Source organism: Mercenaria mercenaria, chromosome 12 (genome assembly GCF_021730395.1).
Source record: "Mercenaria mercenaria strain notata chromosome 12, MADL_Memer_1, whole genome shotgun sequence".
Taxonomy (NCBI): Eukaryota; Metazoa; Mollusca; class Bivalvia; order Venerida; family Veneridae; genus Mercenaria; species Mercenaria mercenaria.
The window spans coordinates 401,677-473,765 of record NC_069372.1 but is presented as its reverse complement, the minus strand read 5'-3'; the positions used below and the strand labels follow the sequence as shown (position 1 = coordinate 473,765).

Sequence of the window (72,089 nt, the reverse complement as noted above, 5' to 3'; positions counted from 1 at the left end):
TAACTATAGAATAGTACAGAATGACAAGTTTAACTGTATCTATTTTCACGTTCGATTTGCAACATAACATACGTATTGACATTGCAGTTACTTTCTAGTTTTCTTGTGACATTCATACTTCGGCGCTATTGACCCATTTACATTGATGAGTCGCGAAACTCTTAAACTGTTCCGTAAAATATAAATATCAACCCGAACAGTCAAATGGTGAGTCCACACACTTGACAGAACATTCTTCATTTCTAATAGATCTTATCTTATAGTAGTGGTTATAATGTTTGTAAAAGTGGTTGTTGTAGTAGTTGTAGTTGTACTAGACATTTACGGATTAAGTCTACGTGGACTGTGGACACCTAAGGCGATAGATTTTTCAAGGGGACCGTCTCAACATAGTTTAATTATATTATGCACGATATGAAAAAGAGTTTATAACGGCAATAGGGTTTGAGTTATTATATCATCACTATGCGGTAGGTAATATAAAATTTGGATGTGCCTGTTTTTAGCTCGACTTTTCGAAGAAAAAGTAGAGCTATTGCATTCGCTCCGGCGTCGGCGTTGGCGTCTCCGTTGGTTAAAATTTTTGATAAAGTCAAATATCTCTGTTACTGTCAAAGCTATTGACTTGAAACTTAAAATACTTATTTACTGTCAAAATCTACACAAGGAAGAACAATCTACATAACTCTGATTGAATTTTTACAGAATTATGCCCCTTCTAATTTAGCATTTTTGGTTATAGTCTTTGATAAAGTCAAATATCTCTGTTGCTATCAAAGTTATTGACTTGAAACTTATAATAGTTATTTACTATCGAAGTATACACCAGGAAAAATAATCCCGATAACTCTGATTGAATTTTGATAGAATTATGCCCCTTTTAACTTAGAATTTATGGTTAAAGTTTTTGATAAAGTCAAATATCTCTGTTCCTATCAAAGGTATTGACTTGAAACTTAAAATAATTATTTACTATCGAAATCCACACCAGGAAAAACAATCTGCATTACTCTGATTTGAATTTTGATAGAATTATGCCCCTTTTTAACTTAGAATTTTTGGTTAAAGTTCTTGATAAAGTCAAATATATCTGTTACTACCAAAGCTATTGACCGGAAACTTAAAATACTTATTTACTATCAAAGTCTACACCGGGAGAAACAATCCCTATAACTCTGATTTGAATTTTGACAGAATAATGCCCCCTTTTAAATAAGAATTTTTTGTTAAAGTTTCTGATAAAGTCAAATATCTCTGTTACTATCAAACCTATTGACTTTAAACTTAAAATAGTTATTTACTATCGCAGTCTACACCAGGAAAAACAATCCTCATAACTGTGATTTGAATTTTGACAGAGTTATGTCCCTTTTTAACTTAGAATTTTTGGTAAAAGTTTTTGATATTTTTTTTTGATTTAACGTCGCACCGACACATGATAGGTCATATGGCGACTTTCCAGGTTTAATGGTGGAGGAAGACCCCAGGTGCCCCTCCGTGCATTATTTCATCACGAGCGGGCACCTGGGTAGAACCACCGACCTTCCGTAAGCCAGCTGGATGGCTTCTTCACATGAAGAATTCAACGCCCCGAGTGAGGCTCGAGCCCACATCGATGAGGGGCAAGTGATTTGAAGTCAGCAACCTTAAGCACTCGGCCACGGAGGCCCCCAAAGGTTTTGATAAAGTCAAATATCAGAGGATGGGAGCAAAATTTAAAGAACTTTACTGTTGAAGTCCTAAGGAAAATGACAACAAAGGGAAGAATTTCCCCGAAAAAAACTCTTAGTCCACTAAAATTATTAACAGGTACAGATGTGTCAAAATACACCTTAACTTTGCAGGTACCATCCATGTTGTACCAAAGAAAAGTGGTCTCGGTTTTTACCTACGGCTAATAATAAAAAAAGTTACAAAATAACCTATTTCTAGTAACATAAAAGGGAAGTAATTCAATAAAAAATATTGTAAGTGAACAAAAAAAAAGAATCTGCCAAATAAAAACAAGAGCACCGCAATGCAAAGCATCATAAACACAAAACAAAGTCATGTGACCTTAAACCTCTAAGTGTGACCTTTGACTTGAAGCGAGCTATGTACTCTGCACGTCGTCTCAATGTTGTGAACATTTGTGCCAAGTTTTTTTTTAAATCCTTCAAGCAGTTTAAGAGTTACACATCGCACTCGTAACAAAGTTATATGACCTTTGACCCCTAAGACGGACACACAGACAGACAGACGGTCAGACGAACACCAACATACGTTCCTTCGGGCGTATAATAACAACAAAGGAATGGAGACGCAAGATATTACGTTTTCTACAGTTTTCGCAATGTTTTACCTGCTGACCTACATTTTGATCCCAGCTAACCCAGTTAAGATTTATTTTCATTTCGGACGACGGCGACGATGGAATACGGATACATTGCGAACAGATAAGCTCATCTTTTCAACTTTGTCGCAGATGCGCAACTTATGATATTGAAGAACCTTTCGGGAAAGTGTTATGACGCTAGATCAAATACTTTTTGCGATATGCATAACAAAACACCTCTCTGGCGAACAGACATACGGACAGACAAATCCAAGTCTTATCCCGTGCGGTAACATAATAAGCCAGACCTTACCATCATTATTGGAATGTTTTCCTACCACACATAAATTAAAATTATCATGTTGAGACGGTCCCCTTGAAAAATCGATCGTCTTAGGTGTTCACAGTCCACGTAGACTTAATTCGTAAATGTCTACTAGTACTGGCGATGGTGATGTATTATTTTCGTAGTAGTAGTAAAATAGTAGTGGTAGTAGTAGTGGTAGTAGTGATAGTAGTAGTGGCTGTTCTAGTAGTGGTTTTAGTGGTTGTATTGGTAGTTGTAGTGGCTGCAGTAATAATGTCGGTAGTGATGATTTGTAAAAGTGACGGTTGCAGCAGTGGCGGTTGTGAGTTTTAGCAGTAGTACTAATGGAAGTAGAAGCTTTGTTGTTGTGGTAATAGCGGTAGTAATAGTACTAATTATGTTACTTGTTGTGGTAATACTTCGTTTTTTTTGTTTTTTTTTTTTTTTTCGTTAAGTAAACGTTTCAGATGTTAGTTTTCAAGATAAAGAACGTACTTCAATAATCAAAATAATGCAATGAGCTTTAATATTACTTAATGCTTGAATTTCAGTCATGAGATCTATTAGACGACGAAAAAGATCATGGCCCAAGAAACTTAAAAATACAACTGCACAGTCTGAACTTCTTTTTATGAATAAAGACGTTGCACCTTTGACAGAGAACGTTTTGGACGTAAAAGGTAAAGTCAGTTTGATTATTCAATATGTTTATCGTACAGTAATAATTAGTGTACGCACCTGTGACAGACTGAAATATGGGTCTCAGATTTTTTATACAAAGACTAAGAAAATCTGTTTTTTACGGAATCCTGTTTAGCTCATGTCGTGTGTCGTCCGTCGTGTTTGAGGTCGACGCGCGACAATACTACACGACACGCGAAAAAGATACGCGACACAACGCACGACAACGCGACATGACGTGCACATTAAAATCGCGATGTCGAATCTCATGTAACCCGTCGTATCGTGTGTCGAATGTCGTGGCGTGTGGTGAGTCGACCGCCTACTCTTCTAGGTCGACGCACGACATGCGATCAACGCGAGACATACGAAACGACGGGCGACACGACGCACGAACATGCAACACGACGCTCAGCACTAGATACGACGGGCAACAATATGACACGACATCACACGCATCGTGTCGCATTGTCGTGTGTCGTATGCAGTTGTAGTAGTAGATCTATACATAGAGCTCCGAATTCGGCTACCCCTAATGGGCAGCATGTCAATACATGTGAACAACTGTTTAGACGGAGTAGAAGCCATGACTATTGTAGTAGCAGCAGTAGCAGTAGCAAAAATATGAAATTGTCAGTAGCAGTAGCAGTAGCAAAAATGTGAAAGTATAAGTAGCATTAGCAGTAGCAGCAGTAACAGTAGCGAAACATGTGAAATCTACAGTAACAGTATCAACAATAGCAGTAACAGTAGCAGCATAAGCGGTGAGCAGTAGCAGTGCAAAAACATGAAATTGACAGTGTCTGGAACAATTGAAGTGAGCAGCAGTATGCAGTAAGTAGCAGTAGCAGTAGCAACAATAGCAGCAATAGCAAAAACGTGAAACTGGCAGAGACAGAAACAACAGTAGCATCAGTAGCAGCAGTAGCAGCAGTACCAGGAAGCAGTGGTAGCAGAAGCACCTGTCAATTTCACTTTTTCTGCTGCACACTGTTACGCTAACTTACTTTCTATGCATAAGCGACACTAGTCTATTGATGGTTGGTTTCAATACTGTTCAAGGCATTCTGCCCAGGAGACATTACACTGCAATACTAGTAAAACATAACAGTTGAGAAACAACGAAAAAGTTACATCCTATTTCTCTTAAGTGCATGCTTAAACCAAACAGCAATGTTACCTTTATCTTACACTAATGTGCATAATGATATACGTTTGTAACTATAAGTACTGTGTTAAGTAACACCAGCCATGTGGGTAGTACAATTTTGTTTAAGAAATAATATATCTCATCCAGTGATTTGTCGCCCGAGTGATATAATAATACGCATCTGAACGACAAACAATGATTTATTCAAGAGCAAATCACTAAATGAGATATATTATTTCGATTTTAACACGTTACCAAGGATTTTTAACTACATCCTTGACGACATTCATTAAATATTTGCCCGTTTTTAATCGGTTTCTTTTCCAGCGCGCCGCTATGCCGTTTGACGCCATGACGTAATAATTGTGACGTCAGAACAGTGTTGTTGTATAATAATTCACTGTTTTCTGCCTTCTTTGTTAAATAGGAAAATGAATCGGATCGTGTTAGAATTGGTGTTTACTCTAACCCTAACCCTAACCCTAACAAAAACAAATAGAATATGTTACACCATTGGTGTAAAGTTTCGTTTTTACAATTTACTATAAATTAGGTGTCTTACTATACCTTATGTCTCTTACTATATATACAATAAGTCTTACTGTACATTTGGTGTCTTACTGAACATTAGGTGTCTTACTGTACATAAGGTGTCTTACTATACATTAGGCGTCTTAATATAAATTGGGTGCCTTAATACTAATTAGGTGTCTAGGCTACATGTACATTAGTTGTCTTACTATACATTAGGTGTCTTACTGTACATTAGGTGTCTTACTGTACATAAGGTGTCTTACTATACATTAGGCGTCTTAATATAAATTAGGTGCCTTAATACTAATTAGGTGTTTACATGTACATTAGTTGTCTTACTATACATTAGGTGTCTTACTGTATATTAGGTGTTTTACTGTACATTAGGTGTCTTACTATACATTAGGCGTCTTAATATAAATTAGGTGTCTTATTATTAATTAGGTGTCGACATGTACATTAGGTGTCTTACTATACATTAGGTGTCTAAATGTACATCAGGGGTCTTACTGTACATTAGGTGTCTTACTGTACATCAGGTGTCTACTATCTATTAGGTGTCTTACTATCTATTATGTGACTTATTGTACATTACGTGTCTAGCTGTACATTAGGTATCTCACTGCACGTTAGTTGTCTTTCTGTACATTACGTGTTTTATTGTACATTAGGTGTCTTTCTGTACATTAGGTGTTTTACTCTATATCAGATGACTTAATATAAATTAGGTTTCTACCTGTACATTAGGTGTCTTACTTTACATTGGGTGTCTTACTGAACATTAGGTGTCTTACTCTACGTAAGGTGTCTTACTATACATTAGGTGTCTCACTGTATATTAGATGTATTACTGTATATAGGGTGTCTTACTGTACATTAGGTGTCTTTCTGTACATTAGGTGTCTTACTATACACAAGGTGCCTTACTGTACATTATGTGTCTTACTTTACATAAGATGTCTTACTATGCATTTAGTGTCTTACTGTTCACAAGTTGTCTAGCTGTACATTAGGCAAACTGTGATTGTTTAATGCACTTAACAGGACAACTGAAGCGTGGGGGATAGAAATGTATTTTGAGGAATCCCCAATATTTGTCATAGTCCAATGTCCGTTCTGTAATCAGGTGTCAGGTGAAAATATAACAACAATTGGTTTATCATTATATTTAGGATTCAATACCAATCTAACTCTCCCATCAATGCAAGAATGTTGCCGGGTGTATACATGTAGAGATGTTGAACAAGAACAAAATTCGTCATTAAATCAAAGAAGACATGTAGATACTCCCAGATTGAAAGAAGAAGGTGGCAGTTCAGAAGCGATTGTGATAGGAGGGCTCTTGGCATTTTCACTGCTTATTTTATTGGGCGTTGTTTCAATGAAATGTTGTATTGAAAAAATGTATGTTATCCGCTTAATTTTCATAATTATTAGAAAAAAAAAATAGCAATATCTGCTTAAAGTATCGTTTAGGTTTATTTGTTTTGAGAAAAGCCCATATTCATTTCAGAAGTAGTGCCACTATTTGAAATGAATGAAATAATCTGATATAATTTGTAAAAGAACGACCGCGTATTTTTGAATAAATCAGTATACCCGCTTGGTATATTATTTTCAAAATTAGTTTGTATCAGGCTATTTTACTTCACATATGTATCAGAAGAGATCAATATTCTGGTTCCTAAAGCCATGCAAGGATATTTAGAGAATTAAACGAATTATCATCCACTGTACATTTTCTTGTTTCTCTCTAGTTCTCAGATTATTGCGTTTGTTTCAGTCTCGTCTACAATATGAAAGAAGGCGCTAATCAGCCATTACTTTGCTTAATACTATAATAGAATTTCATATTATATGAACTGCAAATATTACTTATACTAATAGTGAGTTAAATGTAAATTTTCTGATCAGCATAGTATGGTCTTGTTAGTAGCTTAGTAGATGTACTTTTATCTGACTTTCGACCTAATTGTTTAAATTCAATACATGGGATGACAGTTGTGTTTCATGAAATTAAGCAAGTCTAATATATTGTATGCTTTACAAGCGCTCGCCTATTTTACCAAATCATGGATCATTATTTGTATATTCCCAGAAACTCCAGTATAGGTCATCGCAAATGTTTTACGATAGGTTTTTGTTTTAAGATGGTTAAGATTAGGTTGAAGAGATTGTCGGTATTGACAGACGTTCTCAAAATGTTGATAAACGTCGGACTGATAAAATAAACGTAAACCAGTTACATTGTCTTTAATTCAGACGAAGAAGAAATGGAAAACAGACACGACAGTCTTTGAAAATACAAAGAGGTATAGAACTTCAACATCTTGAAAGGGAAGTATTGTTAACAACAACAGAATCAACATCAGAATATATAACCGAGAGAAATTTATTTCTTCAGTGCGGAACTAAACAATCTAAACACGATGTCAACATTATTAACGTATCGCAAAATAATCCAGAATATGTGTTTAAGGCGAAATCACATGAGGCGAAGCAAATATCAGTTCGTTTCAATAGACTGAAAAATGTCAGTACACAACATGCATGTGATGATATTGAAAGAAAGCGAAGAAGGTACCAGGAAAGTGAAGTGGCATGTGGCAAAGATGTTCAAGTGTCTATTGTTTAGCCGTTGTCGGCTCCGGCAGATGAGAACAAAGAAGGTAAAATATATGTTGTTTGTCGTTATCGGCTCCGGCAGATGAGAACAGAGAAGGTGAAGTGTATGTTGTTTGCCGTTATCGGCCCCGACAGATGAGAACAGAGAAGGTAAAGTGTATGTCGTTTGTCGTTATCAGCCCCGACAGATGAAAACGTAGAAGGTAAGGTGTATGTTGTTTGCCGTTATCGGCCCCGAAAGACGAGAACAGAGAAGATAAAGCTTGTGTTGTTTGCCGTAATCAGCTCCGACAGATGAGAACAGAGAAGGTAAAGTGTGTGTTGTTTGCCGTTATCGGCCCCGACAGATGAGAACAGAGAAGGTAAATTGTATGGTGTTTGCCGTTATTGGTCCCGGCAGATGAGAACAGAGAAGGTAAAGTGTGTGTTGATTGCCGTTATGTTAACAGAGAAGGTAAATTGTATGTTGTTTGCCGTTATCGGTCCCGGTAGATGAGAACAGAGAAGATAAAGTGTGTGTTGTTTGCCGTTATCGGCCCCGACAGATAAGAACAGAGAAAGTAAATTGTTTGTTGTTTGCCGTTATGTTAACAGGAAAGGTAAATTGTATGTTGTTTGCCGTTATCGGTCCTGGCAGATGAGAACAGAGAAGGTCAAGTGTGTGTTGTTTGCCGTTATCAGCCCCAAAAGTTGAGAACATAGAAGGTAAAGTGTGTGTTGTTTGCCGTTATCAGCCCCAACAGATGAGAACAGAGAAAGTAAAGTGTGTGTTGTTTGCCGTTATGTTAACAGAGAAGATAAAGTGTGTGTTGTTTGCCGTTTTCGGCCCCGACAGATGAGAACAGACAAGGTAAATTGTATGGTGTTTGCCGTTATCGGTCCCGGCAGATGAGAACAGAGAAGGTAAAGTGTGTGTTGATTGCCGTTATGTTAACAGAGAAGGTAAGTTATATGTTGTTTGCCGTTATCGGTCCCGTCAGATGAGAACAGAGAAGATAATGTGTGTGCTGTTTGCCGTTATCGGCCCCGACAGATGAAAACAAAAAAGGTACAGTGTATGCTGTTTGCCGTTATCGGCCCCGACAGATAAAAACAGACAAAGTAAATTGTATGTTGTTTGCCGTTATGTTAATAGAGAAGGTAAATTGTATGTTGTTTGCCGTTATCAGTCCCGGCAGATGAGAACAGAGAAGGTAAAGTGTGTATTGTTTACCGTTATCAGTCCCAACAGATGAGAACAGAGAAGGTATAGTGTGTGTTGTTTGTCGTTATCAGCCCCAACAGATGAGAACAGAGAAGGTTAAGTGTGTGTTGTTTTTCGTTATGTTAACAGCGAAGGTAAAGTGTGTGTTGTTTGCCGTTATCGGCCCCGACAAATGAGAACAGAGAAGGTAAATTGTATGGTGTTTGCCGTTATCGGTCCCGGTAGATGAGAGCAGAGAAGGTAAAGCGTGTGTGTTTGCCGTTATGTTAACAGAGAAGGTAAATTGTATGTTGTTTGCCGTTATCGGTCCCGGCCGATGAGAACAGAGAAGATAAAGTGTGTGTTGTTTGCCGTTATCGGCCCCGACAGATGAGAACAAAAAAGGTACAGTGTATGTTGTTTGCCGTTATCGGTCCCGGTAGATGAAAACAGAGAAGATAAAGTTTGTGCTGTTTGCCGTTATCGGCCCCGACAAATGAGAGCAAAAAAGGTAAAGTGTGTGTTGTTTACAGTTATCGGTCCCGATAGATAAGAACAGAGAAGGTAAATTGTATGTTGTTTGCCGTTATCGGCCCCGATAGATGAGAACAGAAAAGGTAAAGTTTGTGTTATTTGCCGTTATCGGCCCCGGCAGATGAGAACAGAGAAGGTAAAGTGTGTGTTGTTTGCCGTTATCGGCCTCGATAGATGAGAAAAGAGACAGTGAAATATAAGTTGTTTAGCCGTTAGCGTCTCGTGCAAATTAGAATAGAGAAGTTAAAGTGTCTATTGTTTAACCATTACTGGCCCCGACAGATGAGAAAAGAAACGGTAAGGTGTTTGTTGTTTAAACGTTAACGGTCCCGACAATTGAGAAAACAGAAAGTAAATTTTCTATTTCTGTTAGTATGGTGGCTGTAGATGAGTAAAATGATAAAGTGTCTGTAACAGATGATGCATGCCAGATTATTACTTATATACAGTTGCAACTAAAAATTACATCAATGGAGCTTTTAAAATCAAATATAACAAAACTTTCGAAAATAACTGGAATCACATATATCAAGACAAAAGAAAACCAGAAAAAAAACGTGTATGACTTTTCTTTTAAGGTGAGGCACCTCTCCAGCTGAACTGGGACGAAATTTTCAGGCATCTTGCCAAAAACCTACCAACGTCAGACTGGCAGTTATTCTTTAACATATTATATGGTAACGTAGAAAATTAATTTTGAAATTGCTTAATTGACATAATCAGTATTAAATTCTAAACAATTTTATTTACTAAAACCACGATCAAGGACCTATTATCACTGATAGGCCATTATAATCTAAAGTATTAAGAGGTCAAAAGTCTTCCTGATACTTTATTTAAAATTACGTTACTTGCAGAATGACAAGGCCAGTAAAGATGCCATGCCATTTGATCACATTAAATGCAGTGTTTCTTTCAAGTTCATATTTGATAATAATACCTATCTTATTCTTACTAACCATAACCTTACTTTCCTCTATTATGCCTTCAAAAATTAAGAAAGTGCTTACAACGCATCCCTGATGATATTGTTCATTTAAAAATGAAGTTTTGAAAATATAAGGCATGTATGGAATTTCTGCGATTCTCTCCACAAGATGAAAGTGATTTATACGAGTAGTCTGTTGTTTTTGTGATAATATTTAAAAGATGACGAAAATTCTGGTTACTGATTTAAAAAATGAAATTAGTGAATACATCTGGACAGAATAAAATTAGTGATTAAATGGTATTCAGTAAAATAATATGTAATTTACTAAGACAAGTCATACTGTATTATTTATCTTTCATGACAAGGATGAGAGAAGTCTATGTACACTATTGAATACCAAAATTGATTATATCACTAATTTTTCTAAAGCAAAGCCAGTGAGGATGAAAAAGGAAGTCACTGAAACAGGACAGTCACCAACACATGTGCAGGTCCATTGACGATAATTACCAACATTCTGTTTGAATGAATCATGACGCTTAAAACTGCAATCCATTGTTACAGTAGAGACAAGAATAACTGTGTAATAACTTGCAATTTGCTTCGAAATCATTTGTTACAAACAGCAAGTTTATGAGTAGACCTAGAATAATCGCTTTCAGTAATTTGCAGGTACTTTCCGTACAATCAAACAGAAGTGATTTATATTTTATGCCCGTTTTAGAACAAAGTTGCTATAAAATGCTTTGGCGATGCCGTTCAACTGTTTGTCGATTAATAACTATGTTACCATTTACTGCCCTTAGGCCAACTAATGCATCCGTAATGTATTCATTCATAGGTAATTGTCACCATTTACTAAATGAAGGTAGAGATACGGGAAGCTACATAAGTCGAGTTGAAAACAATGTTCGTAGAAATGGCGGAGGGATTGAAACTCTGATGTTTGAGCTTTTCAAAACATGGAAACAGTTAATGGGTTCCGAAGTAAATGTTGCTTGCATTGAAGAAGCACTGGAGGAAAGGTCGTACAATCTTACTTTAGAGGATTTTAGAACATTCATGAGGTAATACTTTTTCCTATTCTTCTCGTCTGTTATGTCTGGTATTCTCATTACAATTTGTGGACCTTTCAAGAAAGTTAGCAATGTTGGCTTTCTTTTGAGAATTTCAGTTAGATGACATTAACAGTTCTGTTTACACTGCATCAATTATGAATATTTATATGTACAAAAAATGAAGACTTTGGGTCTAATGAGTATAGTATCAATAAATTCATTCTCGAAATGCGAAAATATTTTACTAAATGCTATTTATCATAATTTTGAGTTAGTTTTCAAAACTGAAAAGGGATTGAGGTATTTTATATGTTCGTTATTTACAAATGTAGTAAGACTCTTCCAATTGTGTTTGGTAAAATAATTAAACGTTTTATTGAAAGAGGTTATAACCTGGATATTTTAAGACTGCGTTTTGGTGTTCAGCCTTTTTGGATGCAACGCTTTCATCTTTGACAGGTGGAAAGTTCCATAACAGGCATAATGCAGTTCTTAAAACCCGCTAGGACTGACCTGCTTCACTGGGAACTCAATTCTCTTGTTTCTCTGCTTTCTGCTAAGGCATACATATATACTCAAGGACGTTAATAACACATAAGCCATATATGGCAATTACTTCATTCTAACAAAATATATTCAAGCATTTATATATTCACTTATCTTTCATTAAATCTGATCCGATAGTTCAAGTTAAAGTTCAATTGAACCTGATACAATGGTTTCTTATGTGATACTTGAAGTGTGGCCGTTGTCACATGTGCACGTGTAGCTCGAGCTGTTATTCAAGTTATACAAAATTCACAGCGCGCATTAATAAAAATGTGACGTTATTACATGTATGTTAAAGTTGATATGAAACTCATGAACAATATTTGTATCAATCAGTATTGACATTTTTTCTTCTCTAAATCAGGCGTTTCTCGAAATCTTTTATTGAACCGTTATGAAGCGAAAATATCAAACACCCTCCAATGTTATTTGGATGTGAGAGTCACCGAAATTATACTTGACAGGCTGCGGCCCTAGGGTTCTCCATTTGACACCACCACGTGAACGTTTTAAATTACGTCAACGTTACATACTTTCGCGTGTTTCAACGTAAAAAAAATATCCTTCTATCTTTTGACAAACTAATCAATTTATTTATCTTTTAAAGATAAAACGTCTTAATTCTTATCCGGCAACGACAACACAATCTCCATATATCCGAATAAAACTTACCCGAATACGAGCTTCATGAGCGGTAGTCACGCTTCGTTTAACACAGACAAACTATCACCTTTATATCTTTCTTTATTATACATATTTCGTAGATACATGCATTACGAAAATCTTCTTTTATTATTTTTTTAAATGCATAAATGGGGTGTTTTTAAAGTCCTTAAGTTTATAAACTTTACGAATTTGATTCTAAATATTATAAGGAGCATTTTATATTTTACACTGCGTGCATATTGTTACCACTTTGTGAGGAAATGCGGTTTTTGGGGCACAGTATTATAGGAAAAAGACTTCCCCTATCGGAATTTTTTTAAACATGCCTATTATTTCAATGTTGATTGTTTTGTTGGGTTTAGAATCCCATTGATACATTTTTCCGGCTTTTGATGGCGGGGAAAGAAAACATTTGCCCCTCCGAGCATGGGTAGAACAACCGACCTTCCCTAAACCGATGAAATGAGGTTTTGAACTCACTTTGGTGATGGGTAAGAGTTCTAAGTCAGCGACCTTAAGTACTCGGACACGAAGGGCCATATAATGTAAAGGACGTGTTAAAAGTTGTATATATGCATATTTTCAGAAATCCGCCATTGTTGCGAGCAATCTCAAGCAAAAGTAGATGCCAGTCCACAGTTTCTTTGGATCTGTTAACTAATCTAGATAACAAGGCATTAGAATAATTCCTCTTGTACATCCGAATTATACAGCCTTTATGCTACCAAATTTACCGCAATACGCGGCACCACCATTTGAGAACAGAAGAAGACAAACGGTAACAAGTGGTCCTATCATACAGGAAATGGACGACCAATATACAGACGTCTCCTCTTTTCAGAGTAGTTACACAGCGCACTCGTCTGACAGAGATTCCATATTGTCATCGAGTGATCCAAATATCTACAGGAAGAGGAAAAGACTGATGTCAACAAGAGATATTCAAAATGATGAAATTCAAGTAACACCAAGGAAACAGAGGAAAAAAGACAAAATAGAGTTGCCATGGAAAATGACAAAAGGTCGTAGTAAGAATGGGTACAAAGCAGATACCGACTCAGAATTGCACGAAATGAAACAAAGCATGATAGAAATGACTAAACTGTACCTGCCACTCACAGAAATTCCACTTTAATCCAAGCAGTATAATGTGTATTTAGAACACACTATTGCATGCATTATAAATCAAACAGGTGAGCCTAGAACTAAAGTATTATCTCTTTCTCATAAGGACTTTTGTGAAAAGGAAACGTTTGTTACAAATAGAAATGAAAAATTCTACTTTCTATACTCGGGAGACCGCTGCCTTGTATTAAGGCATCCACAGTATGAAACGCTTCAGCTGTACGCTGATCATGCTAGAAGGAACCTGGTTCAAGACATCAAAAAGAAATTAGGTGACGAGTACAAGGAACCAGATGCACTATTTCTAGCAAATGACGGTCAGCCCATTCTTAAGAAGAGAAAGGTAAATTTTTCTCGAGTTTTCTACAACATGTAAAATTTAGTGTGTTTGTATAATAGCATTCTATTTATGCTTTAATTATAATAATGGAAAGTACTAATTTTTATGTATTTCTTTTGAAGATTCGTTATACATGTATTTCAAATTCATCTTCTCAGTATCCAAACGCATAGTTAACTATTTAAATTAGCACTATATCTCATTAACAGAGTTCCGTGCAGATTTACGAAATAGGTACTTACCGTTATACAATATGTGTATCATCAAGATTTAATTTTGACTTTTTTTGTCACCCATGATGCTTAGATTTTAGACACGAAAGAATGTTTGTCCAGTTCAGCAGAAATTTCTTCTTAAAGCAGACCGCAAACAAATCAGAACAACTTAATTTGATTAGTAAACAAATTTCTGTTGAACTGTATTAACTTAAACTAATTTAACTTTATCTTTTTCCATTTTAACTGGTTTATAACAAGGACTAAATTGATAAATGTGTGGCCATGGCAGAAATCGAAAAAAATAGTCTTTTTGAGACTTGAAATCTAAGCATTACAGGAGACAAACCTCAAAAATAATTGTTTCTGAAATAACACTTGATTTGGATTTTAATGCAGCTAATATTTCTATTTAATAAGGTAAGAAAACGTCGATCAGTTAAAGGAACGGCTATCCGAAAAGAGACCATATCTTTCACAGCACGTGATGAGGAGGAACACCACTCTTCAAGCTCTACTGAGAGCACTGCGAGAAATGGAGACGTTTGTGAGGACACAACAAATCGTATACATAAACACGAAGGATATGGCAGGGCCTCATTTGATAACATGGAAAGAAACGATAGCAAAGATGCCGTAACTTCTAGTATTTCCTTGGGAGGGAATGTTCTTGTGCATACTTCATCGACTATTAAGAATGAATCGGAGGAATTTAATCAGATGGTAGCTCACAAAGAAGTATGTCATGCTACTGATAGCAGAAACGGTGAAGAGGAATCCACGTTTGCGAAAACGGACACGAAACTTTTAAATGAAGTTTTCGTCCGGAAATATGAAGGAGTAAAGCCTAATGAAGATTTGCAAGAAAAGAATTTTCAGATAAATCAGTGCGAAACCATCCCAGTTAGTATAGGCAAACTTGATGACAAACGCTCAAAATACGGGACGGATCAAGAAATGATTGACGAAAACATTTCAGATGTAACAAACAGCGATTACTTTGGAACAACCAAAGAAAACTATTCAAAGACTGACGAACGTTCTTCCACTGGGAACAACAAAACTCACATTACAAGGACTGGTAGCGGTATTTTACCTAGTGAGACCAAAGTCGACATTGCCTCGGAAATGACCAAAGAAAGCATCACCTCCTGTGAAACAGCATCGGTGGCAGCTCAAACCTCATCAGATAGACTAGACGATGCATTAGTCTATGGTTGTATTTCTGCCATTCTTCACGGTAAAATCGGAGAGAAAGTTAGTGGCACTGACTTGGCCTTGGAACTTGACTAAACATTTGATTTTCTGGGCAAACATAGAAATAATCTGATTTAGAAAAAAAACATCCAGTCAAATCAATACCTGATCCGCCCCGTAAGCGATTCCGAGCGATTTCAAAGTTGATTTAATTTTGCGTACATTGAGAACATGCGATTAAAACAGCACTCTTAATATCATTGATTATTCATGATTGTAAGTTAATTTTAAAATTAACTTACAATGATGAATAATCAATGATATTAGTACATCCCAGACGGCTTATCTCTGTCGTTAAATCTCGAATAATAATCTAAGGGTAAAAATTATCAGCACTACTTGTCTTATATGATATTCCTTTCTATGTCAGAGACCGCTAATTCAGTACAGGGAACTAAGGTAAATGTATACTTGGGAATACTATAAGACTTAGTCGTCCTGGTTTTGTGAGGTAAAGAAAATATATATTAAAGTACGATGGTGACATTCTTTTTTACGACAGTTTTTATTGTTTATAAATAGCAAACATTAATTAGGTAGGAGGCTTATTCCAGCAGTCAAATCTGCCATTAGTTTTCACGATCTGTCAAATTTATTTTCCATTTCTCTTTTCGTCTAATGCATTGTTTGTAAGTATCTTGGTAAGACATTGTAGTTTATAACATTACGATGGATTCCATATCACTATAGTTGTATTTGAAATTGTTTTATTGAGCTAACTGAAGTCACGTAAGAAAATCTATTTGTCCGGAAGTTGACAAGCTCTCAACAGCCAATAAAACGTTGTTTGAAAGATAAGTTATTTTTTAGACCGGGCAACTCACTTTGTATGGTATCTCTCAACTGGATGGTATCATTTGAAAATGGCCAATGAAATGCTTGTGTTTTCAGGCTCCGTATAAATTGCAGGTACACCCGTACGTTTTTGATGAATGCAGTTCTTAATTTCATCCGTGTACGGTGTTCCGCTAGAGCCATCACCTACTCCTTTTGAATGCGAAGCATGAAAGAACTACGTACGGTGTCAGTAACACGACAGTACAATGGCGGAGCGCTAAAGTACGATGGTGACATTCTTTTTTACGACAGTTTTTATTGTTTAAGTTTATTGTTGTTAAAAACGGCACAAAAAACTCGACCTAAAGGCAAAAAATGGTTCCATTCTGGTGGATAAAGAAATACGTAGGCTGAATCATATAACGTTATATTTTTTGCAATCAAGTGCATTTATTTATTATTTATTTATTTTTTTGTCATTTGCCAGAAATTCAATACGTGGTTTCGCCTTAAGTAATCAAAGTTTTGCATACCTAAGTTGAAAATATTAATCACTAGATCTACTAAATCCGTTTCCAATCGAGTGTCCTGATACTAGAAAATGTTCCACCTTTGAGATTGGAACTGAAATACAATTGTTGTATGTATAAACCGATGGTAACACACTTGGCATATAAATATGCAGCAATGAGCAGACAGTCACATTAACGTTAGCCTGGGAAGCCGTTGATAATATGTGTGCTTTGTCAAAAGAAATCACATCTAATATCTATGCATTAAAGATCCCACTTAATTTGCGCTAATAGGTGTTAATTGGCATGCATCGCGTTTCTGATATTATCAATTTGCAGGTAGAAAAAAAGTTAGAAATTGTCAAACGTCAACATTTTCCTGCTTCAATCATTATTCATATTCACAAATGCTCCAAAAGTATCTGCTACACTGGATATCATTCCAGTCAAAATTTCCTAACTGAAGATGTATACAGTATTCATTTCCCCCGGAATTATCTGGTTGATTTGGGTTCCAGCCTAAGTAGCCTGCAGATACAGAGGAATCATCTGTCCAGTAAAAGTTACCTTTGGATGGCACGTATTCACCTCCTATCCACGGAAACGCGTATGCATTTTCTGTAAGAAAGAAAAATGTTTCATTGTCTTTAAAGGTGGTCAATCATACTTAAGCAACATTTTGTGACATTTTTTCATTTTTAGTATATTATGTTAGATTTTTATTTAAGGTACAAAAGGACCCATTTTATATTTTATATTTGCATTTGATAGATATTGTGATATTTCAACAATCTGAAACAACAGGCAAGTTTTAAAACAGTATGTGGCTTCGATATTAATATATTCAAAGATATATCCTGGTTGCACAACAAAGATAGGTAAAAAAGGAGGTGATAATAGTTACTGCAGTATATAAACTTGCATTTCTTATAAATTTCGACGAAATATATATTTGACCATGTAAATTTTTAACAAATATAATGCAATAGTTTTTATATTCATATGATTTCTTAGGCAAGGTATGTTTATAAAATATATACATATGCTGAAATAACTCTATCTTGGTTGAGCAACCGGGACAGGAAAATCAAATTTCAAAAATACCTCCATGAATTAAGCAGTCAGTGAACACAAATAAGTGTAAATGATATCAGTACAAAACGACTTCATCCGAGTTATTGGTCAGATATTATTTTCAATCTAAATGCGCTGCGATTTACTTATAATATTACCTTTGCTTCCTGTCTTGTCATTGGTACCTTCACCAACTCAAAATAACTTTCACCTGAAACGCAATATGAATTACTTTTACACTTACGCGTCAGAATATTTTACACAAGTATTAATACTGCTATATTAAAATGACGGTTCGCAAATTCTGATATAAAACATGAAATAACAGATTTCACAAGAAATAGCAACAAAAGGAGGTCGCCAATTCAACAGATTTTCATGTTGGAAGGTATAAATTGCGACTCTAGTGCCCTATATTTGTCGTCCTGACGTGTTGTCGATTTCTTCGCCCCACCAATACAGGAAGTGTCATTCTTTTGTGCTTTCGGGTTGATGGGGACGGCAAACTGAAAGGGCCATCACGAAAACTCTACAAAACTTACTGGTTTATATGTTGTTATTTCATGTTAAACCTGACAGCCTCTCCTATTGTGTCTTCGAAATTTTCTGTATTGCCCAGTTTTCCGGTAGGCATGTGCACACTTATTTTGTCCCCTTTTACCATTTATCAATTTGCATGAAACGTCGTCCCGAAAGGCAATAATTTAATTCCTGTTCTGATATAGAAGGATATTGCCTTCTGCAGACCCTCTTCGTAATGATCTTCTGTCCATGATCTCAAATATACCTATGTGTAATTGTTGTGCGGATATTTACCAGATGACGTCATCACAGCAACTCAACAAATACAGATGAATCTATCGTTTGCCGCGACATTTTCCTAAAGGACAATACGAAAACTCAGCAACTATATCAATCGAATCGGTGATCTTTATTTGTGGTATTGCCCTGTCTTCGCCCCATCAAAACGGCAACAGGACAACTAAACAAATACGAAATGTGTCATTCTGCCGTGCTGTCGAGCTATCTTGGAAGAACGCACAACATTATGAAAAATAAAGGGTGCAGGTTCAAGATGATCATGCTCACCAACACGAAATCGAAACAAATAACTTAATTTGTCATTATTGTGTGCGAAATCTGCTAAATTGTCGTGTTGGCGGGCAAAAAAGTTGAATTATCGAGTTGTCGTATTATCATTTCTTCGAAGTTTTTACATGGAAGAAATCAGACACCTAGCTATGCTTACAGTAACATTAGCGTTAGATTAACTTGCATGAAAATAGCTTCTCCCAAGTTGAATCCGACATAGACATAAATTGGTTACTCAATGGTTACTATAGTATAAACCTGAAAACCTTTTGTTTTCTTATCTCAAAGCAAAACAAACTTACCTGCGTAATAAACTAAGTAGTTCGACGGTGCAGCGGCGGGTGTCCAAAATTCTTGCGCGTGAAAGTCACAGTCTTTGTTTGTTGTATTGTAAGTAACAATTTTACAGGCATTTTCCGCAGAACACAAGTAGCAACACTGAGTCACATCCGGAGCACGTGTTGTATTTAAAGAGTCTGAGGGAATAAATTGATACGCACGCTGGAACTTTGTAAGGCTTGTGCCTAAAGTGCATGTACATAGCAACATGGTACATAAAAATGATCTAAATATTCCAAGCATATTTGGCAGAATATATCGGTTGCTTACGATAATGACGTCAGTGCGTGCATTTGCACTATATGCCGAAGTAGTTATTGTAATAAACTTGCCGCCGGCTACGAAAATAAAAAATATGAGATATAAATTAAATTTTCCGTACACAGGTCAGAGATTTATTTCTAAATGTTATAAAATCCGTTTAACGTGGACAAGAAATTTGAAATATTAATCTGATAACATTACACATACTAGTACACTCGACTTGAATTATATTTAAGATATAGGTATATATACTATAAACAGTTTACTGTGACATAAATATTCGTGGAGAATTATTTTTTGCTAATTTCGTGATTGGGTCACAGTCCACAAAGTTGAATTCCAATGAACACATATAATTTCCTTTCATTTCATCTTTACATTTTAAAAGCGACGAATTCAAACCCCTACGTGTAACTGCATTTTTTGGACGAAAGTACGAAATGTTTTGTCCACGAAATTAAATGATTTTACAGTATATTTTATAAAGCAGTGTTCTAACTTGCCGCTACAGTTTGTTATACCAAATAACTGCAAATATGTATCTACTCTCGTCATTAATGTACAAGTCAATATTACGATTCCATCCGTCTTATGTATGTTTAATTGAGATGTTGCTTTTTAACTCCATTTTAGTATTCTACATTTTCAAGAAAGGTTTACTTACATAAAAGCAGTTATAATCGTTTTCATTTTGATCTAAAGTTGTACAAATATTTACCAGTAATGATTGTCCGGTCACATCAGTAATGTCTGATGTTGTTGTTGTTTGTACTGAGCTTTAGATTTCCGGACTATTTTTGACTAACACTTTTAGAAAAAGTTAATATCAACCATTTAGTCTACTTCCGTGTTTCCTGTTTCGCAGGAAGTGCTATAATTGAAGAAGTTCGATCAGATCAAATGAAACGAGCCGTCCCTTTGAGGCGTTTTGAATGCAGACAAATAATATTTTATATTCCAATAATACGAATAAAAAGTAAAACACTATGGGCTGGTAATTTTAAATTTTGATAAACAAAGAAAATTACTTTTTATATAGTACACATTAATCTGACGAACATGTGAGTACAGTAGCTTATTTATTACACAACTGTCTAGATTAATTAAAGGTATACAACACTTTTTAAACGGCAGTTCAAATGAGACGTATCCAGATCATCTGTCGATATACTCTATCGGTATACTCTGTCGGTATACTCAGTCGGTATACTCTGTCGGTATACTTATTCGGTATACTCTGTCGGTATACTCAGTCGGTATACTCTGTCGGTATACTCAGTCGGTATACTCTGTCGGTATACTCATTCGGTATACTCTTTCGGTATACTCTGTCGGTATACTCTGTCGGTATACTCTTTCGGTATACTCATTCGGTATACTCTGTCGGTATACTCATTCGGTATACTCATTCGGTATACTCTGTCGGTATACTCTGTCGGTATACTCATTCGGTATACTCTGTCAGTATACTCATTCGGTATACTCATTCGGTATACTCATTCGGTATACTCTGTCGGTATACTCATTCGGTATACTCTGTCGGTATACTCTGTCGGTATACTCATTCGGTATACTCTGTCGGTATACTCTGTCGGTATACTCATTCGGTATACTCTGTCGGTATACTCATTCGGTATACTCTGTCGGTATACTCATTCGGTATACTCTGTCGGTATACTCAGTCCATATACTCTGTCGGTATACTCAGCCGATATACTCTGTCGGTATACTCAGTCCGTATACTCAGTCGGTATACACAGTCGGTATTTGTTTTGTTATATATGGATACTAAATAAGAAAACGGCATCAAAAAACAAATGGTATTGCATAATAGCGGATTCAAATAGTTTTCAGCTTTTTGTGCGCAGTAAAGAGTTTTGATAATTCTTAACTACCCCCAATTTTGAAAGCCAAATGGTAAATTGGGAAACATTTGAAAGGTCAGGTGTAATTGAAATGTTAAACTGTGTGCATCTTCCAAGTTTTATTCTTGTTTTCACACCAAATTCCTTAAAAATTACAATTAGATCCTGCACAATATGATGGAGTCAAATCAGGTCAAGTCAAATAGTTTATTTATGTCTCTTCATACGTACAGCATTATAAAACATTACAATATATCAATATTCTAAAAATACGTAGGCCTTTCTATACAGAAATATAAGAGACAATTAGATCTATAACACATTTACATATATAATAATATTCTAAAATCTAATATTTAGTAAGATGACTAAGTCACTGACATAAAACTATTAAAATCCTTAGATGTAGGTATACCTTCAAAAGGTTACTTACATAAGATTAAAAAGCATGAAGAAACTGTGAATCCATCTGTGACCGTAGCTGCAGATAGATGCTGTAGGGAAATTTTGAATCTAAGATGCTGTAGGGAAATTTTGAATCTAAGTTGCTGTACGGAAATTTTGAATCTATCTGTGACCAAATAAAGTTAACAAGAGCTGTCGGAGGACAGCAATGCTCGACAATTCGACAGCCTTGTCAATTGAATGAATATTAAAGTAAACAAGAGGGCCAAGATGGCCCTAGGTCGCTCACCTGAGAAACACACCATAACAGTGTAAACATGTTTGACCTCGTGATTTCATGGAAACAAATATTCTGGCCAATTTTCATTAGGATTGGACCAAAAATGTGGTCTCTTAAGTTTAAACAAGTATTTTCTTTGATATGACCTAGTGACCTAGATTTTGACCCCAGATGACCCATATTAGAACTCCATCTAGATTTTATCAAGGCAGTCATTCTGACCAAATTTCATGAAGATCAGTTGAAAAATACAGCCTCTATCGCATACACACAAGGTTTTTCTTTGATTTGACCTAGTGACCTAGTTTTTGACCCAAGATGACCCTTATTCAAACTCCACCTACATTTCATCAAGGCAATCATTCTGACCAAATTCCATGAAGATCAACTGAAAAATACAGCCTCTATCGCATACACATTGTTTTTTCTTTGATTTGACATAGTGACCTAGTTTTTAATCCCAGATAATCCACATTCATAATCAACCTAGATTTTATCAAGGCAATCGTTCTGATCAAATTTCATGAAGATCAATTTAAAAATACAGCCTCTATCGCATACACAAGGTTTTTCCTTGATTTGACCTAGTGAACTAGTTTTTGATTCCAGATGACCCATTTTCGAACTAGACCTAGATTTTATCAAGGTAATCATTCTGGCCAAAATTCATGAAGATCGGTTAAAAAATACAACCTCTATCGCATACACAAGGTTTTCCCTTGATTTGAACTAGTGAACTAGTTTTTGACCCCAGATGACCCATTTCAAACTCGTCATAGATTTTATCAAGGTAATCATTCTGACCAAAATTCATTAAGATCAATTGAAAAATACAGCCTCTATCGCATACACAAGGTTTTTCCTTGATTTAACCTAGTGACCTAGTTTTTGACACCAGATAACCCGTTTTCAAATTCGGCCTAGATTTTATCAAGGTAATCATTCTGACAAAAATTCATGAAGATCAATTGAAAAATACAGCCTCTATCGCATACACAAGGTTTTTCTTTGATTTGACCTAGTGACCTAGTTTTTGATCTCAGATAATCCATTTTCGAACTCGGCCTAGATTTCATCAAGGTAATCATTCTGACCAAATTTCATGAAGATCAGTTGAAAAATACAGCCTTTATCGCATACACGAGCTAAATGGTGACGGACGACAGACGACAGACAGACAGACGACAGACGACGGACATTGAGCGATCAGAAAAACTCAGGTGAGCTAAAAGAGTGGCGTAATTTTGTAAAATTGCAAAACAGGGTTATGAAACCTGTACAATGCATATCGGCTCATGACAATGGACAATTGTGTTAAGTTTCAGTCCATTCCCATTAGTGGGTACTAAGATACCAGCTTATATAAAAAACTTAACCAAAACACGGCTTAGTAAAAAAGGGGCATAATTTTGTAAAAATGCAAAGTAGAGTTATGGAACATGTGCACTGAATGTCAGATCATGACAGTGAACAATTGTATTAAGTTTCAATCCATTCCCATTAGTGGGTACTGAGATACCAGCTTACATACACAAACTTAACCAAAAACTGCTAAGTCAAAAAAGGGGCATAATTTTGTAAAAAAAAGCAAAGTATAGTTATGGACAGCTTTACTTCTGCTATAGTTTTACTGAAATATGGTTTTCTGTGGAGAAAATTTCTTAGTATTTGCGTATTTTTTCAATTTGAAGCCATAAATATTACATACCAAAATCGTGTAGGAAGTAAACGCTCACCAATTGCTCGAAAAGTCTAAGCATCTCTGAGAGATGCAATCAAGACTGGTTTACAGCTTTTGAGAAATATAATTGCATATAAATAATTCGGGTAGCCGTTCAAAAACTTCCTAAAATGAAAATTATCTGTTCAGAAATTAAGAGTCCGCTTGCATTTTTCTTGTTTTGCATATATTCTGAGGCACGGCAAAGATCATTTAAGCGTAATCTTGTACTTCCAGAGCGTCAAATACATACGTAAATACACAGCTTACCTAGAGCACTGCTTAGACATTTAAAACTTGTCCTGGGGTGTGCCGAAGCCATTGAAAGTTTCTCAGCTTTACTTAGAATAAAGAAGACCAGCTATTTAGTTGTGTGTATGCCTTGTGTACACCACACAGCCAGTATCTACGATATGGTATTAAAGAAGTGCAAACAATTGTTAAAATGATGTCGGAAAATAACAGCAATAATATTGTATTTTCATTTTTCTTTTAAATCAAACAGATGATATATTTGGAATACCTTGGTCTTTTGAGGAGATGGATACGGGCAGTTAAAAGGGTTATGAAATCCAAATGTTATATTGTAACTTGGAACGAGATTGTTTTGTGGGATTTGGGTGAAAACTATTGGTCCTTGGATCGGAATTACCAGTGGGTAAAATTCGGTTATTTAAACTATGGAAAAACATGAAACAAAAAGGAAAATATGTTTGTTTGTTTTACATGTAAGATCAGTTCCTCACGAACACAAGATCTTAAATTTTCACTCGTATAGCAGTAGTGCAACGGGTGTTCGCTCAGTGTACGAGAATTTGTATTACACTGCAATAAACCAAATAAGCGCCTCTGTGCTAAAACCGAGGTAGGGGCTTTGCGACTGGCATGGATCCAAATCGGTCTGCACCAAACTAGCTACTATACTGTGATATATCTTTTTTTAATGTGAATACATTGTATATGTTCAATATCATATTACAATTAGTTCCCTGAGAAAATCTCTAAGATAGACTGACATTTGTCACTATTACATAACATAAAAGAAAAATTATTCAACTTGAAATTTTATGATTTATTCTTTATTATAAATCTAGTGGCTAGTCTAAGCCTGTACGTCCGTGCACACTGATAATCCATATTATTATACCTCACATAACTGTCCAATGCAAATTTCCCATTAGTTTAACTTGAATAATATATCATATTCCCCAGTGATTTTATATCACACGCGCAAAATCGTTATTTTCAATTTCTGCGCAGGTGATATGATCCATAATTTCATATCACATGCGCAACAGCGTTATTTTGTCTTTCCTGCGCATGTGATATTATTGTTTCATATCACCCGTTGAGAGATTGATACTTTCGCATTGATTATTTTCTTTTTTATGCTATGTGCAAAACATTTCGAAAACAATTTTTCATCAAATATTGAATCGAAACTACAACAATAAGCTTGGAAATGATCTAACTAAGAAAATGAGTGCTCACACTTATATGTTTCATTTAGAGAAAGAAAGTTATCGCCGTTTTCCGAATGCTACTGACTGACGCAATGTTGAAATATTAAATCAAAGCACTGAGAGTACTGATGGGGCGGTGCATTTCAGCTGTTTTTTGTAACATTCTTAGATGAAAGTCAAATATTGAAATAGGAACCTGTGGTTTGCGCAAGAGACTTCGTCTGACTGAGGATGACATTCATGACAAATATAAGATAGATTGCATGATAAAATGCGAAACACCACATTTTATCAATTGTATTCAAAGAGTTTAATAAATTCAATGTGGATAGTCACAAATGTAAGATGAATTCTTTTTATCACATGTTAGTCTTTCTTGTCGAAACACCAAATATTCGACTTTCTTCTGCTATATAAACAAGTCAATTTGACCGACGTCGCCTATACTATAAATGACGTCAATGTCAAAGCTTTATTACAATAGTGTAGTATCGTTTATATTTAATGGCTGTATTACACTCCTGCAACGTCAAATATGTAATAAATAGAGAATATTAGGTTACTGTCATATAAATTTAAATTTATTAAGTGAGTCAGAGAAAATATAAACAAGAGGGCCATGAAGGCCCTGTAGCGCTCACCTGAGCTATTGACCTAAAGATCATCAAAATTAACATACTGACCAAGTTTCATTAAGATATGGTCATAAATGTGGTCTCTAAAGTGTAAACTACTTTTTCCTTTGATTTGACCTGGTGACCCAGTTTTTGACCCGACATGACCCAAGTTCGAGCTTGACCTAAAGATCATAAAGATTAACATTCCGACCAAGTTTCATGAAGATACAGTCATAAATGTGGCCTCAACAATCTTTTCCTTTGATTTGACCTAGTGACCTAGTTTTTTACCCCACCTGACCCAAATTTGCACTTGACATAAAGATCATCAACATTAATATTCTGACCAAGTTTCATTAAGATATCGTTATAAATGTGGCCTCTACAGTGTAAACTAGCTTTTCCTTTGCTTTGACCTGGTAATCTAGTTTTTTATTCTAGATGATCTAGATTCTAATTGGACGTTACGATCATTAAGATCAACATTCGGACCAAGTTTCGTGAAGATATAGTCATAGATGTGGCCTCTACAATGTTAACAAGCTTTTCCTTTAATTTGAACTGGTGACCTAGTTTTGACCAAAGATAACCCAATATCAAACTCGTCAAAGACTTTATTGAGGGTAACATACTGGCCAAGTTTCATTAAGAGTGGGCCCAAATAGTGACCTCTGAGTGTAAACAAGCTTTTCCTTTAATTTGAACTGGTGACCTAGATTTTGACCCCAGACGACCCAATGTCAAACTCTTTCAAGATTTTATTGAGGGTTCCATTCTGACCAAGTTTCATTAAGATTGGGCCAAACATTTGACCTCTAGAGTGTTTACAAGCTTTTCCTTTGATCTGACCTGGTGACCTAGTTTTAGAGCTAAGATGACCCAATCTAGAACTCATCAAAAAATTTATTAAGGGTAACATTCGGAATAAGTTTCATTGAGACTTGCTCAAAAGTGTGACCTCTAGAGTGCTAACAGTCAAATTGTTGACGACGACAAACGACCGACACAGGGCGATCACAAAAGCTCACCTTCGAGCACTTTGTGCTCAGGTGAGCTAAAAATGAGGCTTAAAAATCATTTTTTACTACATTCAATTTTATCCGAGTCTCCCTTGCATATAATTCTGGATATCATAACTAAATAAGGTCTTTTATATACTGACAGTGATCATTTAGTTATGGAATTGTCCTCTTAAATCTGTTTAAGATCAGCACATAAAATGCACTGTAAGAATATTGCAAAAAAGTAATGTCTACATATAATTGTTATATCATTCAAATGTTTTGTAAAAAGAATTTTGATACTAAACCTACAATTATAACGATTTTATGCTGAAAATTGCATTATTTCCCAGGGCTTTTCACCAGCAAATTGGGAAGAGGCCTAGGCCTTTAAAATTGGAAAATTTCTGCGCGATAACTGTCCAGATTGGGAAAAAATGCCATTTATGGAAAGATGTTGTTAGTGTAAAAAAAGTTAGAAAGTAATAAATATTTTAGACTCAAATTTAATTTTTACTGTTATAGATTAGACTATACAGCACTTTTCAGACTTCCAAGTTTCACAAATCTAATCACAGGCCGTGTTTTTGGTGTTATTGTTACCGGTACCCTCGAATTTACGCTTATTTACTACACAGTCGAACCATGACTTCTGATTTCTTTTGATATTGCCACGCATTTGATTGATTTATAGTAATATTTCCTGTCATATGACATTTGTTGGGAGAATAATCAACCCTAGGTAAACAGAGAAAGATGAATTAAATTTATCTCCCCTGAAGCACAGACTAAAATCTAAAATCTGGGACACAGAGCATAACGGATTAGACTGGTAATGCGTGTGGCAACGTTAAATGTCGCAACGCCGCTAAATGTCGCAACCACCGTTATATGTCGCAAGGTTGACGTTAAATGTCGCAACCACCGCTAAATGTCGCAAAATCGCCTGCCGCTAAATGTCGCACCTTTAACGTTAAATGTCGCAAAAATTTGCCCATCGTTATATGTCGCAACTCCAACGCTAAATGTCCCACAGCAAAATAAGAGTTAAACAGTCTTTACACCTTAGAGATAAGATAAGAGGTAATGCATGCTTGCATGCATCAGTATGCAATGTGTTGATTTGTAGGGCTGAAATGACCTTTTACTCTAATCTGCACGTTTGCTTTTCAGTGGTCCCGCACCATACATACGTTATATATTCTATATCTAAAGGTTTGAGCACTAACGTAGTACTCGCCACAGTACCAAATTTATTTCAGGTCTGAACTATGTAATTCTATGGAGTCCTGTTAAGCTCATGAGATATTAAGCTCGCGCTCCGTATTGTCGCGCGTTGTATCGCATGTCTTTAGTCGACCTTAATTTCGTTACACAACAGCCCGGGGGCCAGAAATTGTTGATGGAGGAGGGGGTAGGGGTGGAGGGGGATGGGGGACCAGTTTAAAACAAAAGCGTCATCGGCGACGTGCGGTAGGTACGGGGTTCCTCTATTCGTATTTGTGGGAAAGATTTTTTATGTACAGGTATGAAATGCTGGCCTGTGGTGCATTTTTGTCTATTTTTTTTTAGGTACATACTAGAGGGGCACTCCCCTTATTTTAGGTGGTTAGGGTCTTTTCCCATTCACAATTTTGAAATACAGGTATGGAATGCTGGACTTTTACTGCATTTTTTATTCAAAATTTCGGTGTATGGGAGGGGTTATCCCTGCCATTTTCGAGGGCTCAGCGGCTCTCCCCGGGAACGTTTGAAAAGCAGGTATAAAATGGTTGCCTCTGGTGCATTTTTTGTCTTAATTTTAAGGTACTGGAGGGGTACTCCCCTCATTTTAAGGGGTCAAGGGTTCTTCCCCCTGGGGAATTTTGAAATATAAATATAAAATGTTCGCCTCTGGGGCGGTTTGGGTCTACATTTTGAGAAAATATTATTTCCAAAGTAGTCGGGTGCAACTTAGATGAGTATAAGTCACTACTAAGCCAACAAGGATGGGGTTGGGGGTGGGGGATCGGCTCGGGCCGCGATCCGGGCCTGTTACACAACAGGATGTTTAACTACGCGACACGAAGACTGTAACTGTGTTTTGTACCACCTGTAGAAAACGAATATTTTCTATTAATCAGCCATGGATTCTATTTCTTTGTTTGGAGGTTTACATTTCAAATCATAAGGTAACTATCAAGCTTCAATGGCGGAGAAAGATCCTATGTGGCCCTTTGTACATATTTTTAGGTAAAGCGGGAATTTTGATATTATTTTACTTTTAGTCTCTTAAAATTGTTTGGTTTAGTCTCATTCCCCTAATTATCCTACTTTTCCGCCTACCCACACATACCCCCCCCCCCCCCCCCTCTCTCCCCCACCCCCTTCAGAAATGTAAATATTTATATTTTCTATTAATTGTCTCGGTGCTGTGTGTTTGTGTCTTAGATTTCTGTGTCGTTATTCACCCCGTTCCCCACCCATACCCAACCCCCACAAACAAACAGTATCATTACCAAATCGTATTTAGTTAGAAGAAACCTCAGAATATTTCTGTCCTAAAACACTGGTCCTATTACAAAATAATAAATATTTTTCTTGCGTGACTGTTCGAACAAGGTGGAACTCAGGTGAGCGATCTAGGGCCAACAAGGCCCGCTTGTTGCTATACGTAACAACACTTATCATTAAGATAATTATTTGTATTACATAACCAAGATAATTATTTGTATTACATAACCCTGTTAATTTTTCTTCCTTCAAAAAAAGTAAATATACACAAGGAATTGATAGTCATAGTGTCATAGTGCGACATTTAGCGTTGGTGTTACGACATATAACGGTGGGCAAATTTTTGCGACATTTAACGTTAAAGGTGCGACATTTAGCGGCAGACGATTTTGCGACATTTAGCGGTGGTTGCGACATTTAACGTCAACCTTGCGACATATAACGGTGGTTGCGACATTTAGCTGCATTGCGACATTTAAAGTTGCCACAATGCGCAACACACAGTACTTTGCGATATAGTAGGACAAAAAATCGATACCCGACAACCGCTTCCCCGATAAAACTAAAATGTAAACAAAATTAAACCATTTGTTGGTTTGATTTTGTGAAAAGTTATCTTGCATTTTGAGAAGTTTCTCTGCCTTTTTTGGAAAATCCTTGATTAAAATAGAATAGGCTTAGTTAAAAATAGACATCAACATCACCAAATACACAATTTTAAATGTGTTCATGGAAAATATTGATTTATTTGTATACAAATCCGTTGTATATTCTATTTATAGAACTGATAAGAAAAGATCGGATGGACAGATGCCGAGCGTCCATGTTTTTGGTTAACAGTGATGTTTTTCTAAAGGCTTATATTTCTAAAATCACAAATGATATCAATAATTTTTTGATCAATGGAAAGGATATAAAATAAGCATGTATTGATCACTTTTAAGTATTATTTTGAATTAAAACACGGTTGTGATGCAATCCTTTGTTAGTTTTGTCTACTATATAGGTTATTGTACCGACACCGTTCTATACACACGATTATTTTACTATACCTGTCCATTATTAACCTGTAACTGTCCATTCTTAAAATAATGGATACTTTAAGAATGGACAGGTACAGGTTAATAATGGACAGGTATAGTAACAACCATGTGCGTTGAGAGGTGTGAGTACATTAACCTAAGAAATTCGAAAGTTTCGAAATTTAAACTACAACGTTTTACAGAACTTGTAATTGCAATAAAAAAAACCTGAAGAGGAACGTATGACTTTAACCTAAATCGACCCACAAATTATCAGTCAAATGAAAATCAAACAGTGTGCCAAAAGTAATTACAGAATGTTAGTTTAAATCTTCAACCGTTAGAAAGTAATAATGTTCTCTTTGTGTACTCCTAAATCGCAATAGAAATGTATCGCAGATATACACCTGGTATGGCATTTTCAGTCAAAAATAGATAAAAACAGGCAACGTTATGTAAAAACAAGAGCTGTCGGAGTAAAGCAACGCTCGACTATTCAACAGCCTTGTCAACTGAATGAATATTTAAGTCGAAAAGGGGGCATACTTTCGTAAGATTGCAAAAAGGGTTATTGAACCTGTACAAAGTATATCAGCTCATGACAATGGACAAATGTGCAGGTTTCAATCCATTCCCATTAGTGGGTACTGAGATATCAGCTTGCATACAAAAGAATTAATCAACAACTGTTTAGTCGAAAAAATGGCATACTTTTGTAAAAATGCAAAGTAGAGTTATGGAACATGAGTAATGCATGTCAGATCATCGCAATGAACAAGTGCGTGACGTTTCAATCCATTTCCATTAGTAGGTACTGAAATACCAGCTTACATATAAAACCTTAATAAAAAATTATACGAAACAGAGTTATGGAACCGGTGCAGTGTAAGTCAATTTATCACAGTAAATAAGTGTGTGAAGTTTCAATCCAATCCCACAAGTGGTTACTGAGATACCAGCTTTCTTACAAAAACTTAACCAAATCGGGACGCCGACGCGGACATCGACACAGGGATGAAATAAAAAAGTGGAAAACCACAGGTCGCCTAACACGACATAACCGCAAATGTTGCAGGCTCGGTCTGATTGAGCCTGTTCATGGACGGTAGTGGAAGTGCAAGCTACCGTCTACGCCCTCTAGCCCCGGGTTGAGCAGAACTCAACATTTACACATGTTATAAGTACCAGAATGTAATTTAGACATTCGCAGATGTATTCATACGACGGTGCACATGGAACCTTCAATGATGCACAGAGTGCAAATCCATGAAAAGTGGCGTATAGTCCCCAGATAGAATAATGGCTGTGCCCTAAACAAGAAAACAGTGGGCAGAATTAAACAAACTGGAGTCCAATAGCTCCACCTATTCTTTGAATAGTCGAGCTAAAACACATAATTTTCCTTTCTTTTTCAAATGCTGCAGACATATCTTTCTCATGCAGTGTTCATGTAAAATTGGTTAAATTTGTAACATAACTGACATTTGTTGCAGTCCTACCCAGAAATGTGCAATTTCACTTTTCTACTACAAAGACAAAAAACAACGTCAATTTCCCTAAAGTTTTACTGCACATTTCGGTATTACCAGAAAATTTGGCCGTAATGATCTACGTTGAACTTGAGTACAATTGTCTTGCAATAACGGTGCTATTTATTTTAACAACGAAATATTAACGACATATGAGTCATAACGAGTAAAGATCTCATGTGATACGAGTAATTTTTCTAATAAAATTGAAAGAATATCTCGTAATTACGAGATAAGAACGATTGTTTTCTAATAACGATATAAAATACATATACATACATTTTAGAATGTCTTCACCTGGACCCGTCATTTATTAAATTACTTGATTTATATAAAACTGCAAACTTAGCACGAACAAAGCATGGGCAACTATTAATACATACATCATAAGGCCAAGTTTAATTTTACTTTTTGTAAAGGCACTTCAAATCATTCATAAATATGACAAAACGAGATATGTTCGAAACTTTCCTAAGAATCAGCACTGAATATCATTAGTGTTTAAAAACCTTTAATTGCAATAAACATTTATATGCAATCTAATTTAAATTCCATTTGACTTGGTATTTTTATTTAGCACAGAGACACAAATCAATGATTTGTCTTTGCCTCAAAGAGGACAATATTAGAGACATTATATAATATCACGACAATCTTGATTTTTTCGTGAGGACCGTGTTTTAAGTCAGAGAAAGGCCTCAAACTATCCATTATGTGAAAGAATGGACAATCTCGGCGCGTTGCGCCTCGATTTGTCCATTCTTTCACATAATGGACAGTTTTCGGCTTTTCTCCTTTACATAAAACGGATTAATTATGAACGCTTAATAACTTACGGTGTTTTCCTGAAAGTTGAGGGCATCTACGGCGCTATTTCAATCATATGTCATTTAAAACGGTTATTAATTTTCAAAAGATATTTGAATAACGAAACATGAATATCGTTAGCATTTTCAAACTTTTTTGATTTTTTAATATCTATAAATGAACGAAATTATTAAGAATTAAAAATTCTAATCCCATACACAAACAATGTAATATTATTTTTTGCCCACCATCAGATAAACAGGTGTTGATGCGTGACGTCAGGGTGATCTATCCAATATTTGATAAGGAAAAACTTTGGCTACAGACAACAGTTGATTTCTTTCTTAATTAAATTTAATTCGACATGGAAAAGGTTTTGAAACCAAAAATCGATCATGTGGTTTACGGAATACCTAACTTATTATCGATTCCGAAAATGGCAAATCGACGGGAAAACAGTTAATTGGAGTGGTATTTGTTGCACAAACATTTTGTTTTTCAGTGCTGAAAAACAAACGCTAACCTTGTTTAGCTTTGTGCCCGACCTCTCTGTCTGCTTAACATTCTTGAATAATTTTGATTTGCTGCCATGCAAAATTTTGTCCGAAGTTCAGTTGTATACCGAATTACCCATCTTCACCAAGCAAACGAATGACGTGACGTATACACACGCCATAACGCCGCTTGACAGAACAAATAGGCAACCCGTATCCGCGATGATTTTATTCAATAACACTCCATTCCAGATGCAATATCTTCCTAGATTGAATTGCAGAAAGCAAAAATCCTGAACAAATGCTAACATGAGTCACTTTCCGTTTCCTCAAACGTTTCCGTTACAGTATAAAAACTTTTATGTAGTAATTGCAAATACGGTATGCATACACTATACATTTGTACCATGGTCTCACGAACCTAATAAAAGTCCAGTTTATAATAATAATCGCATAGATATGTGTGTTTTTTTTTGCAGTTATTCGAAAGAACAAGATGGCATCGTTTTAAGAATTTTTTTTAAATAGTAGTCCGCCAAGCTACAAGTCACTGACCTGTATATATTTTTAGACAATTCAGATTAAAACCAAGTGGGGTTTTCCCTCATGACGTCAGAGTGTAAAAATAGTCTGGCTTATCTGCCCCTTCACTGTCGTACTAAAATACATAGTACGACGGGAACCAGACTAGTCTAAAATAGCCGTAATATAGGTCATATTCATCCGCTTTGATTTAGGCGCTCTTCTTTATGGGAGGATGTAGAAAGTGGATGCGCTTTGCCGTTTTGCACTAAGAAGTGACGGGCTTTCATTTTCCCGTCTTAATTCCATTGGAGGCGGAGCTTACGCACCGCCCCAAAAATAAATATAGGGGTCAGCGATATGTAAACGTCTCGACTAAATCTATCAAAAAAGTCTTATTACAGCAAAGTCGCCACAAATTACGAGTCCAAACAAGTAAACACTTTTTAATTCTGTCTTCATTATTTGGTTAGTAATTAGTTTTTAATGTTAAATAAATTATTATGTTGATTTTCCAGTTAATGCTTTGACCCTTATAAGCTTTCGGTATAATAAAATAAATATTGCATTCCTGAGAGGGTGATATGAAAAATGTTCACCCCTCCAAATATGAATATAGACCTCGGCTGGCGCCTCGGTCAATATTCATATATCTCGCGGTGAACATTTTTCATATCACCCTCTCAGGCATGCAATATTTATATACTGTCCGCTTATCGGTTGCGTATAAGTACTGAAATTAATAGACGAACAGTATTGGTGCCAGGATAAACGAACAGTTTGGATGAATACCAATCTGGATCCATGCGGATCCGAAGGTCCTGACGTTAGTTTTCGCACAGCAGCGCTCAACTATACGCTGTACATGATGGAGACACAAGTACGACTCATTTAATCAACATTATTCGCTTTTATTTTATATTTTGACATGACACACATTTTATCCATCGGACCGAGGGCGGAAGTTCCATCAGACATTTTTTCCATGCCGATGCGATTGTATCGTAACATTCAACTGACTGTAGAATCGTGTCGTCTGCTGCCTTCTTCCCGCCAATCACGAAGAGCTTGCTACCTGAAATACGGAAGTTAAATTCTTGTAATTACTGAATGTTGAAATTTATCAAAGCAAACCTTTAACCTTTACCCTTCTTAATTTCTAAAATGGCTCGGCCCATCTTTCAGTTATTTGAGCAGTACAACTAATTATTCAAATGGGTTTTCACTGAAAATTTACAGACTGAATAGCGAACAGTGCAGAACATGATCAGCCAGCACGGACGTGCATGCTAATCTTGGTCCACACTGGTTGCAAAGGCAGAATCACTCGCCGCTAGCCGGGTAAAGGTTAAACACTAGTCTAGACTAGAACAAAGTTCAGAACAGACTTTCGTGTATTTTTCTTATATCATGCTTGTATGAAGGCATGTTGACACAAAGAATAAATGAAAGTATAGCAGCACTTGAGCGTTTGATTGCACGACACTGGCGCCGTTTTTTAACATTTATTTTATATGTACTAGGAGTAATATTCTTCTTTCGCTGCAGAGCCCATAATTCTTACAAAGAAACTCACAAAATAAAAGTGTGTAGTTCGAATCATGCTAGATATGCCAATTATACCTGGTCAACCTTTGAATAAATAGGAACTAGACATTTAGTGTGTGGGATGAGGAAGCCAGTAAACAATAACTCTGAGAATTTAATTACAGAATTAGATACATTTTACCATAGTCTAATGAGCATGCAACCTTAAAATAATCAATCTCAGCGTAGTGTTACACGTATCTCTCAAAATTGTATCTAACACACGATGCAGCGCAATAACACAAACTAAAGTTAGCGTTGTATTAAACGTGTTTGATAAATAGCAGAGAACAGTAGCTGCATTGACATTTTAAGTTTTGTTTAGTATCTTTAAAGTTACCCGGAAAAAAATAAAGGCACGCTGTGATAGAGGAGAATATTCCTTGTGCTCCCACTGGCATTATTTCAGGCACGAGCGAGCACACCTTTTGCAAGCCAGTTGGATGTCCTACTTACATGACCCCAGCGGGGTTTGAAGCCGCAAATGATGGGCGAGCGATTCAAAGTCAACGACCTTAAATTAATAAATTACTGCTTGGCCACGGAAGCTTCACAAATATGTTTAATATTTTTCACAAATATGTTTAATATGTTCCATAAATATGTTTAATATTTTCCACAAATATGTTTAATATTTTAATTTTATTCATTGCTGGTGAAACGTAATACATGAGGAAAACATGTCAGTATTCAAGCAGAGTCATTTTTAACACCAGACTATAGTTTCGAAAACTCACCAAGAGCCACAACGCTTGGTTCCTGTCTCGGTGTAGACATCTTTGTCAGGAAACGCCAGCTGTTGGTTAGTATATTGTACTCGTCAATGTTTGCGACACTCACTAACCGCTTCCTTCTTGCTCTATCGTCGTGGTATGTTGCACCTCCGCACAATAACAGACGACCTTGAGTGCTCACTAGAGATGCATGGCATAAAGGCATTCGGAGATATCCTGGAACTGACCATCTGAAAGTATAGTTATATACAATCCGAGACATTTATATGACTGAGATTTTGTATAAATACTTAGTTAGGTATCTAATTCTAGATAGCTCCGTAAGTCCGCATCAAGCTCACTTTGTATAAAGCTCAACAGAGAAGTTTTCTCGTTTGCATTAAGCTTAGAGAGAGAGCTACATGCAAATTGTATGTGCATTTTGTTTGCAAAACGATTTAAAATCCTGTTTTATATCGAAACAATGATGGTGAAAGCCAAAACCAATATGGTGAAAGTCATAAACCCGAAGATGAAAGTTGAAGTCAAGTTGACTGAAGATGGAAAACACGATTGTGAAAAAAATTACAAGTACTTTTTGTGTTTTTCTATGTCAACATTCCATCATTGCTGTTCTGTATTTTTACCTTGAAAGTTCTCAGCATCTATGAAAAAATATTTCTATTGACAGGCTATAAACACATATCGAATTTATTGCCTATAGATAAGCGTATCATACATAAGTCTTACGTTCTCTTTTTCGGATCGAAGCACACCATAGTCATGCGCAGTCTAGGACCGACGTCATCAGCGGTTCGAGTCAGTCCTCCAGCAATATAACATCTCCCTCCGAAGCCAGCTGCAGACCCCGCATATATCGGAAAAGACATTGGTGTTATTGTGGACCACGTGTTTGTACTCGTGCAATAACACTCACACGATGCTAGTGGACTGAAACGTAAACATGTAATCACAAACTTTAAAGAAAATAAAGACGATAGTTTCAGTGAAAAAGCAGGTCATGTAAACATTGTAACTATTCCACGGACCGTTGTTTGTGTGTCCAGCCTTCAATGTTCTATAAGATCAGTTTTTATTGTTCATTCATCAAATGTAACATGTATCCTTTGATTGTTGCACCTATGAGGCAGGCGATATTACATTTTTTGAATTATTTTAGATGTCATACAAACAACAGATTTAAAATAATGTTAAAATATTTCAAAACTTTTATACATGAACCCTAGCTCTAACTCCTACTCTATCAGCGTTACCTTTCATCTGCACCTAGACCTCCAAATACGTAAATATTGTCATCCAGTACGCATGCACTGTGGCACATCCGGGCTTCTTTCATAGGTGCAACATGTTGCCACTTTTTGTCGATACAGTCCATCTGGAGGACTGAGTTCGTTACTCTTGATCCTGCCTCAGTTTGCGCTGGACTGCTTCCGCCTTAATGAAACATATCATAAATTAAGAATATCTAAAGAGCCTCTATGCATACATATTTGGTTAAGATAAAATTGTTCCAAAATGTTAAAAACATAAATTGGTTAAATCGGTTTTCTTAATAAGTTGAAGAATTCATTCCATAATCAAAGTACACAATGTCATGTATTCCAATTTATGAAAGCTCATTCCGTAACAGCTTATTATCTAAATCTGTATGATTTTCGCCTAAAACTGGGAAAATTCCTTGTAGACATTACACAGTATATTTTGTAGAAGGAAGGGAATGTAACCCTGTTCAAAAATCAATTTCTCTTTGTACACTGTATGCTGTCACGTGACCTAGTGTACGGAAAATGCAAAATGGCGGACGTGGATATTGGGGAAAGGTAGGCTCCTTGTTTGTTCATTGATTTCTCTGTTAATACTTCCTTAAGGGGAGAACGTTTTGTCGTATAACACGACACTGACATTTGACTTTCATCGGTTGTATACCATTACCTCAGACAACGACTCGAATTTCTAGACTTTGCCCTTGAATGCAACAAAAACAACGGAAAACAAATCGTAGCGAGGAGAGACTCGGTTTTTCGAAATTTCTATCCCTTTCTTCCACGATTTCTGCCAGTTTATGAAGTACACATGGACTATGTACATAGGCAAAACTAGTGTATCAGCCAGTTCAAAGAAAACCGCATATTTCCTGAAAAATATTCGTTTTAAAATTTGCCAAGTGTACGGACAGAAAGCCGAGGTTATTCTGTCGGTGTACGGAAAGACGTCGGTCAGAAAGTGTACGGTGAGCAGACAGTTATTCAAAGATTTTGCTTCGAAATGGTGTACGGAAGGAAGACAATGTCCTGACACGATCACCAAGTGCCTTACCCTAGAACTTAGAAGGATTATCGTAGTCTATATTTCGACATTAGTGCTGCCAATTTTCAATGTGTTTCCAAAGAATTCTCCAGTCTCTCTAAACCCAGTGATTTTTTTTGGAAAAAATAAAGGTGTCTGTGCCTGCTGAATTGGGAAAATAAGCGCGATAATTCCCCAAATGGGGAAAAATATAAATATGTTTAATTTCCATACTAAGTGATATAAATCTGTACATTTCCTAACTGAATTTTGTTTAAAGAGTTTATATTTTTTCAAAACCACTTTTGGATTTAAAATTGTGAAATTTTTGGGTGATAAAATTAATTAAGACACCAGTACAACTTGTAATTATTGTATTTATCAATTTTCACTTCATTCCCTTGAAATTTGATAACGTCCGAAATTTTGACTATCCGAAATTCGGTACAATCGCGGCGATTTTGATCTCCAATTTTCCAAAAACTAGGAGAGATATTGTCATTTTTCATTACCATAAACTATTAACTGACATAATGAAACATATTTAAACCGACTGAGTCCATATTTCTCTTGAAAATCGGCAATGTTTTGTTTGTCACGTGTTTTCGCGACTGTAACCTTGATGCGATTTTGATCTTAAAAAAGGACGTTTTTGATGTCATTTCATGTTAGATATCGCGGATCTCACGCCCGAATATATACTGTTACATTTTGGAAATAAAATATTATAATTTGAGGGGGGAAAACATCACTTTTTTAGGGGAAAAATAGACGATTTTATGGGAAAAAATGGCCTATTTTGGCGAGGGGAAAGTGCCGATATTCGGCAGTAAAAATACGCAAAAAAATCACTGAAACCGCACAGAATTTTAAAGATTATTGAAAAATTAGAATGAACATGTTTCTGTTTTACTGAGCTCATTTGAATGATGTTTAATATATTTGCATATAGTCTGATAGATATATTCTTTCATGCACTTGCTTTGGACGATCTTAATTTGTTGGGAAGGAAAGTATGGAGAGGTAACAGTATTGTGTTTTACATAATCATGTGAGCTAACCTGAACAAAAGAATATACCAGCTACAATTTTCTTTCGATTTATCACTGTATGTTAAAAAACAGATGCCTGCATAGCAATTTGTTATCAGTTCCATTGTGATTCTGTCATATTTTTAGTAAATAAGAGTCCAGTCATAAATCAACCTAACGCAAGCTGTGTTATGGTTCAAATCACGGGCCGGGAATATTTCCGCCAATTTTGTGAATAGTTCTTCCAGAAACATTGTCATAATTTAATGAAGGCCGAGTTTAGTGTAAATACTGGTCAAAATATTCACAGAAAACATCTCTAAAATGATCTAAAATTGCCGAAACAGCTAAAGGCACAGATTACATAAACCGTAACACAAAAGTGTTAACGGTTTTGCATGAATAAGGGTTCTGATTTTGCAGTCAGAGCATACACCTAATAACAATAGAGACCGCATAAAAGATGTGCGAGGAAAGAATGAGCAACGCATTTCTCATTAGTCCAATGTCATATATTTTAGTCGATTTTGTTCAAAACATGAATTAATCCAAAGTGGTTCTATCATTCATATACAGCATAATAACTAATGAAATTAATGCAATTTATAAACAGCTGTTGATTCAGAAGAAAATCTGTTTAAAACGGATAAATTCAATGGGCTACGGATAGCAAATACTGACGCACAATTTAAAAAGTACAATCATTTTTGTGAAAAAAATGATATGTCATACCCTTTGTAGATACGAAATAGTAGATTGTAAACATGTGATTATGCCATGTAAGATGTGTGTTTCTGCTGTAGTTTTAAAAAGGGGCTACGGACACTACAAAAATATGTCGCATTTCAACACGGCAGGTATTCAACATACTGATACTCACATATTATAAGGTTATATGCCGACTTTAAAACACTCAACAATAACACGTGTATATAATCAGTACAGTAATTAAAGCATGATTTGCAACATTTTAGTTGAAAATTAAATGACTTATGTAACACAACCCCGAAAAAAAGATTTAAAAAAACAAAAGAAAAAAAAAACATAACGCAGGTATATACTCACATTTTCCATCAAAACTTTTATTATGTAACCAAACTTGATTTCCAAAAGAGTTTGGAGTTCTTTAGTGACATATCTACTAAATCAATACTTTATATTTTTATTGTTGTAAGTGTATTTTCTCTGTTATGAAATACTGAATTTCATTTTGCATCAGCATAATGCGCAAGAAAAGCCATTTTTGATCTCTATGTTGATTTTCTTAAGGATGTATGAGCGTGTTTTTTTTAGGATATCCGCCATTTTGAAAAATGTTTCTTCGAGTATTGTATTCTAAGAAATGTTTTGCCAAAAATTAACGCTAAATAATTAAAATATGACTAATAATGTTGTACCATTTAACAAAATAGATTATATTTTTTTGTGAAAAAAAAAAAGTCACCCTTATTTTTGGCTGGCATTTGCCTAAAATTGACGTAAGATTTACAATGGGGTAGAGGTAGGTAAATTCAAATATCTATAAAAGTAGATCAGGTTTGGTTTTGATATTTTCCTGACTGATACATATAACAATAAGCTTTAACTGAAAGAAACGTGTTCAAGATAACACTTTATCTTATCTAGAAAATATAGATTTAAACAAAAAGAACAAAAGAAAAATATCAAAATTCACGAGTTTTTAACAGATTTTTTTTTCTTAATAAATCTGTTATATGCACGGTGACCCCAACCCTTTTCTTTCCGTTTTGAAGCATTTTATTGTGTCATTAAAGCTGCAAAATATTTTGAAAATCTTACTGTCAGAACTTTTTGTAAATCTAAATACATTTTTTTCCATTGAAAATAAAGTGGGCGGGGTAATTATGTCAACATGTCAAAATGAAAGAGATTTGTTAGTGACATCTATGCTTATATAATACTGACATGACATTGTATTCATATCAACCTATTGGACATGGAATCCCTTTAGCATTAAATGGGATATCATATGTTTTATAAAGTACCACCATTTTTTCAGTTTTACGAAATTTTTAGAAATGCTTAGTGGGTGAAGAAAATGCTCTATAGAAATAAAAGGAGTTCGGTGACCTGTGTTTTTTCTTCTCTTGTTTGTCTTAGAAACAAATATTCGACAAGCTCATAGAGTGTGAAAAAAAATTAACGTTAGAAAAAATTCGCTCCTACATCCTTAAATATTAATGAGAGTACCTACAAGGTGTTAAATATACCAATGGAAAGGTCTTCATTTGAACTTCAACATACTATCATCAAGCATATTTCAGTAAATGATCTTATTGAAAATCAATACCTGATCTTGTCTAAGCCGATATGTCAAAATACATTTCAAATGTCGATCACAAATAACTTTTCAAATGGCGACTCCAAAGTTTCTTCTAAAAGAGCAGCATGCCATACTTAAAAATCGTGTGAAATATTAAAAATACTTTGTATTTGCACAAAGGATTCACATAATTATGATATAAGTGAGCTGATATGTTCAGGTAAAACAAAACACTACAAGGTTTAGTTAGAATCTCTCCGTACTTTCCTTCCCAACATATTAAGGCCGTCTAAAGAAAACGTATGAAAGAATAGACCTATCAGATTATATGCAAATATATTTATCATCCAAATAATTTAGATTCAAATGAGCTAAATACAGAAACATAATTTTTCAATAAACTTTAAAATTCTGTTGTTTTGAAAAAAAAAAAAAAAATTGAAAATTGGCAGCACTAATGTCGAAATATAGACAATAATTGATCGTGTCAGGATTTTGTCTTCTTTTCGTACACAATTTCGTAGCAAAATCTTTGATTTTTTGTCTTCCTACAGTACACCATCAGAATAACCTCGGACTTCTGACCGTACACTTGGCAAATTTTAAAACGAGTATTTTTTAAGAAATATGCGGTTTCAGGGAACTGGCTGATATACACGTTTTGTCTATGTACATAGTCTATGTCTACTTCATAAACTGGCAGAAATCTCACAAGAAAGGGATGGAAAATTCGAAAAAACCGAGTCTCTCCTCGCTTAGATTTTTTTCCGCTGTTTTTGCTGCATTCAAGGGCAAAGTCTAGAAAATCGAGACGTCGTCTGAGGAAATGGTATACAACCGATGAAAGACAAATGTCAGTACCGTGTTATACGACAAAGCATTCTCCCCTACAGGAAATATTAACAGAGAAATCAATGAATAACGAGCCTTCCTTTCCTCAATATCCACGTCCGCCATCTTTACTTTTTCTCGCCGTACACCACGTCACGTGACAGCATACAATGCTGTATATACACACACACACACTTTGGTTGGCCATCCTTGAAAGTCGTTTTTAGCCTTTAGCCCGCTGGCAGCAAATTATTTTGCCCTTGCGGCCAGTGCAGACCACGACTAGCCTGCGCATCCGTGCAGTCTGATCATGGTCTGAAATGTTCGCTATTCAGTCAGTAAATTTTTAGTGAACACCCCTTTGAATAACAAATGGTACTGCCCAAATTGAATGACGAACAAGTTCATGCTAAGGGTTAAAGAAGATGATAAATCCGCCACGATGCAAACAAGGAGTTGAACACATACTTTCTTACATCGTGTTACCTAGATAGATAATGAAAATTATGTAAGGGTAAAATAAGTGAAGTTTCACTCGATGAGGGGCAAGTGATTCAAAATCATTGATCGTAACTACAAAGTCACAAAGTGTAATCTTTTTTCCTTATAAATGGTGGGACTTTATGATTGTTCTATAAACCGATAATACTACAGTTAGCACAGCCTGAACATGAACTTAAATGTTAATATGCACCTACCTATCACATAGAGTTTTCTCCCAACCCGTGCTACTGTAAACCCGTACCTGGGTTCTGGTAAATTACAGAAATCTGCCCAGTTTTTGTAGCCGTCATTTCTATCTGCAAATATAATGAACAATATTTTCGAATACTAATACTCGAATACTAATTCAGATTCTGTGTGACTAAACGTTTGCAGAAATCAATTCAAATAGTTTTGGAAAAAGTATTACGTCAAGCGCATGCGTTAATAACATTGTGGTGGACATATGGGCCGCGCCATGAGAAAACCAACATAGTGCGTTTGCGACCAGCATAGATCCAGACCAGCAGCTGCGCATCCGCGCAGTCTGGTCAGGATCCATGCTGTTCGCTAACAGTTTCTCTAATTTCAATATGCTTTAAAAGCGAACTGTATCGATTCTGACCAGACTGCGCAGATGCGCAGGCTGTTCTGGATCCATGCTGGTCGCAAACGCACTATGTTGCTTTTCCTATGGCGCTGCTCAATATAAATCATGTAACATAATAAAAATATATTTGAGCATGCATGTCCACTTTTATGTTAAAGACACGTGGTTTTCTATAAGTTTGTTCTGAAAAAGCATAAAAGAATTTTAGTTCATGACTACTACTTTGTAATAATTTTTTTTTTCAGAGCATTTTTCGCTGGGCAAAAGTTAAACTTAAAAATTATCTGCGAAAATTTATTACTGATATGTAATAAAACATTTATTAAATGTCTTTTAGGTCAATAGTCAAAACTATATGAATAAAATTGTTTTCTGTATGGTATCGTATTGACGTATGCAATGCACTTTGAATAGTTTGGCGGGTAGCTTTAATGCATATAATTTTTATTGACTCGAAAAAAACTGTAAATATTTAGCCTGTATCATCAACAAATTGTTTCAGCAAATATCATCAATATCTAATTTCTTACCTTTAGTCGACGCCATACTGTCATCAAAACAGCCCACAATGATGATATCTGTGACAGGCAGCTGCTTAGACATATCCGGAACTACATCCACTTCCGGTGGAGACATGACTGGTTTAGCGGTTCGTCTGGCTAATGTTTCAGAAACTACATATCTTTCATACTGATGTCGTGTTTTGCTGGACTGTGAAATGTCGTCTGTTTCTCTTCTGGAAATTTGTAGTACACCAGATGCCTTATAATTCAGTTGTGTTTCACTCGCCTGTAGTTTTGCAGTAGATTTCATTGCGTCCTCAAATCTTCCTGTTCGAGACGGGTTATATTCTATGCTTGCAGATGCCTCTTCTATATCGGATGTCTTCGGATTTGAACATTGGTTAAAATTCGGCGAACAGATAGGTTTGACTTGAACAGCCGTTGTCGTCCTTGCTTGGCAGACACATTCCGTTTCTAACTTCGGACGTTCATTTCCTTCTGTTTCTTCAGGCGGAAGTAAAACTGTCTCTGAATATCTTGGAGAGGTACTAAGAGATGATCCTTTATTTGAATCTGATGACCAACTGTTAGGTGTAACGTGTCTAGGCGGTGACACTGCCGGTCGGTGGACAACCTCTGTCTTCAGGAATTCACGAAGCTGGTTCAGAAGCTGAATTGGTTTCGATTGTGGGCGGACAAAGTTTTGTGTTCCCTCTGGGGAATCATTTGGCGATTCTTCATTGGCGGCCGGCGACCAGATTGTTGGTTTGGCGCGACCATTTGGTGACAACATTGGCAATTGAACGACTTCCTTATTTGGCTTTGAAGGTCTTTGCGCTTGTTCGTCTCGTGAAAGTGGCCTCTCATGTCGTGGAGAATGATTTGAAATATTCTCATGCACTTCTAGCGAAGGTACAGCAGGTTCGTTCATTGACCATTGACCAGGTGGAAACAAAACAGCTGAGTTACTTGGAGAGGATTCGTTACTTGGAGTTGGAGACCAGATTGTTGGTTTTCTGTGACTAGCGGGTGAGATTGTTGGCCGTTGGACACTTTTTGTTTCTGACTTTGGCTCGCTAAAATGTAATTCCGGACGTTGTATTTCAGGCGGAAGAACAACAGGCTTTCCATATTTCGGAGAAGTGTTCCGAGAACTTCTTTGTGTCTCAGGTGGAGGTAAAACAAGTTCACTAGAACACCATCTTGAAAAATCGGCTATCATTTGATCTTGATCAACCAAAACAGGTTTTCCGTACCTAGGCGAACTTTTCTTCGGAGTGGCTGACAAAGGTTCGGCTGGTGGCTGAAGATCTGAGGTCGGATATATTGTAGGTTGTAGAGTCTCTAGATCTTCTGGGTCCTCTTGTGCCGGAAGTCGCATTGGCCTCTTGGTTGAATGAATAGGCCGCTGATTTTTATCCTGTTTTGACTGGAATATAATTAGTCATAATACTTGTTGCTTATTTGTTTTATTTACGACTCGAACTTTTTTCTCCATGGTAAGCAAAGATTATCTTATCAAAAGTTGTAATCATTGGGGTATAACAAGCTCCGTGAAATTGAAGAAACAGATAATACCGAAGTGCATACGTACTCGTTTTACTTCTTAGATCATAAAAACGTTTCTTAAACACATTCTTTTTAGGAAACATCAATTAGTATCGCTTGGAGACGACAGCTAATTTGGTTTTATTACAATTATTCTCTGTACTGGAGTTTGAAATACAGGAAAATACAGGCTTAGACCACTAAAACGAAATTAGGGAGGTTAGGCCGGGTGTGCAATTGGGCTAAACTTCATCGTCGAAATTGGTATATGCTGTGGCAGTACTACATTTTAAAAAGGTATGCGAAATATATCTGAGTCCATATAAATAGATAAATAAATGGAACTCGTTTGCTTTTTTTTACTTCAATGTTTCCTGAAGAACATCTAAAGACAAACTAATCAAACGCCTGCGGTAAACTTGAGTGAGTTGATACTAATGGTTTCTTTAACTGATTCTTGTAATTAATGAGAACGCCATGCACAGTCTTACCATTAGCAACTCATTATCAACTCTAATGACAAGATTTTGCTATTTTAGCCTCTATCTTGGATATCAACAGTGCTAATGACATCGTTAATTCTAAATGGAATATACATGACACGCGTTATCAATATTTGAATAGCATGGAGTTCTCGTCAGTTTCTCTTACATATTAAGTAAAAATGACAATATTCGGATATTACCAAAGATGAGACATAGAAAGTTTGTCCCTTACGCTAATGGTTGGCAGTCTTCGTTTCAGCTATTTCGAGTTTTAATGTTAAATATGTTAGTCAATAGTTGGTATATTTTAAAAAAAAATTAAAAACAAAATGTCGAGATACAATACGAATATCACAAATTGTTCAAAATGGCAGGTTATTTTGGGGAAGTTTGCCATGGGTTTATTCGATTTTTTGACATCTTCAATTTTATTAAAATGTTGCGTCCTAGCATCATGAAATTTTGACTCTTTTTTAAACAAAATATTTTAAGAAAAGCTTAAATAAAGAAATCAAACTCTTCCCTGGCCAAAAATTTATTGGTATATTTTCTTATGAACTGTTTACTGTTTGTTAATAAAACAATTTTTTTATCTTAAAAATTTGCGATGTGGACAGCGTACAGGGAAATCTTTTCAGGGGAGACAATCGTAGAAGTACTAAATTCGAGTATACTTACAAAAGTTTTCTTGCAAACTCTCTTGTAACTATCCCTGTAAGGTGGAATTACAAATCTAAATGGATCCGGTACTTCTAACCTCATCGCTGTTATAACCCTTTAAAATAGAATTCTTTGTTAATAATTGAGTACCTTGGTTGCATAGTTTATATTTTCTTTGAGAACGTGTTACAATATTAGGAACAGTTTTCTTCACAAACAGAATGTCTAATTGTTATTTTTTCTAGGCGTACGAACAGTCTGACCCTTTATCGACCCTCCATAACCATAGACGTATCCCCTCCTCAAATATTTACTCTAAATTCAATTCAGTTTGTTTTCTGTATTTTCTTTGCTGACAAGCTTGGTCAGGTAACTTAGGTCTGGCATGTTTCCCTACCACCTTGCATTCACCAAACTCCGGAAAAACCTCAACGCCGGTATTATTAAAATATTCATGTATAAATGTTATATATTTTTTTAAAGACCATTAATGTTTGGAATATTAAAACTCGACCTGTCTGAGTCTGACATTAAGCTCGACCTGTCTGTGTCTGACATTAAGCGCGACCTGTCTGTGTCTGACATTAAGCTCGTCCTGTCTGTGTCTGACATTAAGCTCGACCTGTCTGTGTCTGACATTAAGCGCGACCTGTCTGTGTCTGACATTAAGCTCGACCTGTCTGTGTCTGACATTCAGCTCGACCTGTCTGTGTCTGACATTAAGCTCGACCTGTCTGAGTCTGACATTAAGCTCGTCCTGTCTGTGTCTGACATTAAGCGCGACCTGTCTGTGTCTAACATTAAGCTCGTCCTGTCTGTGTCTGACATTAAGCTCGACCTATCTGTGTCTGACATTAAGCTTGGGTCTTGTATACGATAAAATCCAGATATTTGCAAAATTCTTGCTGCGACATAGACAAGACTATAAGAACCTACCTATAACCCTTGCAAATTATCACACTTTAATAACAACTATTACTTCACAAATTAAAATAGCAGAGTTTGATCAGTCCACGAAATTGGAAATAAGTCCACGAAATTAGAAACTGGAATAACTTTACCTCTCAGTGTACCCCTGAACTTTGAGCTATATACTATGGCCCTTTTTAAGTCATCCACAATGATGAATAACCTTTACCTTATGGTTTTGTTAGGAAACAGCAGACGGGATGCCAGAAGATGCCAGTTTTATATAATATATGCCGATCTTTGGGGACATAACAATTAAAGACCATGTAACGGTCAGCAATCAGAATATTGTTGTGCCAGATATCAGAAATTTATCTCCCATTTTACAGTAAAAAGAAAAGAAATTGAACAACTACAGTGTGCCTGAAACCTCTATTTTTCAATGAAATAATCAAATGTTGAAGTATTGTGTTGAAATAAACATACCCGCACAACATCCAACACATTAAGCGGTAATATGCGTAAGAGCTGGAAACCCAGAACTCTTTTGAAAAATCGCACGCAGTTAAAGTATTACAAGTAAACATTGGTTTGTATTTTTTTCTTTCTCGCCGCCATGTGTGTTTTGGGCAACACAATTACATAAACATGTCCAGTTTGCTAAGCAAATGCATCCGCGTTAAATTAAATAGAAACACATCGTATTTGGTATCAAACCTGGTATAATTAGATTTTATAGAAATGTACATGCTGGGAAAACTGAAGTACGTTAACTTTGTTTATGACAAAATCATAGATTACCAATTTGCTATCAAGAGAAGCTCCCTGAGTTCCGAGCGGTCATGGAACAGACTGGTTTCTTCCAAACAGTCAAATAATTCGTATGGAGACATATGGCAAAACCTGTAAATAATAAAAGAATGTAAATCAATTCATGTATTTTTCATCGATTATCGACCACCAGAACAAAGGTTGTGTGTTTGTATGGAGAGGAAAACAGATCTTAAGAATACTAGGACATTTACAATAATTAGTATAAAGATCAAACGAAAAATATATGCAAGAGCGCTTACTGACTACGACAGACATATGAAGGTTGGTACCTGATGTTGTTCATTACTCGAGTAATGTACGGCACTCGTTCCCTTCCCCCGTGCACTATCCACCTGATAGCTACTTGAAACGCCTCAAACTCATGCGATACACGCAGTGCATCTGTAACATACATTATTGATATAACACATTAAGGTATAGGTCCATGTTTCGGAGAAAAAAGTTCGAACGTCATCAAATCATAGAAAGAAAGCATTGTTTCACATGAAAATTTAACAGCATATAAAAATTTTATATTATTTTACAAAGCCATTGTCAATTTACGCATATATTTATTGAATTCCGGAAAAGGACTGCTTGCAGGGGCCACACTTCTGGACAGACCAGCGCCTTTAAAAACTCAACATTTTTAAAAAGCTGTTGCATGTCTTCGTTTTGATGCATTTGCAACAACGTGCGAGAGTTTAAACTTTACATAAGTAGGTAATACATCGTTTTTGACAATTGTTTACATTTATTTCTTTACAAATGGCATTCTTATTTACAGGGGGACAACTCATTTTGAATGATTTTAGTACCCAACTCCGTGGGACAAAACAGTAAAACATGTATTGGACAGATAAGTTGTGTGTCAAGATACTGTTCATTTACTTAAAAATCTGTTGTTTTGTGATATACTGCTAAACCTTAAATACCCAATGAATTAATCTAATGTGTTTTCACAACTTTATCCGTTTACATATTGGTCGATCTCTTTTTCAGTAAAATTTTAAAAACATAGTGCAATGTAGAAAATGAAGTATTGTCTAAACTTGACTAAATGCATACTGCTACAATATCTCAATAAAATGTTTGGACAATAGTTCATTTCTACATTGCACTATGTTTTTAAAGATATACTGAAAAAGAGATCGCAGTCAAAATGTGACAAGTATCAAGTAATCAAGTATAAATACCACCATGGAAAAACAATAGAATACCGTTATTTCGTATGTGCCTTTAAAAGAAGAACATAAAACTCGCGCAAATCAATTGGTATCTTATATATAATACATTAAAATTGAACCACTGACAACTCCTGAAACACACAACAAACATCCGATATAAAAAAAATGCTGTTGACTATAGCGCCTTTTCAACAGTATTTTGGTGTTTCTGGATTTCTTACCAATATTAATATATTCTTCACAAGCAACGACCAACGTCTCCACATGGATCAGAGGTGGAGATGAAATAATTTCAGACACAATGCCTCTCTTCAAATCGTCACTGTTAAAGCCGGCGGATTGAGACATTAAATTGAATCACGTAAAACTAGTGTGTAACCTGCATCTAGATTATAGCAAATTATATCTGAAATACGATGCATTAAAAGGATTCAAAGCTTGTACAAAACACAGCGGGCATCCTTTATACAGCACATTAAAATAAATCACGTAAAACCTAATGAAAATCACACCTGGCATCACATTATATCAAATCTACACAAAGATTTCTTAGACTGGTAGTCGTGTAACAAATAAAAGTAACATTGGCAATACTTTACCTTAAAGACCCACCACACAATAAGAGAATTATTTTGTGTTTATCAGGATTTGCATGAAAAAAGTGAGAAATACAAGAATGTACAGCTCTACTGAATTAATGTAGAAATCCCGCACGATAACTCAAACGATAACACGTTTGATAATTATGATTTTTCTTCATTAAAATGTTTCAATACAGAAAATATTTTTGTATAACATTACAGTATGCACTTAACTTCTATCATTGACAACCTTTTTTTAGTTCAACGATGCATGAGAACCATAACAATCAAACGAAAAAATAAACATGTTGTCGTTTGAATCATCGTGAGTAGTAGCAGTAAAGGACAATACTTTGTGTATTTAGTTAAAACTGTGCCACAGAATAACTGTATCCTTTTGTATTGCCATGATGGCAATTAAACATGATTTGCATGGGGAAAAAACTGTGAAAAACAAGCATTAGCAATTAAGAACAGTTGCCCTAAATAAGCAATTAAACACAGGGGCAGAGAAAAGCAATTATGAATGATTAAAGTACTTACCCGACTTGAGAAGATTGCAGAAAATTTCAACATCTAGATCTAAGAATCGGATGCTCATCGACGCTGTAACGAACCGGCCCAGTATCTGAGCAAAAGCAACATTGTATGGCTTTTCAGATAGTTCACGGGGTCGTTTCAACAACAATTTGATGGATTCTTCAAGCGTAAAATCGCATTCCAGGGAAGCAAGTTTGTCCCTCAATAGCTTAACATCCAGATATTCCGACATATGGAAAATGTCCGCGACAATTCCTGAGTGGACATGTACCTCTCCTGTGTAAACATATTCCAAGAATGCCAAAAAGGCCTCTGAGCTTACGCCAACTATTTTCACATGGACTGGAATCTTAACAAGCTTCTGTTTTTTAACAAGCAAATTTCTTAAGTAGCCACTATGATAGCAAAGAGCGACTCTATGTGCCATGAAAACGGCGCCATCTACTTCAATACGAACGTCCAGCAGTCGGTTATTCCTATAAAGGTACCGCAGATATTTTCCAAGCTTCGCGAAGTGAACCAAACGTCCTACAGGTGCAGACTCAAGCGTTTTAACAATCCTGACATCTATAGTCTGACTCTTGTCTGCTGTTTTGATACATTCTGAGAGTTCATCAATCGTCTTGAGCGGCTTAAGACTTGATGAATAGCGGTCTAAGTATAGCAAAGTGCACGGAAGATCTCTGCTGAATAATTCGTCAAATCTCGCAAAATCTCGAGCCTCGTTGCCTCCTACTGTATCTGTAAAAAGAGCAAAGTATATTTTCTTTTTTAGAGAGTCGGGTAGTACTGATTCCAGATTTCAAAAGCTATGTATTTTGAAAACTCACTTTCTAAAAAGTTCACTACCCTATCTGAAAGTCATCAGAACAATCATGGAATGCAGCAAGAAGTGCTGTATGGATGGCGTGGCATTTCCTGCTGGACTTCTGTCCTTGCTTGTTAATAATTCAAAATGTTACGTATTGTTCCATAATTTAACATGTTTGTTTGTATTTATGATTTCTCATGCTCCCAACCCCACATTAAACCCGCCCTAATTTTCGGTTACCTCCGGATGTCACTCCATATTCAATTTTCAAAAGGGTTAGAGAAAAACCAGCTATGACTTCAAAGAGATCACAGCGCTTAAGTGTTCACACTAACCTCACTTGGTGCTACGAACTGTGTGTATTTCACCTACTGTTTCTTATTGAAAGCGTTTAATTTTGGGATCTGTGGTCCAGTGGTAAGACGCTAGACTGATAGAACAGAAATGAGTTCCAGCTCTCGCTGCTCCGAATAAAATAAAGTAAACTAGAGACTTTCAACTGGATTCCAGCGAGGGTGCATTAAACCTTACATACTAAAGGACACGGGGACGATTTAGGAAATAAAAGACTAGTCTTTTTCCGAAGGATCCTTCCTTATGGGTGACTTGAACATGACGACTACAAATAAACTTTTATATGAATACTTTAAGTCGCGCGCTGTGACGCAAGGTTAGAGTTTTTGCTGCTAAGTGAAAAATTTTGTTTTCATATATAATGAATCATAAATACAGAAGTCGGCAACACATGATCAACTAAAACAAAAGAAATGAATACAAAAATATCTAAATAAAAGAACTGATTGTCAGTCTGTGCATTTTATTCGAGTCCGTCTATGTTTGAAGTATGTGGCTTCATAGCAGAAGGAAAAGTGTACCAAAATACACGTTCTGATACATTTATTGACGTTAAAACCATTGCCTGACGAGAATAATTTAAAGGTAACTCTTTTTCTTTGATTATGTGTACGGTACTGTACACATAAATCTGGAAGCAAGCACCTTTAAGGCAGTTTCAACGCTTTTGAAATACAGTGCAAAACCTCTGTATCAAAGCTGATTTACTGAAAGAATTATTTTTACTGACGGTGTGAGACTATCAAAGGATAAAGCCTTTCTTTCCCAACAAAAATTGAACTTGATCATATAACCATGTCATTCTTAATCTCTGCAACGTAAATGTTGTAAATATACTTTAACCTTTGGACTGCTGGTGGCAATTGGTTGTTCGTCTGCGACCAGCGCAGGCCAAGATCACGTAGGCAGATCATGGTCTGCACTGTTCGCTATTCAGTCTGTAAATTTTCAGTGAACATCCCTTCAAATATTAAATGGAACTTCCCAAAATGAATGACGGACCAGTCCATTTTAGAAATTTAGCAGGTTATAGATTAATTATTCGCTTATCTTTCCTTTTAGCCGCTTTATTGTTGCTAACCCTTATCCTGCTAAATTTCTATAATGAACTTGTCCATCTTTCAATTTGGATTGTACCATTAACTGTTAAAAGGGGTGATTACCAACAGACACTGATTGAATGGCGAACTGGTCGCAAAGGCAGAATCAGTCGTGTCTAGCATGATAAGGGTTAATTCCTGTTTTCTATTGTTTGTCGGGGAATAGCTATATAGAGCTAATGTTATTTGTAATACTATATATCCGACGTAAAATAAAGTTTCTTGTATCTTGTATAAAGAAACAAAAAATTTCAATTTCTGCATTTATCAACATGTCTTTAGACTTACCGGTGCCTTCAGCTAATTTCAGTTTTATATCTATCAGTTTCTTAATAAGAGGTCGCGAAATCATAGTTTGCATCCGACATCGCCTGATTACAACCATAGGTTTTGCTCAAGGCTTTTCCGGTTTTGCATATCCGGTACTTCTGGCATATTACTTATCAGTTCTGCCGAAATGGGTCTTCAAAATCCATTTAATTTTTTTCTCTCCTAATTTTTCTTTTAAGGCGGAAAAATGCCATCAATTGGCATTGTCTGTACTGGTTGGGAACCATTTTCCGGACACATTTTCATATTTTGGCTCCATTTTTCCCCAAAAAAATATTTGACATAAATGAAGCCCACACTGCACAAACTTCAGCTCCTTCCACATCCGATGTTGTAATCAACATCGCGTTGTGACGTAAAATATGGGTTCCATGGGGCCTCAAATGGGGTCACTAAAATAAGTTATTTTTCCCGTCAGGTAAACCAGTATCCGGACAAATATTTGGACGGTGTTTTGTTTTTAATTTGATATCAAAATAAGTAATTAAACTATTTCTACACATTTCTTTATCATTCGTCTCTTCAAAATTGCACATGAAACATAACCCGACGTCCAATAGCAGTTACGAAAGCAAACCGAGGTTGACTATAAAAACTCGAATTTCGTCTTATACGAATTCTTGATAATTCCAAAAGATATAGAATAAAATTAGTGCAAAAATTGACAGCCCTGCATCTTACGGAAACTTTAGGGTGAAATTTAAAGTAGAACATGTTATCAGCAAACAATCATTATGTAGTTTGATTATTTCTTCCCCACTTGATACCTCGGCATGTGTAAACTAATGCGCATGCGCAAAGCTATCTTCATGCCCCGTTAAGACAGAAAGTTGTTTTGTAAACGCAGGTGAGTTATCATCAAAAACCCAAACATTACACAGCCTTATAAAATAGCGGTTTGTTGTAGACATAAAGAACAAACATTTAAATGATCTAGATGAAACAATTACATGAATAACAACGAAATAAAGCGGATATTACATGTGTCCGGAAACTGGTCCTGTCCGGAAACTGGTTCCCAACCAGTATATTCGTTAGGGTTTAGCGGCAACAATAATTAATTGACGTCGCCATGGTATCACGTCTGGAATAATTACGTCATGACACAAGATCTGACGTTATTACTTCTGTGACAGAACGCAACGAGAGTGTCTTTTCATACTGAATCTATTAGAATAGTTGATTAAAAGGCTCTGTCGAGCATTTCGTAGTTTTTTTTCAACGAGTTTATAAATTCAGTTTCTAAACTTTGAACCTTTTTCTTTCTTTCTTTTCTGATATTCACACAAGTATCAGTTCTGCCTAAAAACGCTAACATTCAAAATGCTCCGAAGAGAATTTTAGTTAAGTAGTTTTATGTGCGTTATAAGGAACTCCGTATTTCGCACGGTTTGACGAATTATCCATTGTTTTCGTGTAGATCTACACTCAGTAATGTGTTTGAACTAAAAAATCAGTCCTTATAATTCAAAATCAACCTAGTACGGTAACACGACTTTTACGGATATTCGAGTATTATCATATACATATTTAATTATTGTGTCGTCGCCGGGAAAACGTATAGGCGTCTTCTCCAAAGGACTTTTAGTAATGTAAGTGGAATGACAGTACAAGTTACAGATGCTCTTATTCCAGAAGCTTCCCCGGTTCTTTGGTGTACCAGGTGTAAAATACCCATACAGTACTTTTTAGGAAGAGGAGCGAAGGTTTGCCTTGTTTCATAGTCAGTATTACAACTGGCCATTGAGCGCACTCTTTCTTGTCCCTCGGTCACATTTCCAGTTATATACGCGTGGTCCTGGCGGGATACCGTAGTTGCTCCAAATAGCACAACAAAAGTCGTGCCGGTCTATAATCTATGCTATTAACCGTTATATAATTCACAAGTTTCGCTTTAATAACTCAACAGTGAGAAGTAAACTAAGCGTAGTAAAATAACCACCTATTTAAATGGCTAGCCGATAAGATAATAATAGCTTACGTTTCAGGCTGTTTAGGACAATGAAAATAGGCTTAGGCAATCATTTTGTGACTATCCGGTCCATCCAAAGTGATATGTTGAGCAACGGCGCGGTTCGTTTTCTTTCATATTGAGAAAACTAAATTTTATTGACAGACATATCTTTATTTCTAATAGACATATAGTACCTCGTTACATATACAATTTTATATATCTTAAATTAAATTATATAACTTTGAAGAAAATTTGTAAAAAGCGTTAGAATACGAAATGTGGGACCAACCCTAATTTAAGATTGCTCAGCTAATATATATAGCTCTACTTTTCATGTTATAGAGATGTTTGAAAGCTGGAAAATGGAGAAAAACCCAAGGGACTTTAAGTTTTCTAGTCATTCGATATCATAATGGGAAATAATACCGTCTTATTCAAATATCGGATAGAGTATCGTATTTAAATTATCGGGAGGAAAAAAAATATACTAGATTATGGTAAAACGGGATTATTTGAAAGAAAAGTATTAACACGGTTATGGACTTGTCAAGAACATCTTCTTTACTTCTTAATATTAAAAAAAAGAAAAAAAAAGGAATTAACTGTTTGCGGGAAAAACATTATTACCATAACGTGTTATTTAATATAATAAGTCTGGTTTTGGATGAAAAATATCTCAGAAAAAAGTGATGACAGCATGTGCCCACATTATAACTGTAAATATCTGATAGTATTTCGCTAAATTGTTTGTTTCACTGAATGACATTGTTTGGGTTGCTGCTTTTAATTTTATTAAACCATGTATAACTTTTTACTAATGAACGCTGGCTACCTAAGTTCCTTCTTGTCGCTTCTAACAATACTTTCACTTAAGCTTACCCCACCTATCACCCAGTGTTTGCGTGTGCGAGAACGTGCGTGTGCATACCATTCGGATGTTCTTCTAATCTATATTGGTTGTACGAAATATCACAGGAGAAGGAAGCAAATTCTGTTACACATATGATGCCTCATCCATTGTCCAAAGAGGTCCGAGTCTTAGATGCATCATTTTAATCTCTATCATAACTAAATTGATAATGATGATGATGATGATAATGATCATGATAAAATAATAATAATATTATTATTACAGAGAATCATTATTATTATTATTATTATTATTATTATTGGTTTAAAGCTGCAACTTTCTTTGTTATTGCTATTTATTTATCTTTTTTTTTGTGTGGGTGACTGTTTATCTGAGCGATTTGACCATTTTTTCGGATTGATATACATGTATATTTTTTCTAATTAAATGAAGTGTTTGTCAAGAGTGAATGATGCATTTAAATGTTTATAGTATAATTAGATAATCAGTTTTTATCTCTCTTTTATGTTGAACTTTTGTATTTTATTTTACAGACTTTAGCTTTGTAATATGTTCTAGAACTGTTATATGTCTTTATGTGTTACCTTCTTTAAATAAAGTTATTATTATTATTATTATTATTATCATTGGTTTAAACTTTATATATTTCGTATTTATGTAATTTCCGTACAATTAATAAAACAGATAATTGATGAGAAGGAACGGATTAAAAAAATCAAGCTGTAAATTCATTTCCTTGATATAGGTATGGTGCAAATGCATGGTTAATTGAAAGAAACCATTTTCACATGTTCAGAATTTAGCTATTAGAAAAATCAGAATAAAACATGACAAATTTTCTTAGGACAATATTATTATTGTTATTATTATTCAGAATTTAGGCTTATATCTAAAAATCCTTTTTTTCAAAATCTGACTTACCAGCGCTTTCCGCTAATTTCATCTTTATTTCTAACAGTTTTTGATCAGCAGTATCGATGTCATTTGCATCTTTCTGGTATCGAGTAGAAGTTTCCTTCACAGAGTTTCCATTTTTACGTTTTCTGATGCGCCTTTCCCTCGGAACCTCTGGCAAATTACGTAACGATTCTGTCCAAGGGTCATCAGAATCCATTTGGATATTTTTTATTTTCTATTTCGCTTTAAACATTGAACATTTTGCTCACATTTTTGACATGGTTGTTCCTGTTCAGTGGCTGCAGCGACAGTGTAGCGTTGTCAAAGCAACAACGTCGGTGATGATAACGATATGACGTAATATATGACGTCGTTGATGAAGAAGCGACGCTGCTATTCACATAACGCAAACAGAAAATATTTTTGAGAAAAAAGAAAGTTTATTAAATTTATTTAAAGAAGGTAACACATAAAGACATATAACAGTTCCAGAACATATTACAAATCGTAAGTTTCAATGTGGCCTTCCTTAAAAAGAAAAAAAAATGTTATGAATAATATGCGTATTCGAAGGCATTATACAGTATTGAAAAAAAAAGAAGAGAAAATCAAGTTACGTAAAGTACCTTGAAACACAGCATTCATTCTTGACAAACACTTTACCCGGATTTCTGATCAATATTCACGTAAAAGTCAAACCACTCAGATAAACAGTCAAAAAAGCAATGACGGAGAAAGTTGCAGCTTATTCAGATCCTAATACATATTTTTTATATTTGTTTTTGAAAGAAGGAACTGAATCCATACATCGGATTTTCTGTAGAACGATATTCCATTCTTTAGCAGTGGTATAGCCAAATGGCCTTTTTATGTAATTTCTTGATTTCACATTAACCATAACACAGGAATACTGATACAAGATATCATTTATAAGAATCCCGGATATTTAATTGTTCAAGATAATTACTTCGAATTTCCCCGATTAGCCTTTAATTTATCGTCAATAGTAATTTCAAAAAATAATGCATTTTAGCAATAAAATTTTGAAAAAAAAAAACAACAAAAAACATTTTCAACTCTATATGTTGCTTGGTCCATAAGAAATGTTCAGAGTATCTTAATATAGATAAATATTCACATGTACAGGTTAAAGATCACAAAATGTTTTTACATGTTCGTTGAACAAAATTGTACACAGTTTTATTACGTGTTTTCTGTGAAAAAGTGAGATTGGACCATATTGTATTTGACCGTCAGTGTAAGACATTGACCACCTAGATCTACTGACATTTTCTCTCTGGTCATGTTTAACCAAGATATAAATGTCAGTTTGCCTATCTTCTTTATCCTGTAAAAACTAAATCAATGCATTTTTCATTTACTACAATTGTTTGTTTACTGGAAATTCAGTGAAAACTTCAAAGGGCTACCCTACTAAATATTTCTTGGTATTAAATACAAATAAAGAATAAACAAAAAATGTGGTTCCGTGACTTCCATGCAGTTGATCAATTTTAGATAAAAGGAATTTTCTGCATGATACTATACCAAATTTTTGGCTATCAGTTCAAAAAAACATATATGGTGATGTACATCTTGAGATGTTCCTTTTTTATTGAGTTCTATGTTAAACATAGAAAATTATTTAAAAAAAATATGGAGTCCCAGAATAAAATGAATCAATTTGTAATATTTATGAAACATCGTAGATGTTAACCTGATTTCACATGACTGACTTTAAAGTAACTTTGACATCAAAGCTCCATTAAGAAAATGTTCACAACGGAAGACCGGAAATAGAAAAACAAGAATGCAGACGACATTGTTAGGAGAGACACAATTAAAAGGTTGAACTATACATCACAAAATTCCTAGCTAAACGTTGAAAACATCTCACTGTCAATGAATTGATTCGGCAATTGATGCGGAAATATAATTTTTAAAATGAACATATCCTCGTTACCATGGTAGCCAAATATATTTCATTTATTCCCATCGAAAATTCTTCACATGTGGATAAAAATACATATACGAACTTCAATAAAATTGTCTGGTAAACAAAGAAGGATAAAAATATTAACTTAAATAGAAAATGGCATATAACGGTACCACACAAATTGAAGTTTATTTATTTTGAAAACAATTTTTGTTTTTGTTCTTAGAGAGGTTAAATTATTCAAGTTGTTTGGCTTTTGGGACTCGGGAATTCGTGCATCTTTTAGTTACACGAGTGTATTTGCAAACGAGTTGAATAAAATAATGAAATGCGAGGCTGTTGAGGATTTTTATCAATTTTGTTAAGCAAGTGCAATAAATTCAATGTGAAAAATTACTTTTATCGCCCGTTAGATTTTCCTACTTAACATAACAACGTCAACTTCAAAGCTTTAAATACGTTTATGTAATATCAATATTATGTAATTGCTTTATTTCACTCCCATTATGTCAAACATGTGATAAAATGTTTATTTAACAAAATCAGAATCAACAGATACTTTTGAGTAAGTATAGGCCATGACAGCAGATTTGATTTAATTGTTTTATCATAAAAGAAGTTGGGGCCTCCGTGTCCGAGTGGTTAAGGTCGCTTACATTAAATCACTTGCCACTCATCGATGTAAGTTCGAGCCTCACTCGGGGCACTGAATTCTTCACGTGAGGAAGCCATCAAGCTGGCTCACGGAATGTCGGTGGTTTTACCTGAGTGCCCACCCGTGATGAAATAATGCACGGAGGGTTACCTAGGTCGTTCCTTCTCTATCAAAGCTGGAAAGTCGTCATATGGCATATAATTATGTCGGTGTGACGTTAAACCCAACAAAAATAAAAGACGCCTGATCAGGGGTGCTGTATTCGGCTATCGTGGGGTTTGCATTACCAGTACCAGGTCCGCTCTCCAGGAATTTGCAATACCTTCATCAGACATGTTGTATTCGGCTCTCGTGGACTTTGCAATACCTTCATCAGACATGTTGTATTCGGCTCTCGTGGGGTTTGCAATACCTTCATCAGACATGTTGTATTCGGCCCTCATGGCCTTTGCAATACCTGTATCAGGTCCGCTCTCGCGGGGTTTGCAATACATTCATCAGACATGTTGCATTCGGCTCTCGTGGGGTTTGCAATACCTTCATCAGACATGTTGTATTCGGCTCTCGTGGAGTTTGCAATACCTTCATCAGACATGTTGTATTCGACTCTCGTGGGGTTTGCAATACCTTCATCAGAGATGTTGTATTCGGCTCTCGTGGAGTTTGCAATACCTTCATCAGACATGTTGTATCGGCTCTCGTGGGGTTTGCAATACCTTCATCAGAGATGTTGTATTCGGCTCTCGTGGAGTTTGCAATACCTTCATCAGACATGTTGTATTCGACTCTCGTGGGGTTTGCAATACCTTCATCCGAGATGTTGTATTTAGTACTCGTGGGGTTTGCAATACCTTCATCAGACATGTTGTATTCGGCTCTCGTGGGGTTTGCAATACCTTCATCAGAGATGTTGTATTCAGTTCTCGTGGGGTTTGCAATACCTTCATCAGAGATGTATTTAGTACTCGTGGGGTTTGCAATACCTTCATCAGACATGTTGTATTCGGCTCTCGTGGGGTTTGCAATACCTTCATCAGAGATGTTGTATTCAGTTCTCGTGGGGTTTGCAATACCTTCATCAGAGATGTTGTATTCGGCTCTCGTGGGGTTTGCAATACCTTCATCAGACATGTTGTATCCAGTTCTCGTGGGGTTTGCAATACCTTCATCAGAGATGTTGTATTCAGCTCTCTTGCAATACCTTCATCAGAGATGTTGTATTCGGCTCTCGTGGGGTTTGCAATACCTGCATCAGACATGTTGTATCGGCTCTCGTGGGGTTTGCAAGACTTGCAGCTACGATGTTGTATTACTGTATAGAGAGGTTGTGTTTACAGAGGTGATACTGTATATAGTGGGTTTGTTTATAGAGATTAGACTGTTTATAGAGGTTGTACTTTATAGTAGAGGATGTGTTTATAGAGGTTATATAAAGAAATTGTGTCTATAGATGTTACATCTTAGACAGAGCTTATGTTTGTAGAGGTTATACTATATAAAGAGATTGTGTTTATTAAGTCAATGTTATGTTAATAGAGACTATACTGTTTATAGAGGTTATACTATATAGAGACTATACTATTTATAGAGGTTATACTATATAGAGACTATACTGTTTATAGAGGTTATACTGTTTATAGAGACTTTACTGTTTATAGAAGTTATACTATATAGAGATGTTATTTTTCTAGAGGTTATACTGTATATAGCAGTTACAGTAATAACGATTTACTAATAGATTTGTTTGCAAGGCAAATGACACGGAATCGTCATTAAACGAGATTTAACAAGAATTATTACAGATTTGTGTTTTCATGTATGCGAGAATTGTTCACCTAATGGACTAATCTGCTTGTCAGTTACGAGTTATTACATATATCACGGGGGAGGAAGTGTTACACGAAGGATGGAGTTCTTCTGATAACCTGTCATGTTTTCTTATGATAACTGTTACGGAGTTTCTGGAAAACGTTACAGAGTTCTTCTGATATCTGTATGACAAAACAAGGTATCGGTCGACAAAATGGTAATAATTTATCTTTGAAAAGAGACAATTGGGTGTAAAACTAAAGTTTGATGATCAAGGTTGCTTAATGTTTTGTGCTATGTGTCAGAAAAAAACTGTTTAGTCTAATAATCAGCGCCACTTCTTTGAAATCAAAACATTTTGATTAAAATATCAAAATCGTTTGCTTATTCATATATATTAATCTACTCATTCATGTTCTCCATCCTCACCACACACAATAGACTAATTTTAGTGCAAAGTTGCAAACATAAAACACTGTCTAACAATTTTATGCTCGATTTTTCAAATGTTACGGAGTTCAGGTGATAACTCTGAAGATGTCACAGAGTTCTTATGATAACTTTTGTTACTACCAGGGTGTTTCTTGAGCTATGTTAAGATACTGTTTAGCTAATTTTATTATTTAGAAAAGGTCTTAATCATGTTCGAATGTAAGATGTTTATCCACGGCACAGTATTGTGGTTATATAATGTATGATATGAGTGTTTTGTAAAGTTTAAAACTATGTGCAGTATAACGACATTTATATAGTAAAATACGAATAGGTAACAAATGCGGTAAATTGTATTTTTCGTTCTATCAATGGATGTGCCAATGTTCGTGAACAACATTTAGTGGATTCTGTTTGGATTGATCACTGAATTAATACCAAGTCCTTTATCTTTAGTTTAGGGTACATCTAAATGCTGAATTTGCAGAAGCTGTTTTTTTTCTGAAGTGGTTTATTTGCATTACTATGTATGACTGCTGTTGTCATCTCATGCGATTCAATTGCATCCTTAATCCGAACACTTTCGCATACTATGTATACAGTTGTATTCATACCAATAGATTGTCATAAAAAATGTAATAATGATATTAATAATAATAATGCTTTATATTATCAGTAACATTATCATAACTTTACCATCATAATTCTTCTAATCCTTCATATAGTACAATTTTAAAAGTTGACGCTGAAAGAGTACAGTCACCATGCGACATTACACAGAGAGCGAGCTACCGCTTCATGTGTCATCTGTTGACATGAGTCATATGATGCTATGGCGTATTTACCACAGACTCAAGGTAGATGACCGACATGTTCGTATTTGGTGCATTTAAATGTGACTGGCGTAAATACTGCGATAAAACTTAATTTGGTATTGTCATAACATCTTACAGAATGCATATAATTTTCTATGCGCTGAATACTGCGTACCAAAAAGGGGGTTGTCATCCTCATACATGCATATACTATTTGTCTTAAAGAATATTATAATGCGTGAATTTTAAAGTGCTATCTATATCAATCATTCACCAGAAACGACCTTTGCTATTGCCAGAATGCTATAATATGAATAGAAGGGCATTTTGGGTCTAGTTGGAAATATTGTACAGTAAGAGGATTCTGCACTTTCTTACAATAAAATACCCAATATAATTTCCAAGCCAATTAAATGAAAATAAGAATGTATTTCTGTAACTGTTTGACACTGTACATCATTTATGTACAATCTGTATTTCAAACCTTCAACATAGTTAGCTAGATCATCATTATGAGCGTACACAGTCCCTTTAAAAGTAACATCTAGTTAGAATAAGAAATATAACACTAAAAAGTTACCATTGGACCTCAAAAACACACATACCATACATTATATAACCACAATACTGTGCCTTGAATAAATATCTTACGTTAGAACATGATTAACACCCTTTCTAAATAATAATATTAGCTAAAAGGTATCGTAACATAGCTCAAGAAACACCCTGGCAGTAACAAAAGTTATCATAAGAACTCTGTGACATCTTCAGAGTTATCACCTGAACTCCGTAACATTTGAAAATTCGGGCATAAAATTGTTAGATAGTGGTTTATGAGTAGATTAATATGTATGAATAAGCAAACGATTTCGATATTTTACTCAAAATGTCTTGATTTCAAAGAAGTGGCGCTGATTATTAGACTTAACAGTTTTTTCTGACGCATAGCACAAAATATTAGGCAACCTTGATCATCAAACTTTAGTTTTACACCCCATTCTTTCTTTTTAAAGATAAATAATTACCATTTTGTCGACCGATTCCTTGTTTTGTCATACAGATATCAGAAGAACTCTGTAACGTTTTCCAGGAACTCCGTAACAGTTATCAGAAGAAAACATGACAGGTTATCAGAAGAACTCCATCCTTCGTGTAACACTTCCTCCCTCGTGTTTATGTATAGACTGAAGTATTTGCCTTTAAATATCATTTTCATCTACTGCCGATCATGCATTCAATCAAGATTAAATTAATGTCTAGGGGTAACCCGGACCAAACTTTTAACAAGACATGTTACATACCGAAATGTTCGTAAAAGTTTGTAAATTCTGAAAGTGCCGGCATAAATTGGCATAAATGGTGGAGAGCTGAGAAATCAAAGATGGCGTCCAAGATGGCAGCCATAAAATGAAAAAGTAAAGAAAATAAGGTTTTCTTCCTTCAGTTTTGCTAGCATGCATTGTTTTGTAGAATCATTGTAACACGCCTTTTATCAATTGTAAAACATTTAAAGTGTTACATTTTAGGGTAAAAAAATATGTCAAAAGGTCAAATTCCCGCAAAAAATACAAATTTTACCCATTCATTATCACTAATTTGTAGTTTTTACTGATACTAAAATGTGACTTTATATGCGCATTTCAAGCAGTTTAACAGAAAAATACTTGAAGAAGTTGATACATTTGGATACGTGTGTCCAATTTTCTTCGTATGAAAAACAAATGTTGTGGTCAGTTTCTAGTTCTATTTCATGTTTTGCATTCCCTTTAGGATAGGGATTTTTTTCATCCATAATGAGAATAGCTACATGTGTGGTTAATTTACGGTAATTGTTTTATATTCTGTTTATTAGTTATTTATTTATATTTGTTATCATGGTTACGGATAATGTCGTATTATACATAAACAGGTTTTCAATGCTATTCAATTATTGTGCGCATATTGCCTCAAGCAAAGATTTGCATACAAAAAAAGCGTTTATTTTTTCATAACTTGAAAAATATGCACCTTAAACTTTTTTAAAATGTTTCGACGATGTCACTGAAATAACTAAGTTTTACAGGAGCTGAAAAAATAAACATCGTCATATTTTCCAAAAAATTATATAATCATATTCGGTTTTAAATGTCAAAACTGAAAACAAATTGACACTATTACACTGCTTAAACGTAAGAAAGATGTAGTTGACTGATAACCTATCCCAAACGGGGATATGGTAGGTTGACAAAAATGTCGCCCCTTTTTCGTTAGAGAAGGGGGCATTTACCCTGTGATTCGTGTATGTGATCGCACGGTCACATTTTTTTTTACAACGGTGTCATTTTTTAGTGTTGTGAGACATGTTCAGTGGGAAGGACTCAGTGATCATTGCTAATGATCAGTGTTGAGTAATCACAGCTGAGTACTTTTCACAGAACATCGATCATCTGGTAGTGGTCACGGCACCGTGAGTACTACTTACTTGGTAACGTTCACGGCACTGTGAGCATTGGTCACTGAGTACTTTTCACGCCACTGTGAGTACTGCTCACTGTACTGTGAGTATTGCTCACTGGGTAGTGTTCACGGCATAGTGAATACTGCTCACTGAGTAGTATTCACGGCACTGTGAGTATTGCTTGAACTAAGTAGTGTTCACATTACCGTGAGTACTGCTCACAGAGCAGTGTTCACGGCACCGTGAGTAGTGGTCACGGCACTGTGAGTACTGCTCACTGAGTAGTGTTCATGGCACCGTGAATACTGTGAGTATTGCTTTCTGGGTAGTGTTCACGGCACCGTGAATACTGCTCACTGAGTAGTGTTCACGGCGCTGTGAGTATTGCTCACTGAGAAATGTTCACGGCACTGTGAGGACTGCTCACTGAGTAGTGTTCACATTACCGTGAGTACTGCCCACTGAGTAGTGTTCATGGCACCGTGAGTATTTCTCACTGAGTAGTGTTCACGGCGCCGTGATATACAAACGATAAAGTCAATTCCTATTGCTGCAATCCAGAGCATGTCTCCATTCGTCCATCAGTAGATTTGGAAGGGTTTCCGGACATCCATAACATTTTCTGAAAGCAAAGCACAAACTATCAAAATATGTGTAATATAGACAGTTGTCTGTCCAGGCAGTATCATTTTTTTTTGATGGGATAGGTAATACACTATTTATATATGTATACCAGGCATTGTTGTTTTTGATATGAGTAACCTTGACCTGAGCAGGATTTAGTTTACCCGGGAACGATCTAGTTGCAAACGTTTAATGGTTGGTTCAGAAGAGCTTGTTTGCTTATTGTACTGAAATTTTCTCAGCTTCTGTGGCCATTTTAGAGTCAAACTTTTCTATAATTTTAGGTGTCCGTCAGTTTTCTTATGCACTGCATGCCAAAGTGCAAGAGAGGTCGCAATAAAGAAAATAAACGAAAAAAAGTAACTTTTTAGTGTATCATGACAAGTAGATTACCCATGAGTTAATCAGTATAATGTAAGTTTTTCATCGATGACGGGTATGTTTCTGTTAGCTTTTTATCTGATTCTGCTTCTCTTACCGTAACACTTAAAGTAGGCAAATAGAATCTTTGCACAAAATGTCATATTTATCAACAGATGTTATAGTCTATCCCATTAAAAGATTGGTATTGGTGTCTAGTACGATGCATCAATATATATTTATAACTAACCTCTATAAAACCTATATCACTATATATATATTTAGTATAAAACAACATGATTCATTCAAGATGTTACATCTTACAGGTTCTCGCTGTGAAATTCAATTAACTTCATTTAAGGGGAGACATATAAGGACACAATGTGATATGTAAATGCGTTTATTGGAAAAGTTTGTGCCGAATCATATAGAATTTCGTTAACTGCTCATAGGTTACGAAAAGAAAGCATCAATATATTTTCTATTGACAAATCTGCACATGGACACGGTAAAGCAGTTACATCAAATTTCAGTGAATGGTATTTGGAATTCGGACATCGGTTTTAAGATTTGTGATGGACTTACGAGAGTTTTCTTGGTAAAGTTTTTATTTCCATCTTTCTTTATTTATTTTTATATATAAGATTGGTTTATCATTTCGTTCAAGCATTAATTCTGAAGTAATTGCCAAAGGGGTGGGGGGCTACTTAGAATAAACTAAAATGTTTCATCGTTATGATTTTAGGTAAATTCAATTTAAACTATTCAGTTAATTTTAGAAACTAAGCAGTGAATTATATAATAGATCATTAAGCATATCTTTAAAAACTGTGTTAGCCTATAGAGGAAATGAGTTTTTTTTTCCAAAGTTCATTCTTAGGAGAAACTTGCGAACTTTTGTGAAACTGGCTGCTGGTCTTGCTCCATCAACTCCGTGTTATGCCACATTTTCCTCGGATGTTTTATAAGAAATATTTTCAATCATTTAAAAACGTGATTGTTGCTGGCTGCAATTGATTCTGCTTTTGCGACCAGTGCAGACCAAAATCAGCAGTCTGATTATGGTTTGCACTGTTCGCTATTCAGTCAGTAAATTTTCAGTGAACACCCCTTTAAATAATAAGCGGCATTGCCCAAATTGAATGATGGACCAGTCCATTTTAGAAATTTAGCAGGGTAAAGGTTAAGAACGTGATTGTTGCTAGTTTGATGCATATATCAGCCAAGCAGCATGTTTTTCGGTTTTAATTTCTCTACTCGTGTTTAATTTTAAACATTGAAATGAAATAAAAGCTGCAAATTGTTTCAGACAGCACACCATTATGTTTTCTTAACATGTTTATTTAGAATCTGTCCAGCATTTGATAATAACGTATTCAAATGGTTGCGCGTGCAATCAGAAAAGCAGGTGATTGTTAAATAATTGCAAATTCAAAACAGCATGAGCCAGAAGATCTTATCAATGAAGACATAAAGCGTCTATAGTAAAAATTCTTTAAGCCTGTTTGCAGATACAGCCAAAGTTAAAAAAAACATTTCCATTACGAATTCCAAACTGAGGTTCTAATGAATTCAAAGATAGTGTTATTTGGTTATGTGCGTGCTAACGTTAATCGATTGTATTTCTTATTGATTACATCGTTCAATTAACATTTTGGATCATTCAAAGAAATTAAGAGCAATATATACATCCGCTATAATGTAATAAGTAGTTGTTTTATAAATCACTAGACCATTCTCTTTTTATTGTGTTTTAAAGAAGGTGATATGGGAGGATAATTTGTAGTATGTACAACCTCCAAGTGAAAATTCATACGTATTATAGAACTGACTTTTATCCATGAGAGAAGTCCAAACCATTTTATGTACGTTGATTTGTAAACTAATAAATGCAAAAGTTATACAAGCATAAAAATCAGAAAATCAGAATCATTTTAATTTAAAAAACAACAACAACACCAAACACACACTTCACAGCTTTAATGTTTCGTTTCCGGAATTAAAAGTTTCAGAAATTTGATGTCCAGCTTGTGACCGATAAATTAAAAAAAGAAAATATTCTACTTAAGGAAAGAAGTGGTAGCACATGTGTTTTATCCAGAAGCAATGACGTCATTTAAACTTTTCTGTTGCCTGTTTCATGCAAATCAGTAGGGTTAGATTTGTTTCCATGGCGTTTAAACAACCCGCAGTGCAATTAAAAGTTTCACAAAAATGAAAGTTTAAGCTTTAACAAACGTCTATAGATTCTTATAAATTGTTTAAGGAGGATTTTATTTAACCTTCAACTTGCTGGTGGCAATTGGTTTTGCCTTTGCGACCAGTGCAATCCATGATCAGACTGCACGAATGTTCGTTATTCGGTCAGTAAATTTTCAGTGAACGCCCCTTCGAATAATAAATGGTATTGCCCAAATTGAATGAAGAACCAGTCCATTTCAGAAAAGCATGCTAAGGCCTAAGGGTTAACGCGGAAAGGGCAAACCAATTAAATTGCGCTAGTGGTTCATAGTTAATTTGTAGATCATATTCTGTCGTGTGAATTTAAATATAAATTGCATATATTTTGTTATTTTAACATTAGAATTTACTGCAAGGACAGACAGAACAAATGCGACGTTCTCTAAGCATGTGTCGTCAAAACAGTGACACATTATTACTAAGCCGCGTTATCGTAACTTCAGCGCTTTTTTGTGGTTCATACCGTAGGCATTCGGCACATTTGTTTGGTCAATAATGATGCTATATATGATGGTGGCAACTGCCAAATTTAACAAACTTATTTCTCAGAAATGAACGACGATATGTAAATGATCTATCCGGGAACTGAAAGATATATTCAATGATGTGTCTTGTTGGCTTGCAGATATTTGGCCATATCTATTTTTGGTTGTAAAATGGCAGAGCGTGAAGTAAAAGTTGCCGAGAAATGCAGCACTACAAGCTTAGATACCTTTATTCAGTCAATATATAGCAAATGGGTTCTGGATTTATTTTTGGGTCCTGGACTGTCTGTTTTTGTTTTTTTTTTTTCATTTTTGACCGAACAAATGTGCCGATTGCCCATGGTTCATACAAAAATATTTACATTCGCCCTATTCTGGAGTCCATTGAAAATTATGACGTTCGTATGAACAGCAAAAAGCAATGCGCGGAAATTACGTCAACGCTGCTTAGTGATAACAGGCCACTGTTTTGACGACGTCCGCGTACAATCAGGGAAAACGTTCCTGAGAGGACGTCGCGGTTGTTCCGTCTGGTGAACCGAATGGCCGGGAAGCTTATTTTAATGTTAAATGCAACAAAATGTGTGCAATTTATAATGTAATCTTGTTTACAAATGGAAAGGAAATATAATGTAAATATAAAAAATGAAACTTTTTTTTTTTCGGTGTTTCATGCGAAATGAGCGAGAGAATAGGATCGGCAAATTAAACGGATTTGCCGATCCTATTCTGTCGTTCATTTCGCATGAACACCGAAAAAAAATCATATCTTATATGAACGTCATAATTTTAAATGGAAAGAATAGAGACTGTAAAAATTGTAGTATAAACTCTGCCCATTTAACTTATTCAGTAAATCATGATTCTTACAACAAAGTTGGAATTTCAAACAAGTGTCAGTATTATTTGATATATTAAAAAAGTATTTCATCGTTAATTAACTAACGGTAAAGATCCATATATTAACGTTGTTTAAGCAGTGCGCAGATAAATTTATATATTTGGTAATACGGAACTGATAGCTAAATAAATTTCCAATTTTCCAATGCAGGTACTGGCAGTAATTAATAAAGAGCGGTTTGGAATAAACCAACCAAACAACATTCAAGATTTTGCAATCTGCTATATGTTTGGATTAACTATTAATTCAAAGAAAACACTGTGACGACACATGTAAAAGAAAGCTATATGTTGCTATTTTAACTTCTGATTATTATGTTGTTACCGTAAGGACTATAATAGATTTCTTATAAACAAAAAACGTTTTAGCCGTATGTGCCAATACGCCAATCTTTGCAAACTTGAAACAAGCCTCATAAGGACTGTTAATTCTTGACAGTTCGCTACCTGTCATTCGTGACACTGTATAATTAAGGTAACAATGTGTGACTTATTTGAACTTGGGGGAAAATTTATGCAATCGAAATTTCAGTAAAAACTAATATGTGAAGAAAATGCATAAGGCGGATTGGTAAATTCTGGCCAATATGAATATGACTTGAAAGGCATGACTTCGATATGTAGAAGCATGTTTTTCTTTGTTTGACGAGTGTATTATGAACATCTGCTTCGGGATTTGAGCGATTGTTTATTTCGAGAATATTTATATATTTATTCATCTATTTATTAAGATCTAATCCTCACACACTGACACTTGTAACTGGTCCATCTATAGTAAATTCTGTGAGCTCATGAAATGAAAAAGCGACTTTCTAATTCAGAATTAACGAAAAGTGAAAGATATATTTTTCGGCAAGCATACAACCATAAGACAAACGCTTTACATTGCAAAAATAACTCTCTTTGTTTCATCACATTTCCATCTTCAATGAATCGTGATAGTTGTTTGAACTTTAATTATATAAACATTTATGTTGATTTGACAGAAAGGTAGAAAAAAAAAGGTTTGTTCAAATGTTATTGTCAAATTAACGATTTAAATCGGCAATTTCCGTTCGTTTACGTATATCTCCGTATGTGATTTCGGCATTTTCCGCTGATTATGAAAAATTAGTTTGTATGATGGTTAAAAAATGCAGAAATCAAATACGGAGAATTCGTACTTGCACGGAAATTGCCGATGTTTACTCTTCAATGTTTTTTACATGTTTTACAAAATGCTCGGGTTATTTGAAATACTCACGCACGTTATTTACAAAAAAAAAATTATCAATGTTTTCTCGTTTCAGACAAAGGATTTTTACAAAAGCATAAGTTGAAGTTTGAGTGTTCTTTTCACCATTATAAGACGAAAATTGCTACAAAAATGATGATCTAGTTGCGATTTTCGTATATTCATGTTTTGCCTGTTTATTTAAGATTTTAATATAGATTTAATATTTTAAATATGGTTGTTGTATTTCTGAATATCGTGTTTTTTTTTTTCACCTTCGTGGAACGTACGCTACTCTTAAAATAAGATTAATTTTACAATATTCAAGAAGGACGGCGTCTGTGATTTTACAACTTTTGTTTAACATAGTGATATATTTTCTAGAATCTTTAAAGCATGCGACAATGGCGTATTTGAACGGTTTGATGTACTGTCGAGAAAGTAAATAAATAGTTGTTATTCAAAATACCATAGGTATATAATAAAGTTTTAATGGAAAAGAATAGGGCGAATGTAAATATATAAAAATATAGTCCAAATGCGTGACTCTAATTACCTCCACTGACGGTCCGTCCACAGATAATCCGTCATGGGACTGAAATGAAATGAAAGTGATAATTACGTCAAGAGTTGGACTAACGAAACTATTACTTAACCCTTATTATGCTGGACACGATTGATTCTGCCTTTGCGGCTAGTACAGATCATGATCAGCCTTCACATCAGTGCAGACTGATCATGACCTACACTGTTCGCCATGCAGTCAGTCTCTTTTTAACGGTTAATGGTTAAAAAGAGACTGGATGCATGGCGAACAATGCAGGTCATGATCAGACTGCACTGATGTGAAGGCTGATCATGATCTGCAACTTGTCCAAATTGAAAGATGGACAAGTTCATTATAGAAATTTAGCAAGGTAATGTTTAACCCTATATCAAAAGTACTTTAAACTAGAAAGAAATATGCGTTAGTTTTCTCGGAATCCTGACACATTTGGAGGTGTGGGTTTAGGGAGGGAGGGGGTCTGCTTTCCTGGAACTTGGTAAT

At 35.4% G+C, this 72,089-nt stretch overlaps 3 protein-coding genes across 3 annotated transcripts; 1 reads left to right on the top strand and 2 right to left on the bottom strand.

Moving 5' to 3' along the window:
* The first annotated feature begins 13,667 nt into the window (after positions 1-13,667).
* Positions 13,668-19,406, top strand: LOC123533520 (uncharacterized). Its single transcript, XM_045315172.2, has 2 exons — positions 13,668-14,000; positions 14,633-19,406. Exon 2 carries the CDS (start codon positions 14,822-14,824, stop codon positions 15,503-15,505), a length of 684 nt encoding a protein of 227 aa, XP_045171107.2. The 5' UTR covers positions 13,668-14,000; positions 14,633-14,821; the 3' UTR covers positions 15,506-19,406.
* Positions 19,407-34,635: 15,229 nt separating this feature from the next.
* Positions 34,636-57,458, bottom strand: LOC123534018 (uncharacterized). Its single transcript, XM_045316049.2, has 11 exons — positions 57,159-57,458; positions 50,821-51,558; positions 48,800-48,911; positions 48,498-48,599; positions 46,806-46,902; positions 44,122-45,523; positions 43,197-43,298; positions 37,320-37,500; positions 36,796-36,996; positions 36,070-36,296; positions 34,636-34,820 (listed from the first exon to the last, which is right to left on the bottom strand). Exons 1-11 carry the CDS (start codon positions 57,349-57,351, stop codon positions 34,657-34,659), a joined length of 3,519 nt encoding a protein of 1,172 aa, XP_045171984.2. The 5' UTR covers positions 57,352-57,458; the 3' UTR covers positions 34,636-34,656.
* Positions 57,459-60,187: 2,729 nt separating this feature from the next.
* LOC128547147 (proteoglycan 4-like) lies at positions 60,188-60,721 on the bottom strand. The gene has a single exon (XM_053518896.1). It carries the CDS (start codon positions 60,719-60,721, stop codon positions 60,188-60,190), a length of 534 nt encoding a protein of 177 aa, XP_053374871.1.
* Between the last annotated feature and the right edge of the window lie 11,368 nt (positions 60,722-72,089).

Coding starts and splice junctions, on each gene's coding strand:
- LOC123534018 (XM_045316049.2), bottom strand. CDS start 57,351: ATGGATTCTGATGACCCTTGGACAGAATCGTTACGTAATTTGCCAGAG. Junction 48,912..50,820: donor CTGCAATCTTCTCAAGTCGG/GTAAGTACTTTA, acceptor TGTATGTTACAG/ATGCACTGCGTGTATCGCAT. Junction 36,997..37,319: donor GGTCTAGGTGCAGATGAAAG/GTAACGCTGATA, acceptor TTTACGTTTCAG/TCCACTAGCATCGTGTGAGT.
- LOC128547147 (XM_053518896.1), bottom strand. CDS start 60,721: ATGTCTGATGAAGGTATTGCAAACCCCACGAGTACTAAATACATCTCT.
- LOC123533520 (XM_045315172.2), top strand. CDS start 14,822: ATGGAAAGAAACGATAGCAAAGATGCCGTAACTTCTAGTATTTCCTTG.